This window comes from Aotus nancymaae, unplaced genomic scaffold (assembly GCF_030222135.1).
Source record: "Aotus nancymaae isolate 86718 unplaced genomic scaffold, 86718_ANA_hifiasm-v0.15.2.pri h1tg000124l, whole genome shotgun sequence".
NCBI classification, from domain to species: Eukaryota; Metazoa; Chordata; class Mammalia; order Primates; family Aotidae; genus Aotus; species Aotus nancymaae.
In genome coordinates this window covers 290,615-358,637 of record NW_026988539.1, presented here as the reverse complement: position 1 = coordinate 358,637, position 68,023 = coordinate 290,615, and the positions used below count along the sequence as shown (strand labels likewise).

The 68,023-nt window shown below is 59.5% G+C and overlaps 3 protein-coding genes across 8 annotated transcripts; 1 reads left to right on the top strand and 2 right to left on the bottom strand.

Annotated features, from left to right (window-relative positions):
* Positions 1 to 1,179: 1,179 nt before the first annotated feature.
* Positions 1,180 to 4,107, bottom strand: LINGO3 (leucine rich repeat and Ig domain containing 3). The gene is made up of 2 exons (XM_012435836.3): positions 4,019 to 4,107; positions 1,180 to 3,004 (listed from the first exon to the last, which is right to left on the bottom strand). Exons 1-2 carry the CDS (start codon positions 4,030 to 4,032, stop codon positions 1,180 to 1,182), a joined length of 1,839 nt encoding a protein of 612 aa, XP_012291259.2. The 5' UTR covers positions 4,033 to 4,107.
* A 31,830-nt stretch (positions 4,108 to 35,937) lies between these two features.
* Positions 35,938 to 41,077, bottom strand: LSM7 (LSM7 homolog, U6 small nuclear RNA and mRNA degradation associated). Its single transcript, XM_012435855.3, has 4 exons — positions 41,024 to 41,077; positions 40,850 to 40,940; positions 37,671 to 37,742; positions 35,938 to 36,370 (listed from the first exon to the last, which is right to left on the bottom strand). The coding sequence occupies exons 1-4, from the start codon at positions 41,027 to 41,029 to the stop codon at positions 36,228 to 36,230; spliced, it is 312 nt and encodes a 103-aa protein (XP_012291278.1). The 5' UTR covers positions 41,030 to 41,077; the 3' UTR covers positions 35,938 to 36,227.
* Positions 41,078 to 41,180: 103 nt separating this feature from the next.
* Positions 41,181 to 61,908, top strand: SPPL2B (signal peptide peptidase like 2B). Of its 6 annotated transcripts, XM_064371223.1 has the most exons (16): positions 43,051 to 43,940; positions 44,073 to 45,166; positions 46,955 to 47,074; positions 48,791 to 48,973; positions 50,078 to 50,167; positions 50,402 to 50,541; positions 51,283 to 51,425; positions 51,539 to 51,635; positions 52,363 to 52,479; positions 54,530 to 54,611; positions 55,275 to 55,349; positions 55,645 to 55,707; positions 55,819 to 55,918; positions 56,497 to 56,574; positions 59,518 to 59,678; positions 60,434 to 61,908. In XM_064371223.1, exons 3-16 carry the CDS (start codon positions 46,973 to 46,975, stop codon positions 60,695 to 60,697), a joined length of 1,695 nt encoding a protein of 564 aa, XP_064227293.1. In that variant the 5' UTR covers positions 43,051 to 43,940; positions 44,073 to 45,166; positions 46,955 to 46,972; the 3' UTR covers positions 60,698 to 61,908. The 6 variants fall into 6 exon arrangements, with proteins under 6 accessions (XP_021532394.2, XP_021532398.2, XP_064227293.1 ...); XM_021676719.2 differs by lacking the exons at positions 43,051 to 43,940; positions 44,073 to 45,166 and adding an exon at positions 41,181 to 41,246; XM_021676723.2 differs by lacking the exons at positions 43,051 to 43,940; positions 44,073 to 45,166 and adding an exon at positions 41,181 to 41,246 and having other exon boundaries at positions 59,518 to 59,741; positions 60,434 to 60,523.
* The last annotated feature ends 6,115 nt before the right edge of the window (positions 61,909 to 68,023 follow it).

Below are 68,023 nucleotides of genomic sequence, written 5' to 3'. Positions count from 1 at the left end.
CCTGTCTGAGGCCGGCTCAGGGGTCAGTGTGTACCTAGGGGCGAAGGTCCCTCCAGTAGACGCATTTAGAGGGACACCCAGCACCCCAGAAGCCATGCTCCTGGGCCGGGGCCAGGGTGGCCCCCTCTTGCCTGCTGTTATGGGAAGCAAGCGGTGGCGAAGGGAGGTGGAGGGACACGGTGACAGCTCCTCCCTGTGGACACCCCTGCTGGGCTGTGGGGAGGACAGAGGGCGGGGTGTGGGGACCCCTGACTGGAACCACCTCCTGTGCTGGGTCCTCAGCAAGACCTGAGCCCGTGCCCGGAGGTCGGCTGGTAGATGCTCAGCTGAGCCGGCCCTGAGGTGAGCCGTGTGTCCCAGGTGTGAGCTGTGTCCCAGGTGTGGGCCGTGTGTCCCAGGTGTGAGCTATGTCCCAGGTGTGGGCTGTGTCCCAGGTGTGGGCTGTGGCCCTGGGGTGGGCCGTGTGTCCCAGGTGTGAGCTGTGTCCCAGGTGTGAGCTGTGTTCTCATGAAATACCTGCTTGCTCCTGTGGTCAGCTCTGGTGCCCAGGGCCTGGTTTTGCCAGCTGGGTGTGAGGTGTGTTTCACCTGTATGACTGTGTTCTGGGTGTGTCTCTGGGTGTGAGGTGTGTTTCACCTGTGTGACTGTGTTCCGGATGTCAGTGTGTCTCTGCGTGTGAGGTGCAGGACGCCCAGGTGTGAACAACGCAGACTTTCTGTGCACCCTCCCCTGGGGGCTGGGTGTCTACCATCTCCCCCGTGTGAGCTTCGTGCCAAGGGCTGGGGGAGCAGAAACCCAGGGCCTGGAGGCAGCAGCCCTCTGTCTCCTGATTATGGACTGCGGGCCTGAGAACCCTGGGGTCTCTGAGACCCCCCAGCCGTCCCGGGTTGGCAGACGGCAGCCCATCCCCCCGTCCTTGCAGTCCGCACCCCCTCCCCCAGCTGAGCCACCATAGCAGGGACAGGAAGACGGGTTGAAACCTTTAGAAAACGCTTGAGAAACTGCAAAAAGACGCATGCTGATGAAAAACAGTCCTGCGGTTGGGCGTCTACAAAAAAGGGGAAATTCTGCGGGGGGAGCCGCCCCGCCCCCTCCGGAAGATGCATAGGTGGCCCCGCCCGGCCGGCCCGGAGGGTGGCGGGGTGGGTGGGGAGGGGGAGGGCCCGGCCCCGGGGACTCTCAGATCATCTTCATGTTGAACTTGCGCGCGCCCCCCTGGCCCGCCGCGGCCGCCGGCCCGTCCACCTTGCGGAACGAGTACTCCACGGAGAAGTTGTTCTTGTGCTGCCCGCGGCCGCGGCTCCACACGAACAGCAGCACGAAGCAGAAGAGGACCACGCCCAGGAACGTGATGCAGCCCATGGCGGTGGACACCAGGATGGTGGTGAGGTCCAGCGGCGCGCGCAGGGCCGCCAGCGTCTCGTTGCGCGCCTCGCCCGGGGTCCGGTTGGCGGCCGGCTCGGGCCGCACGCTCAGCGTGGCGAAGTAGGTGTCGTTGCCGCCCGCGTTGCTGGCCACGCAGGTGTAGGTGCCGCTGTCCTGCGGCCGCGCGTCCCGGATCTCCAGGGTGCCCCCGGGGAGCACGCGCGCCCGGCCCGCGCCGGCGGCCGTCACCGCCCGGTGCTGCGGCGTCACCCAGGCCACGCTGGGCGCGGGCTCGCCCTCGGCGCGGCACAGGAAGCGCACGTCCTCGCCCGCGGCCGCCGTGACGCGCTGCAGCCGCCGCTCGCGGATCTTGGGCTTGCGGCACACGAAGTACTCGAACAGCACCGAGTCGGGCAGCTTGCGCAGCGCGTCGCCGCGGACCTCGGCGGGGGTGGCGCAGGCCGGCAGCCGCCCGTCGAAGTTGAGCGTCTTTCGCCGCTGCACGATCCACAGCAGGCGGCAGTCGCAGGCCAGCGGGTTCCCGTCCACGCGCAGCGTCTCCAGCGTGTTCACCGAGTGGAAGGTGCTCTCCTCCAGCGTGGACAGCAGGTTGTCGGACAGGTTGAGCAGGCGGATCTGGCGCAGGCCCAGGAAGGCCTGCGGCTCCACCACGGCTAGCAGGGCCCCGGCCAGGTGCAGCTCGCGCAGGCGGACCAGGTCCCGGAACGAGCCGCGCGGCACGGTGCTGATGGGGTTGTGCGAGAGGTTGAGGCACGTCAGGTGCGCCTGGTGGCGCAGCGCGGCGGCCGGCACGGCGCTGATGTTGGTGTGGGTGACGGACAGCGAGCTCAGGTTCAGGCCCCGCAGGCTGCCCGCCGCCACCTCCTCCAGCAGCGGCCAGTTGTCGATCTCCAGGTGCAGCAGCCCGGGCAGCCTGCGGAAGTTCTGGTCCTCCAGGGCGGCGATGGCCAGGTGGCGCAGCCGCAGGGCGCCCAGACCGCGCAGGTGACCCAGCGACTCCCCGGACAGCGCCGTGAGGTTGCAGCGCTCCAGGGTGAGCTCCTCCAGCGCCAGCAGCCCCGCGAAGGCCCGGCGCGAGATGAACACCAGGTCGTTGTCGCCCACCTCCAGGCGCCGCAGGCTGCGCAGGTCCTGGAACGCGTAGTCCAGCAGGATCACCAGCTTGTTCTCGCTCAGGTCCAGCAGCGTGAGGTTGTCCAGGCGCGTGAAGACCCCGGGCGGGATGAGCTTCAGCTGGTTGCCCCGGAGACGCAGGACGCGCAGGCGCGGCAGGTTGGCGAAGGCGCCGGGCTCCACGTGCGCGATGGCGTTCTCGCTCAGGTCCAGCTCCTCCAGCGCGGGCAGCGCGGCCAGGTCGCCCGGGTTCAGGCAGCGGATGCGGTTGCGGCTGAGCTCCAGCAGGCGCGTCTCGGCCGGGATGCCTTCCGGCACGGCGGTCAGGCGGCGGCGCGCGCAGGCCACGGCGCGGGTCTGCGCGGTGCACTCGCAGCGGGCCGGGCAGCCTCCGGCCGGGGGCGGCGCCGCGGGCAGCAGCAGCAGGGGCAGGCTCAGGACGCACAGCCAGCAGGTCATGGTGCGGAGCGTGGGCCTAGGGCCGCGCCACCATCCTCCTGCGCACCTGCGGGCGGGGAGCGCGCAGCGTTAGCACCGCCCCCCCACTCCCGGGGCGCCTCCGCACCCAGCCCTCACCCCTAATCCGCCCCCAGCACAGCGGCTCACGCCTGTAAGCCCAGGATTTTGGGAAGGTGAGGTGGGAGAATTGCTTGAGTTTGAGAGTTCGAGACCGGCCTGCACGAACATAGCGAGACTCCCATCTCTACCAAAAAATAAAAGATTTAGACGCAAGTAGTGGTGTAGACCTGTGGTCCCAGCTGCTCAGGAGGCTGAGGCAGGAGGATCGCTTGGGCTGCCCAGGAGGTTGAGGCTGCGGTGAGCTACACTTGTGCCACTGCAAGCCAGCCTAGGCGACACAGTGACACTCCTGTCTCTAGGAAAAAATTTAAAAAATTAGCTGGTTTGCAAGTAATTGTGAAATATTTAAAAATTTACCCAGGCACGGTGGCCTGTACCTGTGGTCCCAGCTACTTGGGAGGCTGAGCCGGGAGGACTGCTTGAGGCCAGCGGGTAGAGGCCACAGTGAGCTGTAATCACAGCATTGCACTCCAGCCTGGGAGATGGTGCAAGACCCTGTCTCAAAAAAAAAAAAAAAAAAAAGTAGTATTGATCAAATTCCAGTCCTCGTGATGCTACAATTCCACTCCTGTTTTTGTTTTTGTTTTTGTTTGTTTTTTTGAGATGGAGTCTCACTCTGTCGCCCAGGCTGGAGTGCAGTGGTGCGATCTCGGCTCACTGAAACCTCCACCTCCCAGGTTCAAGAGATTCTCCTGCCTCAGCCTCCGGAGTAGCTGGGGTTACAGGCACGTGCCACCACGCCGGGCTAATTTTCGTATTTTTACTAGACACACGGTTTCACCATGTTGGCCAGGCTGGTCTCGAACTCCTGACCTCAGGTGATCCGCCCGCCTCGGCCTCCCAAAGCGCTGGGGTGACAGGTGTGAGCCGCCGCGCTGCACCTGGCCTGCTCCTTGTTATCTTTACACAAGAGAACGGCACACACCGTGGGCAGAATTACCTGCACAGGCGCATTCACAGCCGTATCTGTTACAGCCAAACAGCAGGAAAGGCTGGGAGGCGCGCCAGGGGGTGGGGAGTCAGCACAACACAGCCATCCACACACCGACACGGCTCAGCACGGAAAGAAGCAAGGTTCTGGCCAGGCGCGGTGGCTCACGCCTATAATCTCAGCACTTTGGGAGGCCGAGGCAGGTGGATCACGAGGTCAAGAGATCGAGACCATCCTGGTCAACATGGTGAAACCCCGTCTCTACTAAAAATACAAAAAATTAGCTGGGCATGGTGGCGCGTGCCTGTAATCCCAGCTACTCAGGAGGCTGAGGCAGGAGAATTGACTGAACCCAGGAGGCAGAGGTTACGGTGAGCCGAGATCGCGCCATTGCACTCCAGCCTGGGTAACAAGAGCGAAACTCCGTCTCAAAAAAAAAAAAAAAAAACAGAAAAAGAAAGAAAAGAGAGAAGCAAGGCTCTGACACAGGCCACAGCGGGGATGTACCTTGAGGACCCCATGCTCGTGAGAGACGTCCGACACAAAAGGCCACACATGTGATCCCGTTTCTTTTTTTTTTTTTTTTTTTGAGATGGAGTCTCACTCTGTGGCCCAGTCTGGAGTGCAGTGGCACGATCTCGGCTCACAGCGACCTCCACCTCCCAGGGGTTTAAGCGATTCTCCTGCCTCAGCCTCCCGAGTAGCTGGGACTACAGGCGCGCGCCACCACGCCTGGATAATTTTTGTATTTTTTGTAGAGACGGGGTTTCTCCATGTTGGCTTTGCTGGTCTCAAACTCCTGACCTCAGGTGATCCACCCACCTGGGCCTCCCAAAGTGCTGGGATTACAGGAGTGACGCGCTGAGCCCTGCTGTGTGATCCCATTTCTATAAAATGTCCAGGACAGGCCGATCGACAGACAGGGAGATGATATTTGATCTCAGACCCTGTTGTGGGTGGAACTGTGTCCCTACAAAAGATACGTTCAAGGCCGGGCGCGGTGGCTCACGCCTGTAATCCCAACATTTTGGGAGGCTGAGGCGGGCGGATCACCTGAGGTCAGGAGTTCGAGACCAGCCTGGCCATCACGTTGAAACCCCATCTCTACTAAAATACAAAACTTAGCCAGGTGTGGTGGTGTGCGCTATAGTGCTAACTACTGGGAGTCTGGGGTGGGAGGATTGCTTTACCGCAGGAGTTGAGGTTTTTGTGAGCTGTGATTGCACCACTGCACTCCAGCCCCTGGGAGACACAGTAAGACTCTGTCTCAATAAAAAGAAAAAAAGCCTGGGCTCGGTGACTCAGGCCTGTAATCCCGGCACTTTGGGAGGCTGAGGTGGGCGGATCAAGAGGTCAGGAGATCAAGATCAGCCTGGCCAACATGGTGAAACCTCGTCTGTACCAAAAATACAGAAATTAGCTGGGCGTGGTGACACACGCCTGTAGTCTCAGCTACTTGGGAGGCTGAGGCAGGAGAATCACTTGAACCGGGGAGGCGGAAGTTGCAGTGAGCCGAGATCGTGCCACCGCACTCCAGCCTGGACGACAGAGGGAGAATCAGTCTCAAAAAAACAAAAAGAGCCCCTGGTTTTCTGGAGGAAGGGTTTGGGGCTGGGGGAACGGCCAGTGCAAAGGCCCTGAGGTACAGTGGTCATCTGGTGGAGCTAAGGGAGAGAGTGGAGTGGGGCGGGGAGCTGGGTTACGAGGGGCCTCTGGGTGGGGAGCAGATGACGTGGAGCCGTGGTGGCCGAGAGGAACAGACATCAACGCTCCGTGGGTCCCGGTGGCTGCGTCTTCTGGGCTGCTTCCATCTCTCCTGGGAGCCTGCCGTACCTCTGTCAACTCTTTGGCTGCAGCCCAGATTCTGGGGGCTGGGGTGGGAGGTAGAGGTGGGGTTGGAGGGAGCGGGAGGAAGGAGCCAGAGCTATCCGGCAGCATTGCCAGTCTCTTCTGCTTGGCCACGTCCCCACCTGCCAGCCGGCTATTTTTGGCATCTGAGCAGCTGAGTCCCCTCAGGCATCCCCCCAGGGCCCTTGGCCCAAACCAGGCTGCGTCTCCTCACGGTTCCCATTGGCCGACGATCCTCACCTGCTAAATATCTAGGAAGGCAGCTCCTGCCCGCCCAGTGCCTTCCAGAGCGGACAGACGCGGGGCCCCAGGAGGCGTCGTCCATTAAGTGAGGACAGAGTTTGTATTTTGCGGCTGTAATTCATTAAGACGAGGTCACGAGGGAGTGGGGGAGCCCTAATTCCACGACTGGCGTCCTTATCAGAGGGAAATTTGGACACGGAGACACAGGCAAAGGCCCGGTGACAACCCAGGCAGAGACTGGAGTGATTCCTCCACAGGTCAAGTGACACCAGGGATGGCCGGCTACCACCGGCAGCTGGAAGGGTCAGAAAGGGTCTCCCCGAAAGCCCCCAAAGGAAGCATGGACCTGCCTGAGCTCGGACTTCCAGACTCCAGAACTGTGAGATAAGAAATTGCTCCCGCCAGGCGCGGTGGCTCACGCCTGTCATCCCAGCACTTTGGGAGGCCAAGGCGGGTGGATCACTTGAGGTTAGGCATTTGAGAGCAGCCTGGCCAACATGGCGAAGCCCCGTCTCTTCTAAAAATAGAAAAATTAGCCCAGCACGGTGGCACATGCCTGTAGTCCCAGCCACTCAGGAGGCTGAGGCAGGAGAATCGCTAGAACCCGGGAGGCGGAGGTTGCAGTGAGCCGAGATCGCGCCACAGCACTCCAGCCCGGGTGACAGAGCGAGACTCCGTCTTAAAAAAAAAACAACAACAAAAAAAACCACTATCCATGATTATTATGAACACTGAAAGAGACGCACCCAGCAGGAAAGGTGGCGGAGATGGTTTCACAGGCGGAGAAAAATCCCGGTTGCCAAACAATACCATATGGAGCGATCCTAATCACGGCAAAGTAAAGGGAAACGCCAAACTGAATTCTGGATTTGGGTGGACGCGTGCGCACAGGGACAGTCGCCAAAACTGGGAATTCACACGCTGCGTGGACCAGCACGGGGCGTGGCGGGAAGGAAGCTGTCTGGGTCCCACCGAGAGGAAAGAGAGGAGCCCCAGGTCTCCAGGAGGCCTCAGTCCTCCCGCCCCACTGTGGGGCCCGTGGGGAACTCGAGGAAGGGAGGGAGCGAGAGAGGGGGCACGAGCCCCACCGCAGAAATCACCTTTAATCCTGTGGCATTGTACGGGGAAGGCAATCCTTCCCTCCCAGCAGGCTCCCTCCTGGCGCTGTTTTTCTGGGTCATTCTCCCCCGAGCTGCTGCCTGCTGCCGGCACACTTAGAGGCCGTGTCACGGGAGGGGACGAGAGCCCTAGGGCGGTGATGGCCCTTTTACCCGCCCCCTCCACCTCATGCCTCCCCACTTACTGTCCTGTCCACCGTGTTTCCAAAACCACCGGTGAAAACCTGCCCACAGGCTGGGCGCAGCAGCTCACGCCTGTAATCCCAGCACTCTGGGAGGCCGAGGTGGGAGGATCACTGCAGCCCGGGAGGTGGAGGATGCAGTGAGCTGAGACCGTGCCGCTGCACTCCAGCTTGGGCAACACAGCGACAGCCTGTCTTTCTGTTCTTTTTTTTTTGGAGACTCTCACCGTGTTGCCCAGGCTGGAGTGCAGTAGTGTGATCACTGCAGCCTCCACCTCCTGGGTTCAAGCGGTTCTCCTGCCTCAGCCTCCCGAGTAGCTGGGGTTACAGGCACCACCACCACACCCGAATAATTTTTGTATTTTTAGTAGAGACAGGGTTTCACCATGTTGGCCAGGTTGGGCTCGAACTCCTGAATTCCAATGATCCGCCCGCCTCGGCCTCTAGAGTTCCGGGATTACAGGTGTGAGCCACCGCGCCCGGCCTCAAGATTTTGTCTTTTTTTTTTTTTTGAGACAGAGTTTCGCTCTTGTTACCCAGGCTGGAGTGCAATGGCGCGATCTTGGCTCACTGCAACCTCTGCCTCCTGGGTTCAAGCAATTCTCCTGCCTCAGCCTCCCGAGTAGCTGGGACTACAGGCACGCGCCACCATGCCCAGCTAATTTTTTTGTATTTTTAGTAGAGACGGGGTTTCACCATGTTGATTAGTATGGTCTCGATCTCTTGACCTCATGATCCACCCACCTCAGCCTCCCAAAGTGCGGGGATTACAGGTGTGAGCCACCGCGCCCGGCCAAGATTATGTCTTAAAAAAAGAAGAACAAAGAAAAGCTGCCCCCAGCTCTCAGGCAAGAAACGTCCATCTGTTGGTGTCAAGACCGTGCAGGAACCTGCCCTCGCCCCACCCTGGCCTCAGCCAAACACTGCAGGCTCTTTCCTCTCAGCACAGACCCCTCACGCTGCTCTGTCCCCTCCGCTCTAGGCATGCACCCTCCCTCCCCTCCTGTTTTTTTTTTTTTTTTTTAAGACAGAGTCTCGCTGTGTTGCCCAGGCTGGAGTGCAGTGTCGTAATCTCAGCTCACTGCAACCTCTGCCTCCCGGGTTCAAGTGATTCTCCTGTCTCAGGCTCCCGAGGAGCTGGGATTACAGGTGCCCGCCACCATGCCCGGCTTATTTTTGTAGATTTAGTAGAGATGGGGTTTCACTATGTTGGCCAGGATGGTCTCTATCTCCTGACCTCATGATCTGCCCACCTTGGCCTCCCAAAGTGCTGGGATCATAGACGTGCACCACCATGCCTGGCCTTTTTTTTTTCTTTTTGAGACGGAGTTTCGCTCTTGTTACCCAGGTTGGAGTGCAATGGCGCGATCTCAACTCACCGCAACCTCTGCCTCCTGGGTTCAAGCGATTCTCCTGTCTCAGCCTCCCGAGGAGCTGGGATTACGGGTGCCTGCCACCACGCCCAGCTAGTTTCTGTATTTTCAGTAGAGACCAGGTTTCACCATGTTAGTCAGGCTGGTCAGGGGATCCACCTCACCAGGCAGGTTTGTTTTCTGAGCTAGGGTCTTGCTCTGTCACCCAGGCTGGAGTGGCATGAGCTCCTGGGAGGCATTTGCCTTCAAGGTTCGAGCAATTCTCCTGCCCCAGCCTCCTGAGTAGCTGGGATTACAGGCACACGCCACCACATCCAGCTAATTTTTGTATTTTTAGTAGAGACAGGGTTTCACTATGTTGGCCAGGATGGTCTCAAACTCCTGAGCTCAAGTGATCTGCCTGCCTCGGCCTCCCAAAGTGCTGGGATTACAGGCGTGAGCTGCTGCGCCTGGCCAAGAATTTTTTTAAAAGCAGTTCCCACAGAGCACAGATAAGGGTAAAATCAGGAAGTTTCCTGGAGAGATGATAGGTCTGGAATGGCTCGGTCACAGCCACATTGATCCAGTGACAGAGGTGCCAGCGGGAGGCCTCAGTCCGGATGCGCTGTGTGACCTCCGTGGAGAAACCTACCCTCTCTGGACCTCTTCTGTCACGGCACAGGCACAAGAGCCCTGCGGGGCGCCCTGCGAGCTCTGGCTCTATAATTACTCCTGGGATGGGAGGACAGCTGATCCCTCTCGCCCAGCAGGGGCCACTCAAGCTGTGACCTCGTTTTTCAACCCTACCTCCCCCCACAACAGCCTGGCCCCATCACTTCCTCTGCGGGGTGCTGCGGGGAGGCGGGAGGGGGACCTGGCAGCTGGACTGAGGCTTTTGACATGTCCCCTGAGGGTCTAGTACCCCCCAACTTGGGAGAAAGAACTGGTTGCTGGAGGGGGGACGGTGAGACATTCGATTCTCTCTGCAGGACCCCCGTCTCCTCACTGTGCGCCCTGAATGAATCTCACTGGCCTCTCTGGTCTCTTCCAGCGGGGTGTCTTTTGGGGGGAGGGTTGTGGGGGTCTTCAAGATGTCAGAGAACCCCCTCAACTCCTGCTGCTCTTGGGTGAGGAAGGGGCTGGGTGCCCTGAGCAGGCGGTGACCCTTTCTGGGTCAGTTTCCTCATCCTGGAGCTCTGGGCCGTAGGTAGGATGGGGTTACAAGGCCAGGACCCCCACTGCTTTTGTTTCTTTGTTTGGGACAGGGTCTCACTCTGTTGCCCAGGCTGGAGTGCAGTGGCTTTCAATCACAGGTCCCTGCAGCCTCGACTTCCTAGGCTCAAGTGATCCTCCTGCCTCAGCCTCCCGAGAAACTGTAACTACAGCTGTACAACACCAGGCCTGGCTAATATGTAAAATGTATTAAGGCCGGGCGCGGCGGCTCACGCCTGTAATCCCAGCACTGTGGGAGGCCGAGGCAGGCGGATCACCTGAGGTCAGGAGTTCGAGACCAGCCTGGCCAACATGGCGAAATCCTGTCTCTATAAAAAATACAAAAATTAGCTGGGCGTGGTGGCAGGTGCCTGTGATCCCAGCTCCTTGGGAGGCTGAGGCAGGAGAATCACTTTAACCCGGGAAGTGGAGGTTGCAGTGAGCCGAGATTGTGCCACTGTGTCCAGCCTGGGCGACAGAGTGACCCCTGCTCCGCCCTTCCTCCCTCAGGCAGGAGTCCTCCCTGGATCTGTGCCTCCTGTCACTGCCAGGCCCACGTCTCCCACCCCAAACACCCCTCCAGCTTGCCCCTGGCATTCACCTCGCTCCTCCTGTTCCAGCCTCGGTGCTCCTGGTGCAGAATGGAACTGGGGCGGAGGGAGGATCAGGCCAGCCCCTGCAAACTGGCGTCTCCTGGGCTCTGTGAACATCGGGGCCAGGTCGTTCTCTGGAGTGGGGCCATCCTGGGCACTTTGGGGTGCTGAGCAGTGGCCCTGGCCTCCACCCACTCCGTGCCAGGGGCACCCCCTGTCGAGACATCCAAAGATGTCACCAGACATTTACCAAATGTCCCCTGGGAGCAGAATCACCCTGGCTCAGACCCTTTCCTGGGTTAGGAGATTCCACAGACTCCCCCATGATTCTCTGCTCTGCTGAGGTCCCAGAAGGCTGCACTCATTGACATCCACACCCTGGGCCAAGCGAGGTGGCTCACGCCTGTAATCCCAGCACTTTGGGAGGCCGAGGTGGGCTGATCACCTGACGTCAGGAGTTTGAGACCAGCCTGGCCAACATGGTGAAACCCCGTCTCTACTAAAAATACAAAAATTAGGGCCGGGCGCGGTGGCTCACGCCTGTAATCCCAGCACTTTGGGAGGCCGAGGCGGGTGGATCACGAGGTCAAGAGATCGAGACCATCCTGGTCGACATGGTGAAACCCCGTCTCTACTAAAAATACAAAAATTAGCTGGGCATGGTGGCGCGTGCCTGTAATCCCAGCTACTCGGGAGGCTGAGGCAGGAGAATCGCTTGAACCCGGGAGGCGGAGGTTGCAGTGAGCCGAGATCATACCACTGCACTCCAGCCTGGGCAACAAGAGCGAAACTTTGTCTCAAAGAATATAAATAAATAAAATAAAATAAATAAAAGGAAATCCATGCCCTGAGTGGGGAGGGAGAGAGGAGGTGAGTCCCAGGAGCTGCGAGCCCCCTGGTTTACGCCGTCTGCCCCGTCGGGACTCTATCCTGGTGTTCGGGGTGAGGAGGGGACAGATTAGGGTCTTGCTGTTGCTGCCGTTGTATTTTGTAATAATGAATGCAGGTCTCTCTCTTTGGCCCCGAGGACATCTTGTGCAGATGAGTCTCTGTCCTGGGCACTGCAGGGTGCTGAACAGCGTCCTGGCCTCCACCCACGCCGAGCCAGGAGCACCCCCTTCCCAGTCGTGACAGCCACAAGCCTCCCTGGACACGGCCCAGCGTCCCCTGCGGGGCAGAACCTCCCCGAGTAAGAGTCCTTGCTGTAGAGGACGCTGGCACACAGCGGGCATCCAGTTCATGCCCCGGGAGGAGCCAGGGTGATTCAGCCTGTTTACACAGGGAGGCGGAGACCCAGAGAGGGCCAGCAGCGCGTTCACAGCCACACAGCAGGGAGGAAGCAGTTACAAGACGCGACCCCACACCTGCACACCCCCTGTTCCTCCCATGGCTTTGCTAGGGCTCGGGGGGACCTCATGCCCCAGGGTACCTGACCACTGCCCATCTTGTGCCAGCCTCGACCCTACACCTGCACACCCCCTGTTCCTCCCATGGCTTTGCTAGGGCTCGGGGGGACCTCATGCCCCAGGGGACCTGACCACTGCCCGTCTCGTGCCAGCCTGGCTGAGCTGCGAGGTCTCTGGGAGCTGCCTAGGCTGAGCAAAGCTTCCTCCTCCCACACCTGCCAGGCGGCCCCATCACAAAAGCTTCAGGGTCCCCAAGCACAGGTCCCAGTTTTGCAGATGTTTAAGAGACATGCATGGGACGGCCGGGCGCGGTGGCTCACGCCTGTAATCCCAGCACTTTGGGAGGCTGAGGCGGGTGGATCATGAGGTCAGGAGATCGAGATCATCCTGGTCAACACGGTGAAACCCCGTCTACTAAAAATACAAAAAAAAAAAAAAAAATTAGCCAGGTGTGGTGATGGTGCATGCCTGTAGTCCCAGCTACTCAGGAAGCTGAGGCAGGAGAATCGCTTGAACCTGGGAGGGGGAGGTTGCAGTGAGCTGAGAATGCGCCACTGCACTCCAGCCTGGGTGACACAGTGAGATTCCATCTCAAAAAAAAAAAAAAAAAAAAAAAGCTGGGCCTGGTGGCTCATGCCTGTAATCCCAGCACTTTGGGAGGCTGAGGCAGGCGGATCACAAGGTCAGGAGATGGAGACCATCTTGGCCAACATGGTGAAACTCCGTCTCTACTAAAATGCAGAAAATTAGCTGGGCGTGGTGGCACATGCCTGTAGTCCTGGCTACTTGGGAGGCTGAGGCAGGACAATTGCTTGAACCCAGGCGGTGGAGGTTGCAGTGAGCCGAGATCACGCCATTACACTACAGTCTGGGTGACAGAGCAAGACTCTGTCTCAAGAGAAAAAAAAAAAAAAAAAAGGCTGGTGGGCAGATCACGAGGTCAAGAGATTGAGACCATCCTGGTCAACATGGTGAAACCCCATCTCTACTAAAAATATAAAATTTAGCCAGGCGTGGTGATGGTGCATGCCTGTAGTCCCAGCTACTCGGGAGGCTGAGGCAGGAGAATTGCTTCAAAGGAGACATGGATGGAAGCCAGGGAGCTCCCAGGGCCAGCCTGTACCTGAGTTTCCTCAGCCCTGGACGCCTTCCTGGACTGAGGCTGTGGTCAGTGTGGGGGTTGGGGTCCTTGTCGCCCACAGGGGCCCTGATGTGCGGCTGCCGAGTCCTCATCGAACCCCTCGTGGACACGAACAGTGCCTCTAGCATCCCAGGGCCTGCTCTAAACAGGCCACAGACCCGACCCCCAAACACCCAAAGCCCCTAGCAGGACCAGATGGGGAAACTGAGGCTCAGAGAGACATGAGATTCGCCCAGACCACTCCTGATGGTTCATCAAAGACTTCCTGTACGCCAGGTCTCAGGATGCATCCCACTTCCCTCCTTCCTTCATTCACCCGTCTCACATGCCAGGCTTGCTGGGCACGGAGGTGCACACCTGCCATCCCAGTACTTTGGAAGGCTGAGTGGACAGGACTGCTGAACCCAGGAGTTCTAGACCAGCCTGGGCAACAGAGCCAGACCCTGTCTCTACAAAAAAGATGTTAAAATTAGCCTGGTCTAGCGCGGCACACCTGTGACCTCAACTACTTGGGAGGCTCAGGCAGGAGGATTGCTTGAGCCCAGGAGGTGGAGGCTGCAGTGAACCTTGCAGTGATCGCACCACTGCACTCCAGCCCGGCCAGCAGGACAAGATGCTGTCTCAGAAAAGGAAAAGAGAAGAGAAGAGAAGAGAATGTGCCAGGTGCTCTTCCACGAACTAGAAACACATCAGAGAAGACAGTCCAGAAAGTCCCTGTCCACTGAGATGGAGTATCGCTCTGTCGCCCAGGCAGAGTGCAGTGATGCAATGATCTCGGCTCACTGCAGCCTCCGCCTCCCGGGTTCAAGCGATTCTCCTGCCTCAGCCTCCTGAGTAGCTGGGATTACAGGTGCCTGCCACCACGCCGGCTAATTTTTTGATTTTTTTTTTTTTTTTTTTTTTTTTGAGACCGAGTTTCGCTCTTGTTACCCAGGCTGGAGTGCAATGGCGCGATCTCGGCTCACCGCAACCTCCACCTCCTGGGTTCAGGCAATTCTCCTGCCTCAGCCTCCCGAGTAGCTGGGATTACAGGCACGCGCCACCATGCCCAGCTAATTTTTTGTATTTTTAGTAGAGACGGGGTTTCACCATGTTGACCAGGATGGTCTCGATCTCTTGACCTCGTGATCCACCCGCCTCGACCTCCCAAAGTGCTGGGATTACAGGCGTGAGCCACCGCGCCCGGCCAATTTTTTGATTTTTAGTAGAGATGGGGTTTTGCTATGTGGGCTAGGCTGGTCTCGAACTCCTGACCTCAGGTGATCCGCCTGCCTCGGCCTCCCAAAGTGTTGGGATTACCGGTGTGAGCCACCGCGCCCGGCCCCCTGTCCTGAAGCAGCTTACATTCTGGTGCAGGTGACGCCGTGAAATCAGCGTACGGCACGTCAGCTGCTACTCAACGCCGTGGAGGTGAGAACAGCTGTGTCCTCGGCTGACGTCACCTCCTCGGCTTAGCGCCCCGCCGTCCACAGGCGTGAAGCTGGAGCTGGGGCCGGTGACCGAGAGCCTTCCTGTCTCCCCTCCCCGCCGAGGGGCACGTCCCACCAGGCCCTGGACTGCCCGTCTGCCCCGGAGGACACCCTGCCCTGGTGGTCGTCTCGGTGAGCTCTGCTGCCTGGCCTTGGGGGTCTGGGTGAGCGTGGCGTCGACCCCTGCAGAGGCGGGACGCGGGTTTCCAGGACAGAGCCCCATTGCCATGCACGACCAGCCGCAGAGGTTTGGCAGGGGGGCCGGGCTGGTGGCAGGGACAGCGTTGGTGCAGGTGGACGGGAGCGGGGGCCTGTCCTGAACAGGTGGGGGTGGTCCGTGTGCTGGCCCCCACCCTGCCATCGCACCCAGGACACCGGCCCTCCTCCTAAGCCCCAGCATGTGCCACGGGCGGCTTCCACGGAGACGCCCGCAGCCTGTGCACGGCGCCTCCACAGCCCGTTACAGCTGTTCCATTCAGCGCCTTCCAGCACGTTCACAGATTGTCCACCGGCACCTCTAGTTCCAGAACGTTCCATCACCCCCAAAAGGAAGCCCCGTCCCCATCAGCAGTCACTGCCACCCCCTCCCCAGCCAGGTCCCCCTCGTGTCTGCCTCCCGCCTCTGCGGATTGGCCTGTCCTGGACATTTCCAATCAATGCGATCGGATGTCTGTGGCCTCCGGGGACTGGCGTCTCTCCCTGAGCGCCAAGTCGGGGGGGACACACGGGCGAGAATCACGCAGCCCAGCGAATGGGCAGATCGTCTGAAAACAGCGCTGAGGCGGGGAGCGAGCAGGGAGCTGTGGGCGTCTGTTCTGGGCTGTGGCTGTGTTTGACCGGCCCAGGAAGGCCCTGTCTGAGCTGAGATGGGGATGGGGAGCCGGGGTCAGCAGGGTACAGCAAGGCGAGGGGCGATGATGGCGGGGGTGTGTCTGAGCTTGGTGGGGCAGGAGCCCAGGTTGGCAACGGCCAAACCACACGGGGCACTGAACCGCGAGGGAGGTGTCCCGACATGGGTCCACGGGCAGTAGGGAGCCATGGGAGGATACTGAGCGAGAGCATGGCAAGATCTGGGTTGCAGTTGGAAGGCACGTCCAGCTCTGCGTGGTCTGACCCTGTGTCGCCCTCCCTCTCCCAAGCCTTGGAAAGTCTTGACTCTGGGCTGCACCTCTATCTCGAGGGAGCAGGATGCTATTCTCTCTCTCTCCACCCCGTCACTGACACACAGAGCTTCGGCCGACGGCCGAGCCTGGGGAGACTGAACTGAACACCAGGCACCGAATCAATGTCCACTCCGGAGCCAGGACAAGAACACACGGGTCCCCACCTGAATCGGCCGCTGACCGCCTTGGGCAGAGACATTGAAGTCTCTGAGCCTCAGTTCCCTCTTCTGCAAAAGGGAACTGCAGGGTCCCAGTCACCTCCCGGGCTGAGCCAGTGAGAAGTTGGCTGAGGAGGCTCCTTCCAGGGAAGTCTCGACTGGGTGCCGGCAGGGGTCAGGAGCCCCGAGTCCCAGGCCCTGCTCTGCTCCTGGCTACTTATTCACCTCATTCATTCATTCATCCAACAAGCATTCATTCATTCAACAAGGATTCATTCATTCATCAACAAGCATTCATTCATTCATTCATTCATTCAACGAGCACTTACAGGCAATGCCTATGTGCCAGGCACTGGTTTTAAGAGAAGCAGCATTGAGTGAAACAGACAAATCCCTGCATTCTGTCTGTGGGTGAGAGTCAGAAGAAACAAGTAAAGCCGACTGTCACAGGGCGGGCCACGTATGGGGAGAAATAAACAGGGAAGGGGGGCCTGGGGCTGGCGGAAGAAAGGCCTCCCCACAGCCAGCCCGTTCTAATCCCCGGAACTGCAGATAAAGCCACCTTACATGGAAAAACGGCCTCTGCAGATGGGATTAAGAATTGTGAGATCCGGAGCTCATCCCGGATCATACGGAGGCTGACATCCTCACGGGGTCCTCTCGAGGGGAGGCGGGAGGGTGAAAATCAGAGACTGGAAGAGGCCGCGCTCAGGCTGTGAAGGGAGAGGAAGGGGCCCTGAGCCAAGGGACGCGGCTGCCTCTGGACGCTGGGAAAGACGGGAATGAGATTTTCACCTGGAGCTCCCAGGAGGGCCCAGCCTTGCCCATGTCCTGTTTTTATTTTTATTTTTATTTTTATTTTTTGAGACAGTCTGGCTCTGTCACCCAGGCTGGAGTGCAGTGGCGCGATCTCGGCTCACCGCAACCTCCGCCTCCTGGTTTCAGGCGATTTTCCTGTCCCAGCCTCATGAGTAGCTGGAATTACAGGCATGAGCCACCACGTCTAGCTAAGTTTTTGTATTTTTAGTACATAAGGGGTTTCGCCAGGTTGGCCAGGCTGGTCTCGAACTCCTGACCTCAGGTGATCCTCCGCCTTGGCTTCCCAAAGTGCTCAGATTACAGGCGAGAGCCACCATGCCCAGCTAATTTTTGTATTTTTTTTTTTTTTAGTAGAGACGGGGTTTCACCATGTTGGCCAGGCTGGTCTCAAACTCCTGACCTCGTGATCCGCCCGCCTCGGCCTCCCAGAGAGCTGGGATTACAGGTGTGAGCCACCACGCCCGGCCTCATGCCCTGGTTTTATGCCAGCGAGGCCCATTTTGGACTCCGGCCTCCAGGGGGTGTGTTCCTCAGCCACTGCTGTCACAGCAGCCAGGACTCATAGGGGGTCACTGCAGGCTTGAAGAGGGAGGTCTCCTGAGGCCGCCCGAGGCAGTGCACCTGCCTTCTGGGGTGCGGAAGGCGGGGGACACTGGCCTCTCCTTGGGGTTCGCGATCTCCATCAGCCTCAGTGCAGGCACCGGCCTTGGGCACCCCCTCCTGAAAACTGTCCCCCATGGCAGGACCTGGGAAAGGGAGGCCCCGCTTTCCTGTGTCCCCAGCTGTCCTTAGATCCTAGACTAATTGTCCAGGAAGCTCTTCGCCCAAGGAGGAGGCGGAGTGTGGCTGGGAGTGGTGGGGTCCCTCCCTGGAACAGGGGCGGCTCTGCCCGCTAGGTGCCTGGTGGGTAGCTCCCCCCTCGGCTCCCAGCCAAGTCACCCCGTCTATTCTTTGCAGGGCTGTTCCCCTCTGCCCTCTTGCAAGGTTACCTCCAACCCATCCTCCCTCCAGTCCTCGCCCAGGGCAGGGAGGCGGAAGTCTCCCTTGGGAAAGGCCCTCCTGGAGGCTGGCCGAACCCAGAGCGGGCAGGGGTGAGAGGCGTGGTAGTGGTCCCCTCTGTACCCCGGCCCACAGCGACCTCCATCCTCCCTCCCTCTGCTCCCCACCACAACTGGGGCGCTGGGAGTAAGGGGAGTGTGGTCTGGAACCGACCCCCATTCGAGCTTCTGAGACAGATACGGGAGAAGGGGTCCAGCCCCTCACAGCACACTGCCCTGCAAGTCTGCTTTTGGGGACACGCCGCTGGTCCCCCAGGACCCCTGCATCCTCTGTCCTAGATCCAGGCCCTCCCGGGGCTTCATCCATGACAACTCATTAAGCCCTAATTAGCTTCCATCTGCTGTTAATCCCTGTCATCCCCTCGAGGGGCTGGGGGCCTCCCGACCCACTTTCCTTCCCAGCCAGAACACCGGCCATGGACTGCCCTCTGCAGGAGGGACCTCTAGATCTGGAACCAGTTTTGGAGCATCCACTGTCTACACCGGCCACTTCACCCACTAGCCCAGACCTGAGAGGGAAAGTAATAAAGTTCATTTTGGAGAAAAGGAGACTGAGGGTCAGAGTGGGTCCCAGATCATCGCATCACTTAGCTGGAACCTGAATCTGACACCAGCTTCTACCCACAAAATCCCAGCTCCCTCCTAGAGGGTGGAGGGTGCTCTTTGGAGGCCCAGGATTGACATGAGGTGGTGGGTGGCTCCAGGGAGGCCCACCCGGGGCAAACATCGCTCTCAGGGTTCTTCAGGAGGCTCTCTACCTGGTGACGAGGTAGTGACTCAGGGGTGCCCGGGAATGACAGTGCTGTGGGAAGAGACATCAAACTGCCTTCTGTTCCCACTCAGCAAGGGACCTGCAGGTCCCGCTTACCCTGGGGGTGGATGGCAGTGGCCTCCCCCGCTGGACAGAGGCTGAGGGGGGCTGGGCAAGGCTGCTGCTGTGACCGTCGTGACCTGAGCATCTGTTTAATGGCGGCGCCCGGAGCCGGAGTGGAGATGGGCAGCATCTCATTTAATGCAGTGTGAGGTGAATCTGAGAGAGGGGACGTCATTTGCTGGAAGTCACCAGTGGAGACCAGTCACGGTGGGGAAGGCTGAGTTGAAGCCTCGTAAGCCCGTGTCCCACTGCCCAGCTGACCCCTTCCTGCCACCCAACATGATCCAGGTGGACATAGGAGCTGGTGTGACAGGGGAAGCCCGTGGGCTCTTCCCACCCGGACCCTGTCTCCGATGATGGCCGCTGCTTTGGCTCAGAGAAGAGCCAGGGTAAGATGCCCCGGCAGCCCACCCGGCACCAGCCTCCTCATAAAGCCAACGCCAGCCTCTCTGAGCCTGTTTCAGCCTGCATCCTCCACCTGGCCACTCACACATCACACCTTTTCCATCCTCTCCACACCACTTCCAGGGAGCCCTCCTGGGCTGCTCTGGTTCCCCAGGGTTCCCCCAGCCAAGCCCCAGATTGTCCCTCTGCAAATACCACTGCACACCAGACGCCCGCTCCCCACCCCCGCCGGAGGGAGAGGTGCTGCAGCCTCACTGTGCGTCCATGGTTCGCCAGGAACCGCTCGCTACAACGCAGGTTCTGGGGCCCATCGCCTCCGAAGTTCTGACTCCTCAGAACTGGGTTGGGGGTGCGGGATACCAGCACCGTTAGTGCCGGAAGCACATGCTGAGAAACCCGGTTATAAGAGGGTCTCCGGCGCAGGGACCTGGGGCTTTTCTTGAGCCCAGACCAAGACGCAAGGTGCTGCTCTCCCAAACTTGTTGAATGGGGCTCAGGGCCTCCCCTGGCCAGGCCCCAGAGGCCCGGGAGGTCAGAGAGAAGCCCCTACCATCCCTGGTGCTGTTGAGACGCAGGCCCCCAGAGCAGGGGACTCAGCCCTGTGCCCCCACATCCCTCCCCGCCAGGCCGGGCCGTCAGCTCCAGGGATGGAGCAGGCTCCGGTGTGGACCCCAGACACGCTGTGCGTCTTCCTGCTTCGCACCCCCAGGCTGGACCAGACCCGGCTGCGGGGAGACAGGGCAGGAAGGCGCCGGCTGCGGGCTCTATCCGGACCGTTCCCCACACCCCAGACCCAGCCGGTGCCCCCTTCATCTCCTCCTGGAGAGGAGCGCGTCCTCCTCCCAGGCGTCCCCGCTGCAGGGGGACATGCCCACCCGGTTCCCCGCTCCTTGGAGCCCCAGGGGAGGGGCGGGGGGACCCCAGGGTGGGGAGTTGGCCCCCAAAGTTTCCAGGGGGAGCGTGGGGGGCCTGGCAAGGAGCGATCGCCCGGGAGGGGTGTGCAGGGCAATTTCCCCCGACTGGGGACGGGGTCGCGGGCTGGGGGCTCTGGGCGGCAGGGGCGCAGGGCGCGGGGTGCGGGGTCCCCAGGCCTGTGGGCGCCCCCCCCGCCGGGCCCCGGCGCAGCCACTCACCTGGGCGGCTCCGCCGCGGACACGGCGCGGGCTGCGGCGCGGGGGCCGCCCGGAGCCGACACGAGCAGCCGCCGCCGCCGCCTCCCGGGCTCCGCCGTGCGCGCCGCCGCTGCGCGCACCCGCCCGCCCGTCTCCTCGGCGCGCCTGGCGGGAGCGCGCGGGGGCTGCGCGGGGCCGCGTGCGCGGCGGCTGGGGCGCAGGTGTGCGAGGCCACGTGGGCGCAGGGGCGGGGGGCGCCGGGAGGGCGGGTGCGTGGCCCCTCCGTGCGCACCCCACGCGCCTCGAGTCCGAGGACCCCCGTCCCCACGGCCTGGGTGCGCCTGCGGAGACGGCCGTGCGAGAAAGGAAGGGACGCCCCAAGTGCAGCAGGTTGCTCCGTGTAGAACCTTCTGGAAGCTGCCGTCGCCTCCTCTGCCCCCGTCTCCCATCCCCAGTTCAGCCCTCCAGGCCTGTTGCTTATGTGGCCTCAGAGGAAGCTTAGTCACTGGGCTCCCCAGCCTGCCATGGCTCCCTATTGCCACGAGGGCCCTGTCTGCTCCCCACCTATGCTGGTTTTTTTTTTTTTTTTTGAGATGGAATCTTGCTCTGTCGCCCAGGCTTAATTGCAGGGGCACCATCTTGGCTCACCGCAACCTCTGCCTCTCAGGTTCAAGCGATTCTCCTGCCTCAGCCTCCTGAGTAGTTGGAATTACTGGTGCCCACAACCAGGCCTGGCTAATTTTTGTATTTTTAGTAGAGACAGGGTTCCACCATATTGGCCAAGCTGGTCTTGAACTTTTGACCTTGTGATTCTCCCATCTCGGCCTCCCAAAGGGCTTCAATTACAGGTGTGACCCTCCGCGGCAGGCCGCTTGCACTCTGGTCAGCCTCTCTCACTCCTTCCCAGGCTCTGCCCACTCAGCCTTCCTCAAACAGGCGGAGTCCCTCCAGTCCCAGGCCCTGGGCTTCGCTGCGCTCAGCTTGGACGGCCTTTCCCTCCGTCCTTCCGTGGAGTAGTTTGGAGCCTCTCAGTTTGTGGACGGGGCTTTTTCCCCAGCGGGGCTTCCACCCGGCACACAGCAGTGCGCACACTAAATGTGCCATGAGTGCTCGTGGAAAGAAAGCTTTTTTACCTTTTTTTGTTGTTTTTTGTTTTAGACGGAGTCTCACTCTTGTCGCCCAGGCTGGAGTGCAATGGTGCCATCTCTGCTCACTGCAACCTCCGCCTCCCGGGTTCAAGCGATTCTCCTGCCTCAGCCTCCCGAGTAGCTGGGATTACAGGCACCCACCACCATGCCTAGCTAATTTTTGTATTTTTAGTAGAGACAGGGTTTTGCCAACTTGGCCAGGCTGGTCTCGAACTCCTGACCTCAGGTGATCCACCCGCCTCAGCCTCCCAAAGTGCTGGAATCACAGGCGTGAGCCACCGTGCCCGGCCGCTTGCTGCGCCTTCTGAAGGCTAAATTTAGCCTCCCCATCTCACAGACGAGCAAAGCAAGGCTGGGAGATGCCATTTGTCCCGAGTGAGGGGCGGGAAGGAGGCCTCGGGAGCCCGTGTGTGTAACCTTGCCCTGTCCGCCCCCTCCGCCCACCCGCAGTCCTCCTGCCTGTTTGTACTCCCAGTGGCTTTGGTGGTGGCCTGGCATCCGCACAGCCACCTGTGACTCAAGCAGGCTCTGTTCCCAGACTGTCGCGTTGGCTGAAGGCCCAGAAACCGGGTCCCCGGAGGCTGCAGGCCAGGCCCCCCACGGGATGCTGCAGGAGGGGGGGCGGGTACGGGTCACTTCCTGGCCCCGGAGCTATCTGGAAGGACTTTGTGACCCCCCCCCGACCCTTTCCCCGCTAGCTAGCGGGCCCTGGGCTGCTGTGCTGCCTGACCCTGGCGGGGCAGGGGGGTCTCTTTCTCTCTCTGATCCTGTTTCTCCCTCTGTAAGGTGAAGCTCCTGATAGCTGCCTCTCAGGGTTCTTGGAGGAAGGCGTTCATTGAGCACCTGCTGTATACCAGGTCAAGAGCTGGAGAAGGAGGCGCTTCCGGGCTCTAGGGGGATTTCCACGGACAGAGGGAGCAGACGCCTTAGATATGAAATGATCACAAAGCGTTGTGGAAGGGGCAGTAGCGATACCCGGCCCTGGACCTCAGCCAGAAGCCAGGGAGGCTTCCCGGAGGAGGGGGCGCTTGCTATGAGTCCTGGCGGGTGAGGGGTGTCAGCTGGGTTCCAGTCTGGGGCTTGCCTGTGTGACTGTGGGGGAGGTCCCTCCAGCCTCAGTTTCCACCTCTGCAAAATGGGGTCAGAACAGTTCCCATCTTCCTCCAGGGCTGCAGAGACTCTGCAGTGGTTCTGCCCAGCTTGTGGCCACTGCTCCAGGGACCTTGGGGGTGGAGACTGGGCCAGGCTCCCACCTCAGGGCCTCCCGCAGACCTCTGCCCGCCCGCGCGCCCCTCCCCTCCTCTTCACTGGGGCCTCCACCACCACCCTCCCCTCCTCCGTCTGTCCCTCTCTCCCGGCCGGTGTGGCACATGCCTGCTAAGATGTCCTGTGCTGTTTTTGCTGATGTATCCCATGCTCTACCCTCCCTTCTTACCACTGTCTCCAGTACCCAGCATATAGGAGGCGTCCAGTAAATTTTGGTTGAACAGATGGATGGTCCTGCGGCGTTGACAGTGGTGGCTTTTGTTCCCAGAGCAGGCGTTTCGGGGGTCTGAGTGGGGAAGCGGCCCCACAATCCTGGTTTCCCTGGAAATGTGTGCTGCTGTCAGAAACTGCTGCTTCGTTCTCCACAAACTGTTTTTTTTTTTTTTTTTTAGAGTCGGGGTTTCACTGTGTTGGCCAGGCTGGTCTCAAACTCCTGACCTCAAGTGATCCACCCACCTGGGCTTCCCATAGTGCTGTGATTACAGGTGTGTCACTGCGCCTGGCGCCCCCCCTTTCTTCTTAGATGGAGTCTTGCTCTATCACCCAGGCTGGAATGCACCGCAACCTCCGCCTCCTGGCTTTACGCGATTCTCCTGCCTCAGCCTCCCGAGTAGCTGGGATTACAGGCACATGCCACCACGCCTGGCTAAGTTTTGTATTTTCAGTAGAGATGGGGTTTCACCATCTTGGCCAGGCTGGTCTCGAACTCCTGACTTCGTGATCCACCTGCCTCAGCCTCCCAAAGTTCTGTGATTACAGGCGTGAGCCACCGCGCCCAGCCGTTTTTTTTTTTTTGTTTTTGTTTTTGAGACGGAGTTTCGCTCTTGTTACCCAGGCTGGAGTGCAATGGCGCGATCTCGGCTCACTGCAACCTCCGCCTCCTGGGTTCAGGCAATTCTCCTGCCTCAGCCTCCTGAGTAGCTGGGATTACAGGCTTGAGCCACCGTGCCCGGCCGCGCCCGGCCTTTTTTTAAATGCAGGGTCTTGCTCTGTTGCTCAGGCTGGAGTGCAGTGGTGCAGTCATAGCTCACTGCAGCCTGACCTCCTGGGGTCAAGTGATCCTCCCACCTCAGCCTCTCGAGAAGCTGAGACTACAAGTGAGTGCCACCACACCCGGCTGTTTTTTTAATTTTTTTGTAGAGATGGGGTCTCACTATGTTGCCCAGGCTGATCTCTAACTCCTGGCCTCAAGTGATCCTCTCTCCTAGGCCTCCCCAAGTGCTGGGATTATGGTCGTGAGCCACTGTGCCCAGCCCAGTCTTATAAATATTACATGTTGGCCGGGCGCGGTGGCTCACGCCTGTAAATCCAGCACCATGGGAGGCCGAGGCGGGCAGATCACCTGAGGTCGAGAGTTCAAGACCAGCCTAACCAACATGGAGAAACCCCGTCTCTACTGAAAATACAAAATTAGCCGGGCACGATGGAGCATGCCTGTAATCCCAGCTACTCAGGAGGCTGAGGCAGGAGAATTGCTTGAACCCGGGAGGCGGAGGTTGCGGTGAGCCGAGATCTTGCCATTGCACTCCAGCCTGGGCAACAAGAGTGAAATTCCATCTCGAAAAAAAAATTATATGTCCATTTAATCCTCCACAAAGTGATGAGGGATTAGTTATTATTATTACTTTGAGATGGAGTCTTGCTCTGTCACCCAGGCTGGAGTGCAGTGGCGTGATCTTACTGCAACTTCCACCTCCCGGGTTCAAGCAATTCTCCTGCCTCAGCCTCCCGAGTAGCTGGGACTACAGGCGCATGCCGCCATGCCCATTTAATTTTTGTATGTTTAGCAGGGACAGGGTTTCACCATGTTGGCCAGGCTGGTCTTGAACTCCTGACCTCAGGTGATCCACCCACCTCAGCCTCCCAAAGTGCTGGGATCACAGGCATGAGCCACCGTGCCGGGCCCAGATTAACTTTTTTTTGTTTTTGTTTTTTGAGACGGAGTTTCGCTCATTACCCAGGCTGGAGTGCAATGGCGCAATCTCGGCTCACCACAACCTCCTCCTCCTGGGTTCACGCAATTCTCCTGCCTCAGCCTCCTGAGCAGCTGGGATTACAGGCACGCGCCACCATGCCCAGCTAATTTTTTGTATTAGTAGAGATGGGGTTTCACCATGTTGACCAGGATGGTCTCGATCTCTTGACCTCGTGATCCACCCGCCTCGGCCTCCCAAAGTGCTGGGATCACAGGCATGAGCCACCGTTCCTGGCCCAGATTAACTTTTAATCAACAGGGTCTTGCTATTTTGCCCAGGCTGGACTGCAGTGGCACCTGACCTCATGACCTGCTGCCTTGGCCTCCCTAAGTGCTGGGATTATAGGTGTGAGCCACTGTGCCTGGCCTGGATTCATTATTATTCCCACTTTACAGATGGGAATTTGGGGGCTCAGAGAGGTTAGGTCACTGGCCTCAGGTCACACAGCGTCTGCCTGCTGAAGGTGGGGCTTGACCTCAGGCATCTGGAGCCCAGGGCTTCCATGACTCTACACATTTGCCTCTTAGCAGCCAAGGACTCTACCCCCAGTTATAGAGGGAGGCCGCTTGTCTAGGGCCACACCCGAGGCTCCCACCCTGGGGCAAGACTGACACTCCCACCCGCGCCTGGTCCCATACTGCTTGCTGGAGAGCGTGGGCCAGAGGATGGCTTTTAATTTAAAATTGATTCCTGCCACGGAAGAGCTCCTGCCATTTTCCCAGGCTGGAGAGCACAGGACAGGGACCCCTCGGCCCCACCACGCCCCTCCCCAGAAGGATGCCCTCTTCCTTGGGCTGCTGCCTCCCTGTCCCCAGCCTCTCCCACGGCTTCCCCATCTGCAGCCGCCCTCTCCGCCCAGGTGGTGAGTCTCCATGGCAACGTCTCATCACAGGTGGTCGTAACCTTAGCAACCAGGTGCTTCCCGCCCTACGGCCTGGGAGGCTCAAAGCCGCGCCTACATCCCCTCCCACGCTCCCCCTGCCCCCCGCACCTCTCCAGGAGGAACCGAGGGAGATGCATCCCACCGGGGATGCTGGGCCCAGAGACTTGAGGTACACCCCAAGGTCACCCAGTGGCTGAGAGGCTGGGCGTGGGGTGCTCCAGGGGACGTCAAACCCGCTCCCTCATCCTGCCCTTCTCGGCATCTCCCGAACTGCTACTAAGTGCTGGGTCCATGCCAGGCTCAGGCGTGGTCCCTGCCCTCAGGAGGCTCCCACTCAGCACAGGGGGTGTGGAGACACTGACCAAGGACAGAAAGGGGACAGCGGCCAGGCACGGTGGCTCACGCCTGGAATCCCAGCACTCTGGAAGGCAGAGGCAGGAGGATTGTTTGACCCCAGGAGTTCAAAACCAGCCTGGGCAACACAGCAAGACCCCCTTCTCTAAAAAAAAAAAAAAAAAAAATTAGCCAGGCGTGGTGGTGCATGCCTGGCTATTTGGGAGGCTGAGGTGGGAGGATCACTTGAGGCCAGGAGGTCGAGATTGCAGTGAGCCAGGATCTCACCACCGCGTTCCATTCTGGATGACTGAGCAAGACCCTGTCTCTAAAAATATATATGCACATGGGCCAGGTGCCCTGGCTCATACAAAAATTAGCCAGACCCGTAGTCCCAGCTGCTCGGGAGGCTGAGGCAGGAGAATCACTTGAGTCTGGGAGGCGGAGGTTGCAGTGAGCTGAAATTGTGCCACTGCACTCCAGCCTGGGCAACAGAGCAAGACTCTGTCTCAAATATATATATAGACACACACACACAAGACTGCCTGATTTACAAGTCAGCTACCATGAAAGATGAGCGGTTATTATTCACTGAGTCACATGTACTCACCATCCCATGCCCTGGTTCGCATGTTTGTCCCCCCCAAATCTCATGTGGCAGTGTCACTGCCGATGTTGGCGGGAGGGCCTAATGGGCGGTGTTTGGGTCGAAGGTAGGTCTCTCCTGAATGGATTGATGCCCTCCCTGGGTGTGGGTGGTGAGTGAGTTCTCACTGTTCATTTCCACCAGAGCTGATTTTTTTTTTTTTGAGACGGAGTTTCGCTCTTGTTGCCCAGCCGGAGGGCGGTAGTGCAATCTCGGCTCACTGCAACCTCGGCCTCCTGAGTTCCAGTGATTCTCCTGCCTCAGCCTCCTGTGTAGGTGGGACCACAGGTGCCTGCCACCACACCCAGCTAATTTTTGTATTTTTAGTAGAGATGGGGTTTTGCCATGTTGGTCAGGCTAGTCTTGAACTCCTGACCTCAGGTGATCCACCTGCCTCTGTCTCCCAAAGTGCTGAGATTACAGGTGTGAGCCGCTACGCCTGGCTTTTTTTTTGAGACAGAGTTTCAGTTGCCCAGGCTGGAGTACAGTGGCGCAATCTTGGCTCACCACAGCCTCTACCCCCCGGGTTCAAGCGATTCTCCTGCTTCAGCCTCCCAAGTAGCTGGGATTACAGGTGCCCGCCATTATGCCCGGCTAATTTTTGTATTTTTAGTAGAGACAGGGTTTCACCCTCTTGGCCAGGGAGCGCTGGGTGTTAAGAGGAGCAACAGAAGAGGAAAGGGAAGAGGCGGTCTGACGGTGCCTAACGGAAGCTGGGAGGAGCCACAGGGTTCTAGGCAGGGGAGGTGAAGAGTGGATTTGTGGGCCGGGCATGGTGGCTCACGCCTGTAATCCCGGCACTTTGGGAGGCCGAGGCGGGTGGATCACGAGGTCAAGAGATCAAGACCATCTTCGTCAACATGGTGATACCCCGTCTCTACTAAAAATACAAAAATTAGCTGGGCATGGTGGCACATGCCTGTAATCCCAGCTACTCAGGAGGCTGAGGCAGGAGAATTGCCTGAACCCAGGAGGCGGAGGTTGCGGTGAGCCGAGATCGCGCCATTGCACTCCAGCCTGGGTAACAAGAGCGAAACTCCGTCTCAAAAAAAAAAAAAAAAAAAAAAGTGGATTTGAGGGCTGGGCATGGTGGCTCATGCCTGTAATCCAAGCACTTTGGAGGCCAAGGTGGGCGGATCACCTGAGGTTGGGAGTTCAAGACCAGCCTGACCAACATGGTGAAACCCCATCTTAAAAAAAAAAAAAAAGTGGATTTGTGTGGCTACGTGAGAGGATTCTAGGTACAGAAGCCAGGAGCTTCGAGAACTGTTCCCACGAACAAGCGACCCCCAGAGTCAGTTCTAGGTTCAGAAGGGAGTTTACCCATCTACCATTAAAAACAATCTCTCAGCTGGGCACGGGGGCTCAGACCAATAATCCCAGCACTTTGGGAGGCTGGGGTGGGCAGATCACCTGAGCTGAGGAATTTGAGACCAGCCTGGCCAACATGATGAAACCCCATCTTTACTAAAAATACAGAAATTAGCTGGGCGTGGTGGCACATGCCTGTAGTCCCAGTTACTCAGAAGGCTGAGGCAGGGGAATCTCTTGAACCCGGGAGGCAGAGATTGCAGTGAGCTGAGATCACGCCTCTGCGCTCCAGTCTGGCAACAGAGGGAGACTGTCTCAAAAAAACAAGAAACAAAACTGAACCAACCAAACACAGCCAACAATTCCATTATAATTTTTTAAGAAAATTGACAGTCATTCCCTAATATTCTCAAATATCCAGTCAGTGTCCAGTTTCCCTGACTGCCTTCGAAAGTTTTTTTCACACTTTGGTCCATTTTTGCATTTGGTTGATATGTCCCCGTCCCCCCCTCCCCCTCCCCTCCCCCTCCCCTCCCCCCCCGCCTCCTCCCCCTTCCCTCCCCTCCCCCCTCCCCCTTCCCCCCTCCTCCCCCTCCCCCTTCCTCTCTCTTCTGGAGACAGGGTCTCACTTTGTCATCCAGGCTGGAATGCAGTGGTGCAGTCATAGCTCACTGTAGCCTTAAACTCCTGGGGTCAGGTGATCCCCCCCATCTCAGCCTCCTGAGTAGCTGGGACCACAGGTACATGCCAGCATGCCCATTAATTTTTTCTTTTTTCAGTAGAGACAGGGTCTTGCTATGTTGCCCAGGCCGGTTTTGAACTCCTGGGTTCACGTGATCCCCCTGCCTCAGCTTCCCAAAGTGCTGGGATTACAGGCGTGAGACACTGAACCACCGTGCCGGGCCTTAGTTTGTTTGAGATGTCATTTTCCTCTATGATTGCACTCTGTGGAACCTCCAGCACAATACTGAAAAGAACCAGTGAAACTGAACCTCCTTGCCTTGTTTCCGCTCTGAAGGGTAGAGCACCCGGTCCTTCACGATTGAGGACGGCAGCTCTAGGGTTTTTACAGACGCCTTTTATCTGGTTGAGGATATTCCATTCTATTCTTAGTTGCATGTTTGTAATCTGCGTGAGTGCTGAATTTTGTCCAAGTGAGTGTTGAATTTTCTGCATCCACTGAGATGATCATATGGTTTTCCTCCCTTATGCTACTGTGGTTAATCACGTTGATTCTTTGGTATTAAACCAACCTTGCATTCCTGGGATAAACCCCACTTGGTGGTCATGATGGAGAATCCCCTTTTTTTTTTTTTTTTTTTTTTTAAGACGGAGTTTCGCTCTTGTTACCCAGGCTGGAGTGCAATGGCGCGACCTCGGCTCACCGCAACCTCCGCCTCCTGGGTTCAGGCAATTCTCCTGCCTCAGCCTCCTGAGTAGCTGGGATTACAGGCACGCGTCACCATGCCCAGCTAATTTTTTGTATTTTTAGTAGAGACGGGGTTTCACCATGTTGACCAGGATGGTCTCCATCTCTTGACCTCGTGATCCACCCGCCTCAACCTCCCAAAGTGCTGGGATTACAGGCGTGAGCCACCGCGCCCGGCCCGGAGAATCCGTTTTATAGACAGCTGGATTCAATTTGTTGATATCTTATTAAGGATTTGTGCATCGATATTCATGAGGGATATTGGCATTGGCCTCTGAGTTTCTTTTTCTGTAATTTGTTTTGGTTATGCTGGCCTCATAAAACACGTTGGGAAATGCTCCCTCCTCCTCTAGTCTCTGAGTTTGGGTAGGGTTGGTGTTATTTGCCCCATAAAAGCTTCAGAGTCAATTCTGTTGTTGTTTTTTCCAGAGGTGGGGGTCTCTCTATGTTGCCCAGGCTTGCCTTGAGCAGGCATCCTGGGCTCAAGCCATCCTCCTGCCTCGGCCTCCCAAAACACTGGGGTTACAGGCGTAAGCCACTGTGCCTGGCCTGGGAACAATTCTGAAGGTAGAGTTGGCAGCATTTCCTGATGGGTGGGATGTGGGAGGCAAGAGAAACAGCGGGGAAGGGGACCCTTGCGTTGGAGCCTGAATTATGGAGCTGCTTCTTTGGATGCAGAAAGCCGGAGAGGCACCAGCGGAAGGAACATTGGTTTGGGGTGTGCATTAATGTTGGGGTGCCTCTCTGGTGCTGGGGCAGAGATTATGTCGGGAAAGGGAAGTCAGAAGCATTTCAGCACTAAAAGTGGAACCCACGGGCGTCTCTGTCCCTGGCTTTGTGCCCGTTATCCTCGGCTTCCTGTTCCCATACCGTTTCGTCTGTGCCCCCTGCGCAGCGTGCAGGAACTCTGTCTCCTGTCCGGCACTGGGACCCCAGTGGCCTCGGGCCCTTCATTCCTGGGTAAATCCTGACCCCTGCTGGCTCCGGTCAGCACAGCCGAGGCCTGCGTGGATGGGCAGTGGCTGGGGGTCCACAGAATTGGTTCCTGAAGGGAGGTAGAGAGTCTGGGAAACTGGGGGAAGAAGGACCCGGAGTTCACAGACAGACCTAGGACCCCCGCCCCGACAAAGCCCCCGTTGAATGGGCAAGGCGGGGAGCAGGGATTTATTCCCTTGGACGAGGGGGGGCTTCGGGGCGCTGCGAAGTGGGAGGGCCCTGGTGAGATCCAGGAGCTTGAGCTCTGGCCGTGGAGCTGACACCCTCAGGAGTGTCGTTTTTATTTTGAGACAGGGTCTGGCTCTGTCACCCAGGCTGTAGCGCAGTGGCACAGTCATAGATCACCGCAGCCCCGACCTCCTAGGCTCAAGCAGTCCTCGCGCCTCGGCCTCCCTAAGTGCTGGGATGACAAGTGTGAGCCCCGGCGCCTGGCCTCACGGGTGTCCTGGCCTCTCTCACCCTGGGCGGCCCCCAGGCTCGAACCTGAATCCTCGGAGCGCTCCTCACGTGCATGGCTTCTTCCGTTTACAAACCTTCTTCCTGGCCGGGCGCGGTGGCTCACGCCTGTAATCCCAGCACTTTGGGAGGCCAAGGCGGGTGGATCACGAGGTCAAGAGATCGAGACCATCCTGGTCAACATGGTGAAACCCCGTCTCTACTAAAGATACAAAAAATTAGCTGGGCACGGTGGTGCGTGCCTGTAATCCCAGCTACTCGGGAGGCTGAGGCAGGAGAATTGCCTGAACCCAGGAGGCGGAGGTTGCGGTGAGCCGAGATCACGCCATTGCACTCCAGCCTGGGTAACAAGAGCGAAACTCCGTCTCAAAAAAAAAAACTTTCTTCCCTTCATATGCATGTCCTCGTCTGAGTCCAGGCAGGAAATCGAGACCCAGAAACAGGTGGTGACGGGCAGCAGGGGCTTCTGCGGCAGAGGGTCCCACGCTACACGGCACTGTCTGGGTCCTTGCACGGGGGTTCCGGAGGTGCAGGGAGGCCTCCCCTCGGTCGGTCAAGGCAGGAAGGAACCTTCACCTGGCGTGAGGCCGATGGTGACTTGCTTTCTGCCAGCTCCTGGGGACAGGGCGTTTCATGCCCTTTTCTTTTTTTCTTTCTTTGAGACAGAGTCTCGCTCTGTCGCCCAGGCTGGAGTGCAGAGGTGAAATCTCAGCTCACTGTAACCTCTGCCTCCTGAGTTCAAGTGATTCTCCTGCTTCAAGATCTTGAGTAGTTGGGATTACAGGCACCTGCCACCACGCCCAGCTAATTTTTTTTTTTTTTGAGATGAAGTCTCACTCTTTTGCCCAGGCTGGAGGGCAGTGGCGAAATCTGGGCTCACGGCAAGCTCCGCCTCCTGAGTTCAAGTGATTCTCCTGCCTCAGCCTCCTGAGTAGCTGGGATTACAGGGGCGCACCACCACGCCCAGCTGATTTCTGTATTTTTAGTAGAGATGAGGTTTCATCTCTTGACCTCATGATCTGCCCGCCTCGGCCTCCCAAAGTCTTGGGATTACATTCTCTTTTCTCTTTGCCTCTCTTAGGCACGGGGACTTCAGATTTCTGTGTCCACAGGATGGGGGTGGCTTGGGGCAGAGTTAGGGCATGGTAGAGGAGACGGCGCGTCAGGCAGCCTAGGCTGGGATTTTGGCTGTGTTACCCTGTGCAAGCTCCTTAACCTCTCCGGGCCCCGCACCTCATCTGCAAATGGGAATAAAAAAGGACCCGCCTGAGGGTTCGGGGGAGGGTTCCGTGAACCAGAGCTACCTTGGAGAAGGCAGTGGGATCAGGGAGATGCCAGGCTGACCATCAGCAACGTCCAGCTCCCATCGTCCTTTAGAAGCCTCTGGAAGATGGGGTGAGGCGGTGCCCTGGGACCTCCGGCTGGTCTGAGGCCTTGATGGCGGCCCGTCTGTCTTATCTACCGGGGCCTGCGCCAACGTCTCCCAGAGTGGGGCCTCCAAGGACAGGACCTGGGGGCTCTCGGTCAGCACCCAGAAGCCGTGGGCCTGGTAAGCGTGGGCACGTGCCACAAGGCTGGTTCCTGGGCCGATGGCCACGGCCCCCGCACCGCGATCCGAGGCCTGCACTGATCATGGGCAGGGAGTTGGAAGGGTGGGGTCTGGGCCAGGGTCAGTGGGCAGCTTGCAGATGGCATGACGGGCTGGCTGTTGGGACCTGCTGGGGCTTGGGATTTACTTTTATTTTTATTTTTAATTTTTAAGATGGAGTCTTGCTCTGTTGCTCAGGCTGGAGTGCAATGGCACGCTCTCGGCTCACCACAGCTTCCGCCTCCCAGGTGCAAGCAATTCTCCTGCCTCAGCCTCCCGAGTAGCTGGGATTACAGGTACGTGCCACCACGCCAGGCTAATTTTTGTATTTTTCAGTAGAGACGGGTTTCGCCATGTTGGCCAGGCTGGTCTCGAACTCCTGACCTTGTGATCTGCCCGCCTCAGCCTCCCAAGGTGCTGGGATTACAGGTGTGAGCCCCTGCGCCTGGCTTGGGGCTGAGGATTTATCCAGGGCCAGGAGGATGGAGGCCTGGGGGTCCAGGGTGCCCTGCCCTGCCGGCCGCCGTGTCCCCGTTTCTCTCCCGGTTCCGTCTCTCTGTCTCCGCCTCTGTTTCTGCCTCTCTTTGCCTCTCTTGAAATCTCTTTGCACCTTCCTGTCTGTAACTGGGTTTTTCTTCTCTGACTCTTCATAAAATATTAAATTTTCGATGTACTACGGAATGTAAAATATTAAATATTAAATTTCTCCTTTTAAAATATTGAAAGCCGGCCAGGCGCAGCGGCACGTGCCCGCCATCCCAGCACTTTGGGAAGTCGAGGTGGGAGGATTCCTTGCGCCCAGGAGGTCGAGGCTGCAGTGAGCTGTGCTCATATCACGGCACTCCAGCCTGGGCCGCAGAGCAAGACACTGTCTCTTTTTTTTTTTTTTTTTTTTTTTGAGATGAGGTCTCACTCTTGTCACCCAGGATAGAGTGCAGTGGCACAGTCTCAGCTCACTGCACCCTCCGTCTCTTGGGTTCAAGCGATTCTCCTGCCTCAGCCTCCCGAGTAGCTGGGATTACAGGTATGCGCCACCACGCCCAGCTAATTTTGTATTTTTAGTTGGGACGGGGTTTCTCCATGTTGGTCAGGCTGGTCTCAAAATCCTGACCTCAGGAGATCTGCCCGCCTCAGCCTCCCAAAGTGCTGGGATTACAGGCATGAGCCACCATACCTGGCTGAGACCTTGTGTCTTAAAAATAAATACATAGCCGGGCACGATGGCTCATGCCTGTAATCCCAGCACTTTGGGAGGCCGAGGTGGGCAGATCACGAGGTCAGGAGTTCAAGACCAGCCTGGCCGACACGGTGAAACCCCGTTTCTACTAAAAATACAAAAATTAGCCGGGCGTGGTGGTGCGGGCCTGCCATCCCAGCTACTCAGGAGGCTGAGGCAGAAGAATTGCTTGAACCTGGGAGGTGGAGGTTGCAGTGAGCCAAGATTGCACCACTGCACTTCAGCCTGGGCGACAGAGTAAGACTCTGTCTCAAAAATAAAAAAATAAAAATAAATAAATACATAGGTAAGATTAAAAGTGGCTTTGTAGTTGGCTGGAGGTCTGGACTTCTCCAGCGGATCCTCTAGTGATGGGCAGCGGGGATACTTCCAGTCTTTTCCAAGCAGGTCAGAGTGGCTGAGGGGTGGAGATGGTTGTGGGGAACCGGCTTATTCTGGTCTATTCTCTGTGGAGTTCCGCCTGCGTCCCCAGGAAGTTGACCTCGCCCTCTCCCGGCCCACACAGCATTCTGTTTTTGTCTTTGGGCCTTAGTTAAAAGCTTTGTGCTCTCAGCCAGGTGCGGTGGCTCACGCCTGTAATCCCAGCACTCTGGGAGGCCGGGATGGGTGGATCACCTGAGGTCAGGACTTCGAGACCCGCCTGGCCAACATGGGGAAACCCTGTCTCTACTGAAAATACAAAAATTAGCTGGGCGTGGTGGTGTGCGTATGTAGTCCCAGCTACTCAGGAGGCTGAGGCGGGAGAATTGCTTGAACCCGGGAGGCGGAGGTTGCGGTGAGCTGAGATCACAGTACTGCACTCCAGCCTGGGCGACAGAGCAAGACTCCATCTCAAAAAAAAAAAAAAGCTTTGTGCTCTGAACTCTCTCCCCAGAGGACTGTGGCCGAGTGCCCAGCCACAGAGGGGAGACTCAACACCTTTTTCCACACGTAAAACAGAAGGAATTGGATTTCAGAGAGGTTGGGACACCTTCCCTAAGCCACACAGCATGTGGTGGGAGGAGGCTTGAGCCCAGGGCCTTGTGGCTGCAGAGGAGGGCTTTGCAAACGTCGTCAGCTCACTAGGAGGTGACAGGAGTGGGCAGAGAGCAGTCTGCAGTGTGGGGGCTGTTTTGAGGGGTGCAGCGGTGGGGCAAGCTTTGCCTCCTCTGCGGGAGAAACCGTGGGGCTGGAAAACCAGACTTCCTTCCTCTCCTGCCTCTCACTGTTCCTGGAGGTTCTAACGAGGCCAGTTAGCATCTAAGGCCTTGACGTGTTCTCCCACCGGGGGCTGAGCTGCTGGGCCACGGGGCCCCCGGCTTTCAGCCTTTGCGTCTGGCTCGGACGGGGCAGGCAGGTCTGCCGTGTGAGCAGCGCGTGGGTTTCCAGCGCGGCCGGCTCTGGTCCTGGGGTTGGTTCTCCATCGTGTGACCTTCAGGCTCTGAACCCCGATTCCCAACCTGGCAAATGGACGTGGGGAACTGCTCCCCCACATCGAGGCTTGCGGGTTGAACACTGGCAGTCTGGGCACACCTGGGCTCTGGCTGTCCATTGCTGGAGGCTGGGACCCGGCGGCTATCCCAGCAGACCCCCACGGGCCCCAGTGCGAGGCTGGAGGCTGGGGGTTGGGATGAGGCTTCTGAGAAGGGGGCCAGTGGTGGCAGGGCTGGGCCAGGCGGCCGGGGCCGGGGAGGGATGTGGAGCAGAGGCAGGGGTTGGCCACGAGGCCTGGTAATTAATTCCCCAGCTGCAGGGGCTAATGCTGCTGGGCCCCAGCAAAGCCGGCGTCTATGGGGCCCGGATACCCCTGCGGATAAGCCCGGAAGCCAGCTGGTTCCATTTATTTGGGCGTGAGCCCATTCGGACCCGAGGCTGAGCTCCATCCTGTTCGGCCGCTAGCTTCCCGGCAGCGGGATGAAGATGTTAGCGGCCAGGATGACCCTCTCACAATCAGCTCACAAGGGACGCCCCACCTCTCTCAGCCTGAGGCATGAATCACACAGATAGCCCCCGCCCTCCTCTGGGAAGACAGCGCACAGGGGACAGAGGTGCAATCAGGAACCGAGTCCGGGAGGATGGCCCGCTGTCGGGAGGAGACATTTCGGGGCACGCCTGATGAGCTGCCCCTGTGGTGCGGGAGGTCCTGGTGCCAGGGCCTGGGTCTGTCCGCTCAGGGCGTTTTAAAAATCTTTTCTTATGGGCCAGGCACGGTGACTTATGCCTGTAATCCCAGCACTTTAAGAGGCCACCTTGGGATGGGGGAGGACTGAGGGGCCAGGTATTCGAGGGATGGGCTGTGGGTTCCAGCCTCCTGATGCACCCGGCTCTGCTACTGTGGGTGGGGACTGGGGTTCCACAACCCCAGGCTCGGGACTCGCATGTCCCCATGCCCTGGCCTTGGCTGGGCCACCTTGGTCAGCCCTGAACCGCCACCCCCAGGAGGGACCAGGGCTGGTACTGGACTCTGGGTGCGGAGTCCCGATTTCCGCAGGTCAGGGGAAAAGCAGATTCCGGGGCTCGGACACAGTGAGGTTTGCAATTTTATTAAGAAAACAAAAATTCAACCTATACAAAAAGGAAGGGGCTCGTGTTCCAGCAGGCGGCACCGTGGTGGGAGCGGCGGCCAAGTCCGAGGGAGACAACTTCTCAGGCCTGCTTCGCACCCTGCGGCCACCGCCTTGCTGCGGGATGAAAGGGTTGGGGATGGCCTCCGTGCCGCCCCGCACCCCGCCCCCAAGGCCGGCTAGGCGTCCTGCTGCTGGGTGAAGGGGTTGGGGATGGCCTCCGTGCCGCCCCGCCCCCCGCCCCCAAGGCCGGCTAGGCGTCCTGCTGCTGGATGAAGGGGTTGGGGATGGCCTCCATGCCGTCCTGCGGGCAGATCAGCACCACCGACGTGCCCCGGCACACCACCAGGCCCAGCTGCCGCGTGTCCTCTGTGAGCTTGTACTGGTCGTCAGGGTCTGGGGAGGAGCAGACAGAGGACTCAGGGAGCTCCCGGAGGCCTCCGAGACCCCCCACCCTCCCCAGACTCTCGCTCCCACCTCCCCACCTCCCCGCCTTGGGCACCACGAGCGCGAGGGGACCTCAAAGGGTGCAGGCTGTGGGGCAGGGCCATGGTTCCCACATCCCCTGGAGGAGCCCAAGCTGCGGGCACAGGGAGGCCCGGGGGACAGCCGGCTACCCTGGGCCTTGGAGCTCACTGGGGTTCAGGCAGCAGGGCCAGAGACCAGGTTATCAGATAGATGGCCAGAATATAGGATCGCAGGCCTCCTGATCTCTGCAAGGTCCCCGGAGCCCTAGGGGGCCAACATTCACCCTATAACAAAGAGGCTGGGCCGGGCGCGGTGGCTCACGCCTGCAATCCCAGCACTTTGGGAGGCCGAGGCGGGCGGATCACGAGGTCAAGAGATCAAGACCATCCTGGCCAACATGGTGAAACCCCCGTCTCTACTAAAAATAATACAAAAATTAGCTGGGTGTGGTGGTGCATGCCTTTAGTCCCAGCTACTGAGGAGGCTGAGGCAGGAGAATCACCTGAACCCGAGAGGCAGAGGTTGCAGTGAGCCAAGATCGAACCACTGCACTCCATCCCGGGCAACAGAGCGAGACTCCATCCCCAAAAAGAAAGAAAGAAAGAAAGGCTGTTGATATCGGACGGGGACCCAGCAAGTCCAAGACAGGCTCTCAGGAGGCTGGAGGCGATGACAGCTCCCCACTTCTGTGGTCATTCGGTGGACGGGCAGGGGAGAACCACGGCCCCAGGTTTTTCAAATCTTTTTTAGAGACCAGCTCACTCGCTGGTGTCTACACACTGGGCACTTAAAGGGTGCCCAGCACAGTGAAATTTTTTATTTTAATTTTGTTAGAGGTGAGGTGAGGGGCCAGGAACGGTGGCTCATGCCTGTCATCCCAGCACTTTGGGAGGCTGAGGTAGGAGGATCCCTTGAGGCCAGGAATTTGAGACCAGCCTGGCCAACATGGGAAACCTCGTCTCCGATAAAAACATACAAAGTTAGCCAGGTGTGGTGGCGTGCACCCGGAGTCCCAGCTGCTTCCACTCTCCAGCTCCCCCGTCTCTGCGCCCCAGGATGACGGAGTTTCCAGCTTTGTGAAAACGCCTAGGAACGGTAAGTGCCCAAGCCGGTCCTTCAGCCGCCACGGGGCTTCACGTCGGTAACTCAGAGTAAGGTTTTGTGGGTCTGAGAGAGGAAGAGCCAGCAGCAGCCCCATGGCCGGCCCTTCGCCTCGCCGCCCCCTCACCTCGCATGTACTCGATGGTGCCGTCCAGCACGAGGTTGAGGAGCGGGTCGAAGCCCTTCAGGATTCCACTGGCTTGGAGAAACCACCGGGGGAGAGAAATGAGAACGCGTGAGATGCGTCCCGGGCACTGGGCCCACCCCAGCGTGGACCAGGTGTGGTGCCAACTTCTCCGGGGATGGAGGACTGAGGGTAGGTGAGGGCTCCCGGGGTGTGGGTGGGCAGATGACAGCGGCCTCCAGAGCGACACCCCCGATGGACAGCAGACCCGGTCTGCAGGGGGCCAGATGGCAAACACCTGCGGCTGTGTGGGCCCAAGGTGCCGGCTGCAGCTGCTGGCTCGGCCTGCCTGCTCGTAAGCAGCCTCAGTGATGAGGCCGTGTGTGGCTGACGGCGGCCAGACAGCTCTATGCACAGGCACTGAAATGTGAATTTCATGTAATTTCCATATCGTGAGACAGTCTTCTTTTGATCCCTTTCCAACTATTTAAAAGCCATGAAAACGATCGTCAGCTCAAAAGCAGGCGCAAAACAGGCGGCGGTACGTGCCGAGATGGAACCACCAGCCAGGAGAGGAGCGAGGCTGATGCAGGTCGCAGCACGCCTGAGGACGCCATGCTCGGTGAGACGAACAGAAGGTGTGTGTGCACAGGAGGCCGCCCGGTGTGTGATCCCATTGTTATGAAATGTCCAGGACAGACCAAGCCACAGAGACAGGGAGGGGATGTGTGGGTGCCAGGGCCGGGGAGGGGACAGGGCTTCCTCCAGGGGAGACAGAGTGCTCTGCTCTGAGGACGGCGATGGCTGCGCTGCCTGACCCGTGCCGAGTCCCTCAGTGAGTTCACGGGATAGAAAAGAACAAATTCCTGCCCCGCTGCTCAGGGCTTGCAGGGAGCGGGCAAGCTCAGAAGTGCTCTGAGCCCTGGGTACACAGGCTTCAGGGGTTCCCTCTCCATGCTGCCTGCCCTGCCCCTCAAGCCTGGCCGCTTTAGGTCACGCCTCGCCACCTTAGGTTGGGGCTCTGACCCGGTGGTGACCTCTGCCATCTGATTCTGCTCCCCAGTGTCTGGTGATCGGCCCATCCTCCCTGCCTGGGACGCCGCCCCCTGCTGACAATGTACTTTTGCGCTCACTGAGGGGCTTCCTAGCGGCCGGCCCCACCCTCCTTCTCACCCCTGCCATCTTTCAGGTGCTTCCTCCAGACACCAACCCACTCACACCTCTTAGGGTGCTGCCCACAGTACCATCCCCCAATCCCAGGAAGCAGGCACCCTGGGCGTTATTCTGTCTGCCTGTCTCCCCGCAAGGCAGGGCCTAGTGAGTTGGCCCAAGGCCGCTCTGCACACACCCAGGGCAGCCCTGTGCAGGGGTGCAGGGTGAGGGTCTGCAAACCATGACCCTCAGGCCAACCTGGCCTGCCGCCCATCCTGTAGTGAAAGTCCCAGGGCCCAACACCACACTCGCCGCTCCAGCGCTGACCATAGCAGCTCTCCCGCTCTCCCCGCATAGCTCAGTGGTTTCAGAGACTATCTGGGATGCAAAGCTGAAGGTATTTGCCGACTGGCCTTTGCCTACAGAGAAGGTCTGATTGCCCAGGCTTGGGCCCCCACCTCCCCGGGTCGCTCTCTCTGCCCTCAAGTTCCTCCACTGCAAAATGAAACTTATCACCTACACAACGGGGTCAGACGCAGCTGTTCAGGCGCCCAGCACTGGCCTGACCAGTGAGTCCCCCTCTCAAGGGGACAGACGTGAGCACCGAGGCAGGTGGGTGCAGCCAAGGATCCCCTCCCCTGGAGAGCTGGGTGCAGAACCCCCTCCCCTGGAGCGTGGGCTGGGACTGGTGACTCGGACGGGACGAGACGTCACTCTTGCAGTTAGGTGATGTGAGGAAGACAAGGAACTCTGCAGCTGTGATTAAAGCCCCGGAACCAGCTGACTGTGAGCCAATCTGGAGGCAAACAGCCTGGGTGAGCCTGAGGGCATCAGGTGAGCCCTTCAGGAACCAGACCTTTCTGTTCTTTTTTTTTTTCTTTAAGACAAAGTCTAGTTCTATCACCCTGGCTGGAGTGCAGTGGCATGATCTCGGCTCACTGCAACCTCGGCCTCTCATGTGCAAGAGATTCTCCTGCCTCAGCCTCCCCAGTGGCTGGGACTATAGGCATATGCCACCGTGCCCAGTTGATTTTTGTGTTTTTAGTAGAGACAGGGCTCTGCCATGTTGGCCAGACTGGTCTCAAACTCCTGAACTCAAGAGATCTGCCTGCCTCAGCCTCCCAAAATGCTGGGATTACAGGTGCCTACCACCACACCCAGCTAATTTTGTATTTTTAGTAGAGACGGGGTTTCACCACATTGGCCAGGCTTGTCTCGAACTCCTGACCTCCTGATCTGCCCTGCCCGCATCGGCCTCCCAGAGTGCTGGGATTACAGGTGTGGGCCACTGCGCCCGCCCCGTCTGAGGCTATTTAGGTTGTCACAGCTTGGTGGAGGCCAGGGATGCTGCTCAGCACCCTGCAGTGCCCACGACGGCCCCAGCTCAGAGACCGATCTGGCCCCAAATGTGTCCACATTGTTGGTGCCGGGAGAGATCTTGACAAGGGTCGGGGAGAAACAGAAGCCGGGAGATCTGTGGGGAGCTGGGGCTTTGGGTTACGTTTGTTTCCCGCTCTGTGCCTCAGTTTCCCTGCCTGCAAAATGGGCATACCAGTTCCTACCTCCCGGTGTAAGTAGTAAGACCGCACAAGGTGGTAAGCGTCAAGCGTGTAAAGAGGGGCCTGCGAGGCCGGGCGCGGTGGCTCACGCCTGTAATCCCAGCACTTTGGGAGGCTGAGGGGGGAGAATCAATTAAGGTCAGGAGTTCGAGACCAGGATGGTCAACATGGTGAAACCCCCGTCTCTACGAGAAACACAAAAATTAGCCGGGCGTGGTGGCCGGCGCCTGTAATCCCAACTAATTCGGAGGCTGAGGCAGGAGAATCGCTCGAACGCAGGAGGTGGAGGTTGCAATGAGCAGAGATCGCACCACTGCACCCCAGCCTGGCAACAGAGCGAGACTCGGTCTCAAAAAAAAAAAAAAGAATAAATAAAGAAGCGCCTCCGCATGCATGCGTCCTCATCATCGCTGTTGCTAGGTTTATTTCAAAATTTTAAAAGAGGGGTGCCGACGGCGGGAGCCTCCTCACCTTCGCGGCCTCCCTGGAACTTCACCCGGATCGTCTTGTCGATGTACTTGGACAAGTCCAAGATGCTCTCCTTTTTCTTCTTCTCCTTATCCTGCGGGGAAAGCAGAGCGCGTGAGGCGCGGAGCGCGGCCCGAGCCCCACGCCCCTCGGCGCCGGATCCCGCCGCGCGCTCACCGCCATCTTGCCACGCCGCGCCGCTCTCCGCAGGCACCACCCCGCGCCCTTTGACCCCTTCTGGCTTCACATGCGCATGCGCGGCGCATGCGTGGCCCGGGGTCTCGGGGCGTTGCTGGGAAACATCTGTCGACGGTTGCGGTGGGCACCGGCCGACATGGCGGCGGCGGCCGAGGCTGCGCTGGCGCGGCTTGTGGCGCCCTTTCTGCTCCTCGCGGCCCAGGTGAGCGCGGCGTCGGTTCCGACGGCCCCGCAGGCTGCGGCCCCTCGGCCTCTCTGCCCCCGGGCTACGAGCAGGAACGACCCAGGTCGTCTCGGGGGGTCCAGCCTCGGGGATCCGCGGTCACCGCGCTGTTGGCCGGCGGTGCCGGGGCCTGGCCGTGACCTTGCGGGGCTGTCCCCGGCTCGTCTCCCTTCCCTGCCTCGGAGGCCCTCCGCCGCTGCAGCGCCCCTCACTTCCTACCGGGACGGAAGCTTGTGCCCACTCCATCCCTCCGTCCTGCTTGTTCTTGTCGGGGTCTCCAGCCGCCGTCGGGGTCGCCTGTCTCCGGCTCTGTGGCCTTGGGCAGGCGGCTGCCCACTCTGCGCCGAACCTCAGTTTCCCCTTAGGCGGAACGGGCGCGGTGCGGGCTAGCCTCACCCTAGGGGGTGCGGTGGGGAACCCAGAGGCGTCCCGCGCGTCCCCGAGTGTCTGGCAGCGCCCTGGAGTGGCCAAGAGCCCAGCCTTGCACTGGGGCCGCATCCCTGCTCCGTCTTTTGCTCCGTGACCTTGGACAAGGGAATTCCCTGCTTGGAGCGTCAGCTGCTCGTCCGCGGGAGGAGGGCTGACGATGGTGTGGATTCTGGAGATGATGCCCGGGGTGACCAGCGCCCAGGGCCAGCACGCCCTCATTATGTTGTGTGTCATTTGATGTAAAGGGTCTCAGGTTCTCGTGGGACAGTCTACGAGATAGCACTGTCCTAACTGCGTTTTTTGTTTTCCTTATTTCCAAATTTTCCCTCTCTCCTGAGTTTGGGGTCTTGGGGAATGGTACCCCGAGCAGCCCTACAAATGCGGCCTTTAACCTTGACTCCTCCTTCCGAGTTCTCACTCTTAAGGCGTCGTTGCCACCGGCTCCTTCTCAGTCCCACTCCTCCAGCCCCACTGTCCTCCCCCTGCTGTGGCTGCCTTTGTCCCCCATGTCCCCAGTCCAGCCTCGACACAGCAGGAGTGACCCTGTCGCATCCAGATGAGTGTGTCCATGCATTTGTGGCCCGGCTATCAGAAGCCTGCAGTTCATTGCAGGCGCTGGGCTCTCTGGCCGTTTCTCTTACCCTGGAAGCCCCCCCGCAGAAGCTTTCTGACAACCCCACCCCCAGCTACTCTTTCGGCCTCCTGGACTCCCCCCATTCTGCAGCCAGGGACCTACAGCTCCCCAGACATTTGGAAGGAGGGAAGAACCAAAGGTGGAAGGAAGATCCTGGAACACTGTGGAGGGAGGGACTCAGTTTGCCTGGAAAGGCTTTTCCAGAGCAGGGGTGTGTGTGTGTGTGTGTGTGTGTGTGTGTGTGTGTGTGTGTGTGTGTGTGTGTTTTGAGAGGGAGTCTCACTCTGTCACCAAGGCTGGAGTGCAGTGGTGCCATCTCAGCTCACTGCAACCTCCGCCTCCTGGGTTCAAGTGCTTCTCCCACCTCAGCCTCCCGAGTAGCTGGGATTATATGGGTGCACCATTGTGCTTGGCTAATTTTTGTATTTTTAGTAGAGATGGGGTTTCGCCATGTCGGTCAGGCTGGTCTCGAACTTCTGACCTCAGGTAATCACCTGCCTTGGCCTCCCAAAGTGCTGGGATGACAGGTGTGAGCCACCGCGCCCGGCCCCGAAGCAGGTGTTCCCAAGGTTGAGTAGGAGTTTGCCGGGTTGGCAGGACGGGAAGGGTGTTGGCGGCAGAAGCAGCATGGGCAGGGGCTGGGAGGGGTGAGAGCCGTTGGGCTATTTGGGGCTGGCAAGGGGTGGGCTGCGGCTGGAGTGTAGGGTGGAATAATGCTGGAATGGAGGGTTTCCACCTGGAAATTGTCACCACCAGGGAGGCCTGCAGGTGGGCCGTGGAGAGAGGCTGGGGCAGGGGCACAGAGGAGGGGGCCATGGTATGAGTGGCCCCAGGCAGAGGGTGAAGGCAGAGCACTGGGCCTCCTCGGCTGGAGGACAGGCCGTCAGGTGAAAGCCAAGTCGTGGAAGGTGCTGGGTGCTGGGGTGCGTGGACTTTACCCTGAGCGGGCTGAGGAGCTTGAGCTTTATCCGGAGTGTGGAGAGCCAAAAGCCAAGTCCAAGGGACACGAGAAAGCAGGTGCTCCCGCCCCTCCTGGAACCTTGATTGTAAATACACCCTGAGGCGCCCAGTGCCTGGAGGGGGCGGTGCTTCCCGCAGCGGAAATGGGAGTCTGTTGCCCAAGAATAAGACTTGGCTCTGGGGCAGGAACCTGCTTGGTGACAGTCCTCAGCTCACTTGCTACCATTTGGTGACCCTGAGCAAGAAAATTGACCTCCCCAGTGAGACAACCCCCACCACGGAGCCGTTCCCCAGCAGGCCTCAGCTGGAGCTGGTGGACCTGGCTGGACCGGGCCGGCTCCTGAACTCCTCAATTCCGGTTTCTGGAGTCACATGCCTGTTTCAAAAGCCCTTGACTCAGATGCTTTCACAGTCATTCTGAAGCAGGGTTTCTAAGCCTCCTAGAAGGTTTTAAAGCTGTGTGTGGTTGCGAAGCATCTGCGCTGCAGTTGGGGAGGATTCCGAGCTGGAGGCCTGGGCTTTGAGCCTGTCCTCGTAGCCTGCCCCAGCTTTTGCTGGCCTTCCACAATTCTGTGAGCCCGACCAGAACTCAGGGCCCTATTAGAGCTGTGGCGGTTGAAGAATTGCTCCCTGTTCCTTTAACTCGGCAGGTGAGGAAACTCTTCACAGTGAGACGCTGCTTTCTCTGGCCTTTGATAGAGGCACAGGCTTGTTTTTTAACGGAAAACCAGTTTTACGAATTGTGCAGAGGAAAATGCATGAATGTGCTTTTGTGTTCTTAGATGACCCTTTTAGAGAGAAGCAGTTCTGTTGGTTCCCATTTTACACAAAAGACACTTTTCACCGAAGTCCCTGATCCTGTTGAACAAAGCTTGGCAAGTGTTTTCTGGGAAGGGCTGGACAGTAGTTCTGCTGGGATTTGTGGCCCACGTGGCCTCTGGTGGGGTGGCTTGGTTTCTCCTGTTGTACCTCCAGAGCCGGAGACTCTTCCTTAGGAATGGGCTTGGCTGCATTCCAATGAAACTTTATTTACAGCTGGGCGCGGTGGCTCACGCCTGTAATCCCAGCACTTTGGGAGGCCGAGGCAGGTGGATCATGAGGTCAAGAGATAGATACCATCCCGGTCAACATGGTGAAACCCCGTCTCTACTAAAAATACAAAAAATTAGCTGGGCACGGTGGCGCATGCCTGTAGTCCCAGCTACTCAGGAGGCTGAGGCAGGAGAATTGCCTGAACCCAGGAGGCGGAGGTTGCGGTGAGCCGAGATCATGCCATTGCACTCCAGCCCGGGTAACAAGAGCGAAACTCCATCTCAAAAAAAAAACAACAAACTTTATTTACAAACACAGAAGGCGGGCCTGACTGTGGATTCTTGGCCTCTGCTGTGAACCATAACATCCCTCCTGGAGTAGGTGCGAGGGGTTCTGAACTCTAGGAGGCTGTGTTAGAAGAGTGGCCCTCACGGGCAGGCAGTCTGATGGGCAGAACCGGGAAGAAAGGGCTCCTGACTCTGCCTCGGCTCTGGAGGTCACACAGGAGGTGCATGGAGTTGGGCTGGGTCAGGTGCAGGAAGGAAGCATTAGCCAAGTGCTGAGACCCCCAGGGGACTGCAGGGACTGGGGCTTTGACCAGGCTGCCACCCGGAGGCCTCGAGGTCCTTGACCCAGAAGCTCCCAGACCAGGCCAGAACCCTGTGTGATTTCAGTGAGGGCCTGGCGGTTGGAGAGCCGGTTTGTGCCCGGGTGCTCGGGTTGGTGTCCGGCGCCAGGGACTATTGGGACCTTTGGCCGAGCCGGCTCCCCTTCCCCGGCCCCAGCTTGGCGGAGCTGCGTCTGCAGTGTGGGCCTTGTATGAGGTGGAGTTGTCCAGACGAAGGTTTGCTGTCCTCTTCCTGATGTGATGAATGGCTGTGGCCTGTTTGTTTCCCTGGCAGGTCCTCTGGGGACCAGTGGCTGTGGCTGTCTCTCTGCCTGGGAGGTTTACAGCCTGGCAGGAGCCCCACAGCCCCAGAAGGCCTGGGCCAGGAGCCCGCCCTGTGCAGTTGAGTCCCGCAGCCCTGGAAGGCCTGGGCCAGGAGCCCACCCTATACAGATGAGCCCTGCAGTCCCGGAAGGCCTGGGCCAGGAGCCCACCCTATACAGATGAGCCCTGCAGTCCCGGAAGGCCTGGGCCAGGAGCCCGCCCTGTGCCAATGAGTCCTGCAGCCACGGGAGGCTGAGGGCTGGGCGCTCCTGAGGGATGGGCGGGCCTAGGGCTCGGGGGTGGGTCTCCTTGCCTCGCCCATGGCTTTTCTCCTGGGACCCCTCCTCCCTGTACACGCTGGGCTCCCCTGGGGTTCCGCACCGAGGGTCTGCAGTGTGGGAGAGCAGCTGGGACCTGCGCCTCATCCCTGTGAGACCCTCTGGTGACCAGCATCCTTGAGAGATGGAGACATCTTTGTTTGATACTGGCTGGGGTCCCTGGGCAGGGGAGCGGGAGGAAGGGGGACAGTGCAGGCAGCGGGCAGCTGCTGGGGGAACCGGAGCCCGCAGTGTCCACAGTGGTCTCCGCAGTAGGAAGCATGGTAAGCGGGGTCAGCTGCCTGCGTGTGGAATCGTGTCTTTCCTCATAGTTCCATCCTGCTCTGTGAAGCCTAAAATTGAAGAGGCAGGGGTTGGCCCTTCCTGTCCAGGCCCGTCCACTCTGTGGCCCTCCTGGGAAGTGTCCAGGGCTTCAGGGCCTGATCCTGTCCCTACCTCGTTTTGAGAGCACTTCAAGTGCCCTGGCCCGCTCTGTCACCGGGTGCAGTGGCCCCTGCTCCTCTTGGCTGGCTTCTGTCCCTCATCCCTGTACCAGGTAAGGGGCTCCTGCCGGAGGATCTGGGCCTTCTCCCTGTGGCCCGTCCTGAGCAGCTGCTACCGCAGGCCGGGAGCGCAGGAACTGAAGCCCTGGCGATTCTCCCTCCTGGGAAGTGTGAGCTGCTGTGCTGGACGCTGCGGGCTCAGGGCTTTTCGGGGAACGAGAGAGACACTGTCCTGTGTGGTGGCGTGTCCTATTGCAACCTCAGCCTGCCCCACTCAGGACCTGGTGCCTGTAGGCCTCTTGGCCCAGCTGCTTCCTGCTGTTCTTCCAGCGGGAGCTGAGGGGCACCGACCTGGGATCCTCCTGATCCGGGACCTGCCACGTGACTGGGCCCCCATGTGCCCCTGGAGTACCAGCCAACAGGCAGTGCTTATGGGACTGTGGGTCAAAGGCCACTCAGACCTAGTGGTGTGGAGGCTCATCCAGGCCTCCCGCCCAGGCCCAGGGCCAGGTCTGCTGGGGCCCTGCCCTCCTTCCCTGTGGAGGGCTCTGCCGTGGCTGTCATCCTCCTGCTGTGCCCACTGGTCCTGGGAGGCACAGGAGGTGGTAGGACCCCTGTTTGGTGCAGAAACTCTGGGGGCCACAGAGTGGTGACCTGACACACCTGTGGTCACCAGCCTGGGGCTCCCTGAGGAAGGTGAGCCGGTCTGCGTCCTTGCTATAAACCATGTATGGTCACATCCCTGTCTGTCCTGTCGAGAGGGGAAAGCATCCCAGACCACCTCGTGAACACGGGCGCCCTTCCTGCCCTCTGTTTCTCGTGGGGCGGTACGGCCCTGGGCCTCCCATGCTGTGGTTCTGACTGCCAGCCTTGTCCTGCAGGTGGCCTGTGAGTATGGCATGGTGCACGTGGCCTCCAAGGATGGGGGCCCGAAAGGCAAAGACTACTGCATTCTCTACAACCCGCAGTGGGCCCATCTGCCGCACGACCTCAGCAAGGCAGTGAGTACCCGCCGGCTGGGCACCCCTGCAGAGAAGCGTGCGTGGTGGCCAGGGCTCCAGAGACTTATTGGGCAAGGGCTGCAGGAAAGATCCATAGGCGAGAGGCAGGCCCTGGCCCAGTCTGGGGGCCTTGGGTGTGACCCCAGTTCCCCTAGGCCTCCCCAGTCCTGGTCATCAATGAAAGCTGTCCACGGGAACTTGGGGTGCGGACCGAGACACCAGCTGAGCCCCACGTGCTGGACAAGGGTCTCTACTGCTCCATACCATAGTTCCTGTCTTGTGGGCCCAGACACAGGGGTCCTTGGAGGAATGACACCAGAGGGCACAGTAGGGCCCCAGGGACGAGACCTGTTCCTTTCCCCATCTTCCCAGCTGGGGCACTAGCAACTGCTGCTGGGTGGGTCTCCTCAGACCCCGCCTCCTTTTCCACTATATCCCTTAGGCCACACCTCCTTTCCAACTATATCCCTTTAGGCCCCGCCTCCTTCCCCCCGTGCCTTTCAGGCCCCGCCTCCTTTCCCACTATATCCCTTAGGCCCTGCCTCCTTTTCCACTATATCCTTAGGCCACGCCTCCTTTCCCACTATATCCCTTAGGCCCCACCTCCTTTCCCACTGCATCCCGCCCCCTCCTGGATCCCTTGAGGCCTGTCAGCCAAGAGGCACTACCGTCTTCCTGTCTGCTTTGTGATAGTGTGTGTGTGAGCACGTGTGTAATTGGTATGTGCCTGCACATGTGCATGTGTCTGAACGCATGTTCTAGGTGAGTTCACATCAGTGTGTGTGCATGTGCGTGTTTTTTTGTGCGTGCTTGTGAGCGTAATAGGTATGTGCGTAGACCTGTGCCTGAGTGCATACTTCTGAGTTTGTGTGTGTGAGCATGTGTGTAATATGTGTGTGGATGTGTGTGCCTTAGTGTGTGTATTTGTGGCTGTGTCAGCACACGTGTGTGATAGGTGTATGGGGGAGCATGGGCCCGAGTATGTCTGTGTTCATGTGTGTATGTAAGTGTGTGTGCAATAGGCATATGTACAGATGTGTGGGTGCATGTATATGTGTGTGCACATGTGTAAACACATAACAGATGTGTGGATGTGTGCACGTGCCTGTGGTGTATGACTCCACATATATGCGTGTGTGTGTGTAATAGGTTTGTGTGTGGATACGTGTGTGTAATAGGTTTGTGTGTGGATACATGTGTGCCTATGTGTTTATGTCTCGGTTTGTGTGTGCATGAGTGTGTGTGTAAGCACGCATGTGTGGTGTCTGTGTGCACCGTGTACTCGGGCCTGGCTGTGTGAGAATGCATGTGTAATAGGTATGTGCGTGTGCCTGAGAGCATTTGTGTGAGTTGACGTGATGTGTGTGATGTGTGTGTCTGCCCGAGCGTGAGTGCACATGTATGTGGTTGTGTGTACATGTGTGTGTGTGTGCCGTGTGCTTGGGCCTGGCTGTGCACCGGGGATGGTGCATGCTGTCCTTGTGGACACAGCCGCAGTGGTCCTGGGGGCCCTGGCCCCCTCAGATGAGGCAGCCCAGCCCGTGGTCCAGGGCCCACTGTGGGACCCACCATCGGGATGGCTCTGCCTAGGTGGGGCTGAGGCCGCATGGCGAGGGCCGGGGCCTAGCTCAGCGCAGGCTTCGGGTAGGGGAAGAAGCAGCTGGGCCCTGTGGTGACTCACATCAGCGAGACGACACCATGCCCTGGCCTTTCCAGCCTCCCTTGCAGCTGCGCAACTGGACGGCCTCCCTCCTCTGCTCCGCAGCAGACCTCCCCGCCCATGGCTTCCGCGACCAGATCCCGCTGGTGGCCCGGGGAAACTGCACCTTCTATGAGAAAGTGAGGCTGGCCCAGGGCAGCGGGGCACGCGGGCTGCTCGTCGTCAGCAGGGAGAGGCTGGTACGGCCCTGTGCGCCCCTCTGCCACCATGGGGCCCGGCCTTCCTTGTCTACGCTCAGGGGGCTGGAGGGGGCGGTGGCAGTGGCAGAGGCGGGGGCAGGGGCTGGTTTTCCGACACCTCGCTAAAGGCAGGCCTGTCTTTGGGGCGGGTGTGGGCGGAGATGGGTCTTTTCTCCCGAGCCGCTGGCTGGGCTATGGAACTCTGGCCGTGTCTTGTGAGGCGCCTGTCCTAGAGCAGCCCCCAGAGTGACCGGAGACCACACCCTCCTCGGGGATGGGATTGGGGTGGCTTCTGAGGAGCAGGTGGTCTGGCCCTGAGCTGGTCCCTTTCAGACCCCGGTACCCTGGCCCTCGAGTCGGCAGGGCTGTGCTCACCTGTGTGGTCCTAGCCAGGTGGCCTGAAGCTTAGCCCCTGTTCCCTCCTGTGAAATGGGGCTGTGGCTGAGAGCTGGGGGCCTGGCAGGGCCAGCTATAGCACGGGGACATGCTGCCTGCTGGCTGGGCAGGGTGCACGGCCTTCCCTGAAGTGTAGTTTTGGGATAAGAAGAAAATGGGATTCAGAAATGCCCTCATAGCCCTGCCTGTGGCTCTGGGCTGGCCGCTGCCCATGCTGCGGCCTGAGCCTGCTGACTGAGGTAGGCCTGGTGCAGGGGCTGAGGGCCGAGGGCAGAGCAGGCCTGGGAGTGCCGCGGTGCCATCCCCTTCGCTTGCGCTGCTGTCACAGTTGAGAGAGGGCCTCAGTGGGTGCAGGGCTCAAGGTGGCTTAGTGGGCAGGCATGGGCCATGGCTTGTCCTCTAGGGACAAGTGTCACTTAGGACGTGTGTGTGCGGTTAGGGAGTCCCACGGCCGAGGGAGGGATCAGTGGCTCTTGAAGCCTGGGGCCCTGTTGTCAGGTGGGGAAGGCTTAGTGACTTTGGGCCTCCCTGTCCTTGGGTCCTCCTGGGAGGCTAGAGGTTGCTGGGTGCAGAGGGGAGCATGCAGGCGGCCCCAGCCTGGCCTGAGCCTCGAGTGAGGGTCCCAGGAGAGGAGGTGAATGGGCACAGAGCTGGGAGCCCACCTACTGCTGCGGGTGATGCCTGCTGCTCCCTCCTCTGGGCCCCCAGGTCCCCCCGGGGGGCAATAAGACGCAGTATGACGAGATTGCCATTCCCGTGGCCCTGCTCAGCTACAGAGACATGCTGGACATCTTCAGGGTAGGTCCCGGACTGCTCACACCCGTGCTCCCATGGCGTTGGGGCTTCGGGCTGGCTGCCGGGGGTGTGGGGGGGGCTCATTCGTCAGTTGGTGGGATCGGGGTGGTGGGGGAGGTGTGACCTCTGCAGGCCCGGGTCTCCAGCCCCAGCCCCACAGCTCACGGCTGCCTGGGGATCCATGGCTGAGGGCTGGCGGTGGCCCTGACGCCGCCTCTGCTGTGTTCGTCGAGGCAGCGTTTCGGCCGCATGGTGCAGGTGTCGCTCTATGCGCCTAACGAGCCGGTGCTGGACTACAACATGGTCATCATCTTCATCATGGCCGTGGGCACCGTCGCCATTGGCGGCTACTGGGCCGGGAGCCGGGATGTGAAGAAGTGAGTGCCGCGCCGTATGTGTGCTGGGACGTGCGGGGCGGGCGGTTCTGACTCTGGGGCCAGGGCAGCTAGTCTTCCCATCCAAACCAGCAGTGAGCGCTTTGGGTGCGGCAGGCACGGCTCTCCCCGTGGAGCCCTTTCTTTTGTCCTCAGGAGGTCGAGGGACAGAATCAGGCTTTTCCCCTGCCTGGGTAGGCTCCGGGGACCTGGTGGGTGTGCAAGGCTGGGCAGGCGTGGGCGTGGCAGGTGTGACAGGTGTGGGTGTAGCGGGTGTGGGCGTGGCAGCTGTGGGCGTGGCAGGTGTGGGTGTGGCTGATATGGGCGTGGCAGGTATGGGTGCGGCAGTTCGAGGGCTGGGCAGGTGTGGGTGTGGCAGGTGCAGGCTTGGCAGGTGACTGGGGCCAGCTGCCCTCTCCTGCGGAGCCACCCGGGTCTGGGGCGGCCCCTTGTCCAGGGATCTTTATGCAGATCCAAGCTGCAGTCGCTGCCCAGACACCAGCCTCTGGCCCTGCCTAGTGGCTGCCCCGGCCCAACCCAGGGACGCGGGCCCTGCGGCCCTCTGCTGTGTGGTCTCCTCCGTCCTGGGGATGCTCGGGACGGTTCCTTGCGCTTCAGTTCGCCCCTACTCTTTCCCCTCCTGCTCTTGGGTTTTCTGCCCCGTGCCCCCGGGTGGCTGTGGGCTTGTGGCCTCACGTCGACCAGCTGGCCCCAGTGCCCCGTGACCCCGCGGCGTCTCTCAAGAAGGTACATGAAGCACAAGCGCGACGACGGGCTGGAGAAGCAGGAGGACGAGGCGGTGGACGTGACGCCGGTGATGACCTGCGTGTTCGTGGTGATGTGCTGCTCCATGCTGGTCCTGCTCTACCACTTCTACGACCTCCTCGGTGCGCCGGGCCTCCGCGGGCACTCTCCTCCCGGGCGGGTGGGCAGCCAGCCCCGGGTAGAGGGAGGGTGGCGTGCGGGCCTGGCCCCTGACCTCGTGGCCCTGCCCCTGCAGTGTATGTGGTCATCGGGATCTTCTGCCTGGCCTCCGCCACCGGCCTCTACAGCTGCCTGGCGCCCTGTGTGCGGCGGCTACCCTTCGGCGAGTGCAGGTGAGGCCGCCCGGGCCCCCGTGCCTGGCTCTGTGCAGTGACAACCACGGCCCCTTTGCTGCCCACAGCCCCCCATGTGCGGTGTAGCCCAGGGTATATAGCAGGTGCTCACGCAGTGCTGGCCTAGGGCTCCTAGGCCCCGGAGCAGGGTGGAGTCAGGGTGAGCTCTCAGTGGAGCCCACCGGCAGCCAGGCACGAGGGGCAGCGGGGGAGGGTGCCCTCATCCCCAGGAACCCTGCCCTGGGTGTCAGGCTGGCGGGGGCACAGGAGGGCGCCAGGGTTCTCTGCAGAACCCAGAAGGTTTCCCTTGGCCCAGAGCTTGGCCTGGCTCTTAGGGGTAAAGGGAACTGCCGGGGGGTCTCAGACAAGGTCACACCCCGGTCTAGGAAGCGGGACCTGCCCGAGGGGAGACCTTTTGGGTTGCCGTCCCTGGGTGGAGGTGGAGGCCTGGAGCAGGCAGGGCCAAGGAGAGGGAGCCCAGCGCAGGAGAGGGGGCTCTTCGGGTACAGCCAGTGGCCCCTAACACCTGCCCTGGCTGGGCTCTGCCCTGCGCCACCCCACCCCGGGAGCGCCTCCTGTGTCATCGTGTGGGGATGTGGAGTTTCATAAGGAGGACAGAGAGGGGGCTGCCACTCGGGAGGGGTGCCTGGACAGGGCCTGAAGGCGGTGGGCAGTGGGATGAGGCCGGGGCTGGAGGGCTTCGCTCTGACTGCCCCGTGCCCCCCAGGGTCCCCAACAACAGCCTGCCCTACTTCCACAAGCGCCCGCAGGTGCGCATGCTGCTCCTGGCGCTCTTCTGCGTGGCCGTCAGCGTGGTGTGGGGCATCTTCCGCAACGAGGACCAGTAAGTGCTGCTCCTGGGCCCTGGCGGGTGGTGGCGCGCCCACCCGGGTGTGCTCAGACGCTCCCTCCCGCCAGGGCTCCCGGGGCCCTGACTCCCTTCCCTCCTTGGAGGCTGCCCAGCCTGGAGCCGCTTGAGCGCCCGTTAGGAAAAGCTCTGGCCCCAGGCTGCCCTGACGGCGTTTGTCCCGGGCCATGGGAACCCTGACTGGATCTGGGAGGAGAGGCTGGAGCCCCGTGGCCCTGGTGCCACGTCCTCTGACACACCTGGCTGGGACTCCTGTGCGGGTCAGCGCTGCCCAGAGCCACCGTCTGCCCCCTGCTGTTCCCGTCCTGGCCCCTGCGGCACACCACAGGTCCGAGGCCCAGAGTGCGGGTGCCAGGGTACCCGACCCTCTCGGTCATGCCTGCCGCGGCCCTGAGCAGTGACAGAGGTGCCTGCACTGCTCCCCACATCCTCACCTCCCACGCGGCCTGAACTGTGGCTGCCTCCCGCTGGCCAGGCCTCCCCATGAGGGCGAGCGCCTGGCACAGTGTTGGGAGGACAGAGCCGGTCTGTCCCCGCCCGGCCCCCACCGCTGTGGCTGACGCCATCTGGCGCTTCCTCCCGGCTTTCCTGAGGGAGCCAAGTACGCTTGGCTTTAGTGTGGATCGGAGCCGCGGCACGTTTAACTGGCAGGAGGAAGACGTGAAAATATTTTGAATCTTTTGTACACAAAGAGAAAATGAATTTTTCAGTTACATCCAAGCCAGGAACTTGCTCCGGCACATGAAGTTAGAGCAGGCCGGGGCTGGCTGGGCGCAGGCGCTCGCGCCTGTGATCCCTTCATCTGAGAGGCCGAGGCAGGAGGATCACCTTACCAAGGAGTGCAAGACCAGCCTGGCAGCAGAGCGAGACGCCGCCTCTGTTGAAGAAGTAACGTAAAATAAGAAAACATAGCTGGCCGCAGTCCTCTGGGTGTTGGCGGCGCGTGGTGCCTGGAATCGGCTGTGCTGGCGTCTCCTGTGGAGCCCTCTGTTCTTAGCAGCCGCCCTGCCCGGGAGGTGTTTTTATCCCATTTTCAAACGAAGCCTTTGATGTCTGAGACGCTGAGGAAGGTGGGGAAGTTGTCCAGCAAGTGACAGGCAGAGCCGGCATGGGGGTCGGGCCAGCGAGGAGGGGCTGCGGGGTCTGCATGGGGCCCGGAGAGGGCATGAGTTGCAGCTGGCCACGGGGGCAGTGGCCTTCTGCAGGAAGCAGTTCTGTGCTTTGCCCCGGGGCCACCAACTGCGTGGCGGCTCCACCCACTGTGGACCCAGAGGCTCTGCGAGGAAGCCTGGTGGGGCACAGGTTTTTCTTTAATAAGCAGTTTGGGCCGGGCACGGGGGCTCACATCTGTAATCCCAGCACTTGAGGAGGCCAAGGCAGGTGGATCACGAGGTCAGGAGTTCAATACCATCCTGGCCAAGACGGTGAAACCCGTCTCTACTAAAACTACAAAAATTAGCTGGGCGTGGTGGCTCATGCCTGTAATTCCAGCACTTTGGGAGGCTGAGGTGGCAGATCACTTGAGGTCAGGGGTTCGAGACCAGCCTGGCCAACACGGAGAAACCTCATCTCTACTAAAAATACAGAAAAATTTGCCTGCCATTGTGTTGGGCGCCTGTAATCCCAGCTACTCAGGAGGCTGAGGCAGGGGAATCCCTTGAACCCTCTGCCTGGCCCCTGCCTCCAGCGTGACGCCCACCGTCTGGGGACAGTGACTGAGGGGATGCATCTGGCCAGGCCTGTGTCCACCGTCCTGGCTGCAGAGTGGCCAGCTCCTCCACCTGCTTCCACAGGGTGGTCCTGGGTTAGGGCCTGTGCCGCCAGCCCTGCTGGAGCTGTGACAGCCGAGGCTCCTCTCACAGGCCTGGGGTCCTCAGGGTCATCCCGTGGGCAGGTGCAAGGGTGGCGTGGCCGCCTGCTGGCCGAGAGCAAGGGCCAGTGAGCCTTGCTTGTGTGGCTCGTGGAGGCGGCGTCCCTGGCGGTCAGCGAGCTTCCGCCCCGGCGGGGCTGCTGCTTTGTCTTGCAGGTGGGCGTGGGTCCTCCAGGACGCCCTGGGCATCGCCTTCTGCCTCTACATGCTGAGGACCATCCGCCTGCCCACCTTCAAGGTGAGTGAGGGAAGGTGCGGCCTTGGGGTATCGTGAGGAGGGGAGGGCGCGGCCGCAGGGCAGCATGGGGACCGGGGTTTCCCCCAAGCCCGGCCTGTGTGGGGCTGTGGTCCTTGCAGGTCTGTCCTGCTCACTGCTGGGGACGGCCACCGAGGCCTGCTGTGGAGGTTGGGGCTCGAAGATTGGGTCCCACGCCCCCTCCCAGGTGGCATGGGCGGGTGGCTCTGGGCGTTCCGACAGGGGCACCTCTTGTGTCTGGATGGGGTGATGGGGAGAGCAGTTGAACAGAGCTGAAGAAACTGGCCTCTGGGTGGTGCTGGGAGCCGGCTGCACTCCTGTGGTGCCGGCGTTTGTATGCCTGGGACGGCCCCCTGTATCCCAGAGCTGGCGTGGTCCCGGCCTCCGCCCTCCTGTCGCCGTTGTCCTGTTATGGGGAGAGTCTAAGAGCCGGACTTTTGTCCTCCAATGCCTCCCCGATGTTGCTTCCAAAGCCTGCTTCCGCGGGGCGTGTCCCCGGCACTGGGCGCGCTCTGCTCAGGTGCCTTTAAAGGCTTCCTCCCAGGAGGAGCTGCTGGGCCTCGTGAGATGGGAGTGGAAGTGGGGAGTCGGGGAGTCGGGGAGGTGCAGGCAGGGTGGGGCCGCCCTCAGCCGTGGGCTCCGCAGGCCTGCACGCTGCTGCTGCTGGTGCTCTTCCTCTACGACATCTTCTTCGTGTTCATCACGCCCTTCCTGACCAAGGTGGGCACCCGCGACGCCCTCAGCTCCATCACTCCGACCCCTGCCCCATTACCCCCTCCCCCGCCGCATCACCCCACCCCCACTCCATTACCCCCTTCACCCCACCGCCCTGCCCTATCACCCTCTCCTCCGCCCCATCACCTCGCCCCCCCACCCCATCACCCTGCTCCCCCCACCCCATCACCCTGCTCCCCCTACCCCATCACCCTGCTCCCCCACCCCATTACCCTGCTCCCCCCACCACGTCACCCACTCCCCACTGCCTGTAGTCCTCACTCCACCCCCTTCTGTGCAGAGTGGGAGCAGCATCATGGTGGAGGTGGCCACTGGGCCCTCGGACTCGGCCACCCGCGAGAAGGTGCGTCCCCTGACCGTGGGGCTCAGGTGTTGCGTGGAGCAGGGTGGGACTTGAGGCACCCGGCTCTCAGTTGAGGTTCCTGGGGATGTCTTCCTCTTTCCGTCTTCACAGCTGCCCATGGTCCTGAAGGTGCCCAGGCTGAACTCCTCGCCTCTGGCCCTGTGTGACCGGCCCTTCTCCCTCCTGGGCTTTGGAGACATTTTGGTGCCAGGTACTGAGGCGGGTGGCACACGTGGGTTGGTGCTGTGGGGCAGGGCCCTGGGCGACTGAGGTTTGTCTTTGGGTGTGAGGGGCCCGGGCACCGTCGGCTGGAGAGGAAGCCCTGAGTGTCAGGGTCAGGCAGGGTGGGGCTGTTGAGGCCTGGGTGCCTGGGCAGCGAGAGCAGTGCCTAGGTGGGATGGGGACCCACTTGGTGCCCAGGGAGTGGGGAAGGCTTCCTGATACACACAGCCTCACCCCATCCTGCTCGGGGCTACACAAGGGTTCCTGCCGGGGCCTGGGTCCCGGCGAGCTGCTGCAGAAGGCAGAGGCCATATCCTCCCAGCCTCAGTGTCCCCGGGTGTTGCCAGGCGTGTCTGCCTGGCCTTTGCTCTCGCTGTGGTCTCAGCTTACCCACTGAGAGTCACGGCAGTTCCGTCCTAAGTGAATGTGAGTGGCCCGTCTGAAATGACAGCAGCCACCGGGCGCAGGAGGCCACGGCACCCACGGGTGCTCAGGCGCCCGCTGCTCCCGGGGAGCCCCTGCTCTGAGATTCTGCGGCCAGTGGGCCTCCACCCTGTTTCTCCCCAGGGCTGCTGGTGGCCTACTGCCACAGGTTCGACATCCAGGTCCAGTCCTCCAGGGTCTACTTCGTGGCCTGCACCATCGGTGAGTGCCTCGGCCCGGCCTGTGCTGGTGGCTCCGGCTCCAGCCCCGCCCTGACTCAGCCTCTGTCCTGACCCTGACCCTAACCCCAACCCCAACTCCAACAGCATGACCCCGTAACACCCTAACCCGACCCCAGCTCCAACAGTGTGACCCCATAACACCCTAACCCAACCCCGGCTCCAACAGCGTGACCCCGTGACACCCTAACCCGACCCCGGCTCCAACAGCGTGACCCTGTGACACCCTAACCCGAGCCTGGCCGCTCCGGGCGCCGGGCCTGTGCAGTACCCTGCTTTCTCATTCTCCTTGGCTTCCAATGTTCTGTTCTTTTCCTTTTTTTTCCTGTTTTCCTTTTTGTCTTTTTCTTCTTTACCTTGTCTTCTACTGTTCTTGTTATGATAGTATTTACACAAAAGTGCCGTTTTCTGATGACCCAGATTGTTTTAAAAAACGTGCCCCACTGCAGCTGGCCCCAGGAAAGAGTCGTCTGGCGCTGGTGTTCTAGGTCCCCCGGCAGGCTGCGCTGCTGAGCCATGCCCCGACCCGGCCGTCCGCGTGGTCCCAAACGCCCGCTCCCGGGGTGGGAGGGCTCAGCCCGGCCTGCGGTGCCCTCTGGTTGGCGGTGTCCCCCATACCTGCTTCCTGCAGCTGCAGGTGCCCCTGGCCTTCCCCTCGCCCCGTTTTACCGGCTTCATGCTCACCCTTTAAAATCACGACTGAGGCCAGCTGCGGGGTCTCACGTCTGTGATCCCAGCACTCTGGGAGGCCAAGGTGGGTGGATTGCTTGAGCCCAGGAATTCAAGACCAGCCTGGGCAACATAGTGAGACCCAGTCTCTACAGAAGAATGCAAAAATTAGCCGGGCATGGTGATGTGTGTCTAGTCCCAGCTGCTCAGGAGGCTGAGGTGGGAGGATCGCTTGAGCCTGGGAGTTCAAGGCTGCAGTGAGCCATGATCGTGCCACTGCACTCCAGCCTGGGCAAAGGAGTGAGACCATGTCTCAAAAAAATAATAAAATGAAAGAAAAAACAGCTGCGGAGATTTCTCTCTCCTGAACCATAATTTGTAGAGTTGTCCCCGTAAGTCCTGAGATTGAAGCCGTTGAGGTGTTTTATGGGTGCCAGCTCTCCGTTTGTCTCTGCTTCTGTTGAGAATGGTTGATGGACGTGTGGATGGTCTGAAATGGACGAATAGGGATGCCCCCTGTGCAGTGGTGTCAGAAATACGGAGATAAGTGTTGGAAAAAGTGCCAGGAGCTGTAGTGAGCTTGCTGGTCACAGTGGCTCTTTTTCTGTAGTGTTCTAGTAAAAAGTTAATTTTCTCGGCTGGGCGCGGTGGCTCACACCTGTAATCCCAGCACTTTGGGAGTCTGAGACAGGCAGATCATGAGTTCAGGAGTTCAAGACCAGCCTGGCCAATATGGTGAAATCCTGTCTCTAGTGAAAATACGAAAACTAGCCAGGCATGGTGGCGGATGACTGTAGTTCCAGCTACTGAGGAGGCAGAGACAGGAGAATCGCTTGAACCCGGGAGGAGGAGGTTGCAGTGAGCCGAGATCACGCCACTGCACTCCAGCCTGGGCGATAGTCTCAAAAAAAAAGTTAATGTTAGGCCGGGCGTGGTGGCTCACGCCTGTAATCCCAGCACTTTGGGAGGCCGAGGCGGGTGGATCACGAGGTCAAAAGATCGAGACCATCCTGGTCAACATGGTGAAACCCCATCTCTACTAAAAATACAAAAAATTAGCTGGGCACGGTGGCGCGTGACTGTAATCCCAGCTACTCAGGAGGCTGAGGCAGGAGAATTGCCTGAACCCAGGAGGCGGAGGTTGCGGTGAGCCGAGATCGCGCCATTGCACTCCAGCCTGGGTAACAAGAGCGAAACTCCGTCTCAAAAAAAAAAAAAAAAAAAAAAAAAAAAAAAAAAAAAAGTTAATGTTCTCATAGCTTTATTTTGAAATAATTTCAAATTGCAGTTGCAGGATCAGTACAGAGAACTCCTGTGTCCTTTCTCAGAGGGACTGATGATTTTGTCACACCCACTCGACTCTGTTCTCTCTCTCCACACTCACACCCACATGTGCAGCTGGCCCTCCCTACCCATGGGGTCCGCATCCGTGGATTGAAAAGACTCGAGGACAGACGTCGCCTCTGTGCCGAACGTAGATTCTGTCGGTCGGTGTTCCTAAGCCGTGCCGTGGGACAGCGAGTGCCTGTGCTGATGTCGTGTTTGTATTTGTAGGAACCGAGGGTGATTTACGGTTTGTGGGGTGTGCGTGGTTCTGGGCAGACACTGTGCCAGCTGACACCAGGGAAGTGAGCACGGGGGTCCTCGCAGCCCTCCCCTGCGGCTGCCGAGGCAGCTGTGTGTGCATTTGTGTACTTGCACGTGAGAGTCACGGCAGTTCTGTCCTGAGCGACTTTAAAGGATGGGTGGGCATGAGCCCCCGACCCCAGCCCCAGCGTTTCGCCGGGCGTCTCCTGAGAACGCAGTGTACACGCCCACGGCTCGGTGTCCCGGGGTGGGCTCTCTGGTCAGGCACGTGTCTCCTGCTGACTTTCTCATGAGAGGTTCCTAGAAACTGCGTTCCGTTCACGTCTCGCAGCCCCCTCTGCGCTGCCTCTGCCTCTGCTATCCTGTGCTGCCCGGAGCCCGCCCTTCCCGTCCTCTTTCTCGCCCTGGCCCTTCCTTCCATGTCTTTGGGGACCCTGACGTCTCTCACTGGCCCTGGCAGGGGGCAGGGTGGGAGTGCAGCCCAGGAGGTGCCAGAAGGATCCGCGTACTTTGGGGAGCCCGTGGCCCTGTTGGCTGAACCCTGCTCTCCATCTCCCATCCTTCAGCACCCCCTGCCCTCCACCGCCCCCCAGCCCGCTCCGACCTTCCAGGGACGTGGGTGGTGGCCCCCGAGGGCCCAGCTGAGCTGATGCCCCCTCTGTCCCCGCAGCCTATGGTGTCGGCCTCCTCGTGACGTTCGTGGCGCTGGCCCTGATGCAGCGTGGCCAGCCCGCCCTCCTCTACCTGGTGCCCTGCACGCTGGTGACGAGCTGTGCCGTGGCGCTCTGGCGCCGGGAGCTGGGCGTGTTCTGGACGGGCAGCGGCTTTGCGGTGAATACCAGTTTGCTCTGACTGTGAGAAATACTCGCCTAGTGAGCCCTAACTAGAGTTAAAGTTGAGTGAGATCTCCAGCCAAGAGGGGTGACTTCCTGGATTCCTGGGACTCAGGCGCATGGCACTCCAGAGGTGCCCCCACCCCTCCAGGCAGCGCCTCTTGGAGGCCCTGACCCCTGGGGGAGCATCCTCAGGCTGGAGGGCGTCAGTGCGGCTCCTCCCATAGCCGACCTCCCTCTGGAGGAGATACCACGGTCCTGCGTGGCGGTCCTGCATGGCGGTCCTGCGGCATGCTTTGTGGAAGTTAAGCCACACCCGTCCCTCTGCACTGGTGTGACGTGTTGGTTTGAGCTGGGCTCATGGATCCCACAGATGGGACCATGGCCTGAGACCAGGCCTGAGGGAGAGGTCTCCTGGGGCAGCACCCCCACCCCAAAGGTCTCCCCATTCTGATGGGCATTTCAGAAGGTTCAGGAGAAGCCAAGGACCAGGCCCCAGTGGGGAGAGACGTGGGAGTCCAGCGTTTTCTTTGGAAGGAGCTTTGCATAGCTCCCAGCCTCTGCTGACCTCGGACGGCCCCTCTGTGGCCCCTGTACTGGCGGGGTCCTGGGCACCCGCGGTCCAGAGTCCCTGGGGTCAGCATCTCATTTTAACCCTGCCGCTGTGGCCTGTGGGTACTGGGTGTGGTGGCCCCTGCCCGGGGCTCCTCTGGGTTCCTGTCGCTGCCTCACCTCTGCCTCCCTCTCCTGCAGAAAGCCCTACCTCCATCTCCATGGGCCCCAGCGCCTGCCGACGGCCCGCAGCCACCCAGAGACCCTGCCACGCCACTGCCTCCACAGCCGCCCAGCGAAGAACCAGCTACGTCCCCCCGGCCTGCCGAGCAGTCCCCAGAACCATGCACGCCAGAGGAGATGGGGCCTGGAGCCCCCACACGGGAGCCCGGGAGCCCGACCGAACCCGAGGGCCCGGACCAGGCCCAGCTGCACACCGTGGCCCAGCCTGGCACCTCGGCCTAGGGGAGGGGTGAGATGCTCACAGCCATGCCTGTCACACCAAGATGCTGGGGATGCCTGGCGCCTGCCGGAGACAGACAGACAGACAGACGCCTTCTCCCAGGACTGAGCCTGCACCGGCCTTGCCCGCCCTGACATGGTGCTGATTCTCACCGAGGCCCCCCGCGGTCCGCGCCCAGCCCCGCCCAGCTGCCCCGGCTGCACGCCTGCTGCTCCAAGCTCACCCGGCTGCCACAAGCCTTCTGTGGGTCCGTCCTCCTTGCCGGGGTCTGTCCTCAGAGGCTCTAGGCCCGTCCTCTGCAGACCCTCAAGCACCGTCTGCATGAGTGAGCAGGCTGCCCACGGCCACACTGGTGCTTACCGGCTGCTTCATGCTTCTGGTGACCTCCTTCCTCACGGTGTCCGGTTCTCCATGCTGAAGAGCGGCTTTCTGCCTCTGGAAGGCATTGCTTTTCCCTCCTGAGCAGATTGGAGGCCCTGAGGGGTTTGGATGCCGCCTCCAGGCCTAGGACACCGAGTGGTGGCTGGGGCGGCGCCTGGACCCTGACACTGGGCGGAGGCAGGCCCGTGGAGCAGGGTTTCGGGCGTGAATGAGGCTGGCCTCACGTGAGTGGACAACCTGCTCCCCTGGCCAAGGCCCCGCCACCCTCAGTCAGTCCCGAGGCGCCTGGCCACGCCTGCATACTCCTCCCTGTCTGAATAAACGGTCGCAACTTGTACACGTCCTGCTAGCGTTGCCTGGTGGGGCGGCAGTCTCTCAGACCGCCCTTCTGACAAGGAGGGTGGGTGCCAGGCAGGCTGGGTTAGGCCCTTGGGGGTCCCTGGAGCTGAGGGAGGGAGGGACTGGGCCGTGGGAGGCCGCAGAGGCTCCCGGCACCCGACCTCGCTTCCCGTGTGGGCCCCGTGTGGCTTCCGCGGAGAGGGGCTTCGGCCTCAGCTCTCCCTGTGGCGAGGGCATTGGTGCGTGGGTTCTTAACCCTCTGGACCCCGTGGCTAGGAGCTTCTGGAACCTACGAGGACATCCTGCCACTGGCGTGGTCTGCTCACCAACCTTGCGGGTTCTCCCAACCCCGCAGCAGAGATGTCCACGCTAGAACTAACCGAGGTGTGGCCCCGGCCTCCTCCCATCGCTGCACGTGGTCACTTCCAAAGCAACGGAGCCGCATTGCACGGTACGGGGCTGCCCGCCGCGCCAGGGCCCCAGGCCCCACCCGCCCCCCGCCCCGTCCACGCAGCCTGCAGACTCGAGTCCGCAAATCTGTCTCTGTTGATACCAAGTCAGGCACCCCCAGCTGCGTACGGGACTGCTGAGCGCGGCGCTGTCTGACGGGTCTGTTTCAGACACAGGCGGCAGGGGTGAGCCCCGATCCCTTCCAAAAAATACCAGCAGGAGACTCGCAGGCACCTTTGAGCCGCGTCCCGGGGAGTAGTGGCGCCTTCCCTGAAGCCATTTTGTACATGGGGACGGTGTGGGGACTTCTCTGTTTTGGTGTCGGACCTTTGACCAGTGTGGAGGGGTCGGAGGTGGCAGTCCTGTCCTCGTGTCTGTTTGTCCGTGTGGCCTTGCTGCCATTGAGTCTGATCATTAAACTCAGCTTTTGATACACGTGGCCCGGCCTCTGCTTCCGCGGTGCACAGCCTGTAGCATCTGCTCCGTGCAGGTCCCGGTGAATGGAACTGAGGACAGGCAGGCCACCAGGCTGTCCTGCAGAGGATGGACAGGAGCTGCCCCGCAGGGCCGGCCAGCACCGTGAGGTGCCCAGCGTCACTCCCACGGGCTCTGCGGGCCGTGGTCCCTGTCACGCTTGTCGCTCAGCCACTGTTGGCTGGAAAGCATCACAAACCACGTGTAACATGGACCGAAAGACCTTTCAGAAAACTCGAGGTGGGGTCTTGGAATGTTGCCAAGGCTGGTCTCGAACTGTTGAGCTCTGGCGGTCCTCCCACCTCGGCCTCCCAGAACGCTGCAGTTACAGGCATGAGCCACCACACCCGGGCCCCAAATAACTCATCTTGCCAAACCTGACATTGGAATTGTAGAGCATTCTCACAGCCCAAAAGAGTTTTGTTACTCTTCCTTCTCTTTACAAATGTGAAGACCTGTCTCAGCTGCTTCGGGACAAGGTTTCATTTCCAGCTGCTGCTGGCCGGCCCCAGGCCTGTGGGAAGGTGGGTGATGGACACGGGTTTGTGTGCGGGCCGAGGGGCCAGTGCGTCCTGAGCATCTGCCAGGTGTCAGGGACTGTGTGTGTCTTTCCAGTCTCACAGTTCCCTGTCACATTAGAGAAGGTGAGTCCCAGGCCGGGCACAGTGGCTCACACCTGTAACCCCAGCACTTTGGGAGGCTGAGGCGGGAGGATTGCTTGAGTCTGGGAGTTCAAGACCAGCATGGGAAACATAGCAAGACCCCATCTCTACAAAAATTAGCTGGGCATGGTGGTACACGGCTGTAGTCCCAGCTGTTCAGGAGGCTGGGGTGGGGGAATTGCTTGAGCCCAGGAGGTCAAGGCTGCGGGGAGCTGTGATCGCACCACTGCACTCCAGCCTGGGCGACAGAGCGAGATCCTGTCTCAAACAAAACAAGACCAAACCCAGCAAGCCTCTGAGGCCGTGTGGCTCTCAGGGACCAGAGACATGTCTTCCTGCAGGCCCTGAGCCAAGCCACAACTGCCTGGCTGCGTGACGCCCTTGGCCTTGATGTGAAATGGGGTGAGGATGCAGCGGAGATTGGTGCTCGGACCCCCACACACGGCAAAGCTGAGTTCAGACCCACCGGGGAAGGGACGGCTTCATCACGGAAAGAAAGCGGATTCCAGAATAGTTGAAGTCACAGTTGTGTTTCGTTTTTTTTGTTGTTTTGTTTTCTGAGGCAGAGTCTTGCTCTGTTGCCCAGGCTGGAGTGCAGTGGTGCGATCTCGGCTCACTGCAACCTCCACCTCCCGGGTTCCTGTGATTCTCCTGCCTCAGCCTCCTGAGTAGCTGGACTACAGGTGGGCGCCACCATGCCAGGCTAATTTTTGGATTTTTCGTAGAGATGGGGTTTCACCGTGTTGGCCAGGATGGTCTTTTCTGACCTCATGATAAGCCCACCTTGGCCTCCCAAAAATTCTGGGATTACAGGCGTGAGCCACTGTACCCGGCTGCATTTCATTTTTTAGCTTGAGCCGTTCACCAATACACTCCATAAAGAGCACCATGATGGCCTTTGCAGGGGGCAGTCACTGCTCAGAGGCTCTTCGGCGATGACTCTGAACACTTCTCCCCTGGCTGCCAGTAGTGATTTGTCCTGTCCAGGAAAGGAAAAACTTGCTGTGTAATTAGCTCCAGTGGACTCGAGCCCCGGGGCTGAAGGTTACAGTCGGGACTCAGCACACGGAGCCCTGGGCTCACACCACGTCCACCTGTGACCGCCTGCGGTCGTGGGCAAGTCACTCTGCCTCCAACTCCCTGTCTTCTGGAAAGTGGGTTAGTAATGGACCCACCACAAGGCACAGCGGCCAGGATGCCACCACATCAACCATCTGGTAGGACGCTTAGAAGCAGTCATTACTTTGGTGTTAGTGATACACTTAGTTCAGGAAGATGGGCTCGTGGCAGACCCAGCAGGTGCCGGAGCCCGGGGGTGTGTGCGCCTTGACTGCCCAGGTCACGCAGTGCCCAGGAATGTCAGGGAGAGGTGGAGCTGGGGAAATGACAGCAGGCTGCTGGCCGGCACTGCGGAGAAGGTTTCGTTTCTTCTCGTGGGGAGCACACCTCTGTCTTGCAGTTTAACTTACAAAGTGCAACAGTATGGTAATAATAGTGATTTTCTTTCGCTAAGCTGACCATAGCTTCCACATTTGTCATCCACCCACCTATCCATTTATCCAACCATTCATTCATTCCTCCACCCGCCCACCCATCCATCCATCCGCCCAGCCATCCATCCATCCGCCCAGCCATCCATCCACCCATCCACCCATCCACCCATCCACCCACCCACCCTTCCATCCATCCACCCATCCATCCATCCATCCACCCACCCACCCAACCTTCCATCCATCCACCCATCCACCCATCCGCCCACCCATCCATCCATCCGCCCACCCATCCATCCACCCATCCATCCATCCATCCACCCATCTACTCATTTATCCAACCACCTGCCCACACACCCACCCACCCATTTATTCGTCTTTTCATCCACTCATCCATCCACCCATTTATCCAGCTATCCATCCACCCACTCATCCATTTATCTACCCATCCATCCATTCATCTCTCCATCCACCCATCCGTTTATCTAACCATCCACCCACCCATCCACATACCCATCCATCCATCCACCAACCCACCTAGTTATCCAATCATGCATCCACTTACCCACACATCCATCCACCTATCCACACACCCACCCTTCTGTCCACCTACTCATCCACCCATCCATCCATTGATCCATCCATTCACCTACTCATCCACCCATCCATCCATTGATCCATCCATTCACCTACTCATCCACCCATCCACACACACATTCATCCCTCCGTCCATTCATTTATCCAACCATCCATCTACACACCCATCCATCCATCCATCCATTCATCCGTCCACTTATCCAGCCATCCATCCACTCGCCCACACACCCATCCCCCCAGCCATCCATCCATCTACCTATCCACGTACCCATTCTTCCATCTACCCATCTATCCATCCATCTGCTCATCCATCCATTTGCCCATCCATTCACCCACCCACTCACCCATCTACCCACCCATCCATTTACCCATCCATCCACCTATCTAGTCACCCGCCCACCAATCCATCCATCTACCTGCCCATCTACCCATTCATTCATCCATCCACCCATCCTTCCATTTACTCATCAACTTACCCATCCATCCACCCATCCATCCATTCACCCATCCATCTACCCACCTTCCACCCACCCATCCACTCATCCATTTACCCATCCATCCACTGATCTACTCATCCACCCATCCAGTCATCCATTCATCCACCCACTCACCCAGCCATCCATACACACACCCATCCATCCACCTACCCATTTATCTATCGATCCATACATCCATCCATCTATCAGTCCATCTGTCCATCCATCCAACCATCCATCCATCCAACCATCCATCCACCCATCCAACCATCCATCAGTCCATCTGTCTGTCCATCCGCCCATCCACCCATCCACCCACCCATCCACCCATCCACCCATCCACCCATCCATCCACCCACCAGTCTTCACTGCTGTGTGTCAGGTCCTCTACTAAGCACCCGCTCTGGCCCAGGCAGAGAGCTGCTAGCTGCATGAGGAATTGGGACTCAGTGTTTGAGGCCAGGTGGGAAGTCATCAGAAAGTGAGAGGGTGGAGTTCTAGAGAGAGCCCACCAGTGGCCCTGAGAAAGAGAGGAGGGGGGTGCCCATGGGGTCACAGGCTCTTCTCCACATGGCTCAGAGTAGGTTAGAACTGTCTCTTGGGAAGCACCCGCAGCCCGCAGCCCGACAGAAGGGTGAGCAGGAGAATGCAGCAATGGGAGGTCCTGGGTGTGGAGCCCCAGCTTGCATCCCAGGAGCTGGGTGATTCTGGCTCTCAGAGCTGTAGCCACCTCCTCTGCCTAAAAGGAGGTGACAAGTACTTTGATGAGGTCATCACAAGAACCTAGTTGAGTCCCGCCAAGTGCCAGGCACACAGCACATACTCAACAAACTGGACCATTCTGCAGGCAGCTGGGGGAAATGTGCCCAGGTGCTGGATCCTCTGGGACTGCTCTCCCTCCAGCACCAGGCTGGGCTCCCCAGGGCTTGCAGCACTTCTCAAAAGCGAGTCACCACTTAAGGCACAAAGATGTTGCTGCTAATGGTAGTAAAATGGGCTGGTATCTAAAGGCAGTCCCAAAAAAATGTCCCCAAAGTCTCTTAAGATAAGAGATAAGACAATGGTTCTTTTTTCTTTTTTTTTGAGACAGAGTCTTGCTCTTTCACCAGGCTGGAGTGCGGTGGCACGATCTTGGCTCACTGCAACCTCTGTCTCCCAGATTCAAGTGATTTCCCTGCCTCAGCCTCCTGAGTAGCTGGGACTACAGGCACATGCCACCACACCCGGCTAATTTTTGTGTTTTAGTAGAGATGGGGTTCCACCATGGCCAGGATGGTCTCGATGACCTTGTGATCCACCCACCTCGGCCTCCCAAAGTGCTAGGATTACAGGCGTGAGCCACTGCACCTGGCCAAGACAGTGGTTCTAATGACATGGACTGCCTCCTGTGACCTCCCCCTTGAGGGGTGTCCTACCAAACACCTTACCTGCCTTCCCCAGAAGTGTGCGGGGTGTCAGAAACACACTGGTGGGCTCTTGCCAGAACTCCACGTTCTCACCTTCTGATGACTTTCCACTTGGCCCCAAACACTGAGTCCCAATTCCTCATGCAGCTAGCAGCTCTCTGCCTGGGCCAGAGGGGTTACTTAGTAGAGGACCTGGCATACAGCAGTGAAGACTGGTGGGTGGATGGTTGGATGGATGGATGGATGGATGAATAGATGGATGAATGAATGGATGGGTGGATGGATGGGTGGATGGATGGATGGATGGTGGGATGGATGGATGGATGGTGGATGGATGGTTGGTTGGATGGATGGGTGGATGGATGGATGGTGGACGTATGGATGGTGGATGGATGGATGGGTGGATGTATGGATGGATAGATGGTTGGATGGTTGGATGGATGGATGGTGGATGGATGGATGGATGGATGGATGGGTGGATGGATGGATGGATGGATGGGTGGGTGGATGGATGGATGGATGGGTGGATGAATGGATGGGTGGATGGAAGGATGGATGGATAGAAGGATGGATGGATGGATGGTTGGATGAATAGATGGAAGGATGGAAGGATGGATGGTTGCATAGATGGATGGTTGGATGGATAGATGGATGGATGGATGGAAGGATGGATGGATGGATGGTTGGATGGATGGATGGATGGTTGGATGGATGGATAGATGGGTGGATGGATGGATGGTTGGATGGATAGATGGAAGGATGGATGGATAAATGGTTAGATGGATGGATGGATGGATGGAGGAATGTGAACAACCTCCGGACCTAACCAGAAGGGGCAGCCAGCCTGGCAGTGGGTAGTGCATCAAAACCGAGGCCACCCAGTCTGACCATGAGGGAATAAAACACCAGACAAACCCACCCGAGGGGTGTCCTACAAAACACCTTACCTGCCTACCCCAGGAGTTTGCAGGGTGTCAGAAACAGGGACCTCTGAGAAACTGCGATAGCCCAGAGAGATCCTAGGAGGCGTGATGCCTAGATGCCATGTGGGGT

Bases quoted from the DNA above. Each gene is read 5' to 3' on its own strand.
- LSM7 (XM_012435855.3), bottom strand. The intron at 37,743-40,849 runs GTGAGGAGGCTC...GGTTTCTCCAAG, and splicing joins GTTCCAGGGAGGCCGCGAAG to CCAGTGGAATCCTGAAGGGC. The intron at 36,371-37,670 runs GTGAGGGGGCGG...GCTCCTCCCCAG, and splicing joins CACCATCGAGTACATGCGAG to ACCCTGACGACCAGTACAAG.
- SPPL2B (XM_021676719.2), top strand. From the start codon at position 41,181: ATGGCGGCGGCGGCCGAGGCTGCGCTGGCGCGGCTTGTGGCGCCCTTT. The intron at 51,636-52,362 runs GTGAGGCCGCCC...CGTGCCCCCCAG, and splicing joins CTACCCTTCGGCGAGTGCAG to GGTCCCCAACAACAGCCTGC. The intron at 55,708-55,818 runs GTGCGTCCCCTG...CCGTCTTCACAG, and splicing joins ACTCGGCCACCCGCGAGAAG to CTGCCCATGGTCCTGAAGGT.